The 65,851-nt window shown below is 41.6% G+C and overlaps 2 protein-coding genes across 2 annotated transcripts; both read left to right on the top strand.

Moving 5' to 3' along the window:
• The first annotated feature begins 7,830 nt into the window (after window positions 1–7,830).
• Window positions 7,831–33,223, top strand: UTP6 (UTP6, small subunit (SSU) processome component, homolog (yeast)). The gene is made up of 19 exons (XM_012648353.1): window positions 7,831–8,061; window positions 9,855–9,939; window positions 12,924–12,965; window positions 13,198–13,290; window positions 14,575–14,622; window positions 15,069–15,132; window positions 16,917–17,035; window positions 20,364–20,441; window positions 21,216–21,297; window positions 22,236–22,317; window positions 23,201–23,385; window positions 23,927–24,006; window positions 24,400–24,477; window positions 26,690–26,869; window positions 27,830–27,910; window positions 28,103–28,212; window positions 29,731–29,797; window positions 31,961–32,033; window positions 32,971–33,223. Exons 1-19 carry the CDS (start codon window positions 7,970–7,972, stop codon window positions 33,126–33,128), a joined length of 1,797 nt encoding a protein of 598 aa, XP_012503807.1. The 5' UTR covers window positions 7,831–7,969; the 3' UTR covers window positions 33,129–33,223.
• A 3,546-nt stretch (window positions 33,224–36,769) lies between these two features.
• COPRS (coordinator of PRMT5, differentiation stimulator) lies at window positions 36,770–43,173 on the top strand. Its single transcript, XM_012648355.1, has 4 exons — window positions 36,770–36,974; window positions 39,210–39,276; window positions 41,991–42,209; window positions 42,755–43,173. Exons 1-4 carry the CDS (start codon window positions 36,876–36,878, stop codon window positions 42,922–42,924), a joined length of 555 nt encoding a protein of 184 aa, XP_012503809.1. The 5' UTR covers window positions 36,770–36,875; the 3' UTR covers window positions 42,925–43,173.
• Window positions 43,174–65,851: the final 22,678 nt, after the last annotated feature.

Genomic DNA, 65,851 nt, shown 5'->3' with positions numbered 1-65,851 from the left:
CATAAAATAAAATAAAACATTGGTAGATACTGCCAAGCTGTACTCAGAATAAAGCTGGTGGTCCTAACCGTTATGCCCCACTGCCCCTCAAGCAAAGTAGAGAGTACATTTAGAAATAGCTGGCTTCCTTTGTGGTAGCACAGCTATGTTGGACCCATAAGGGTAGGTTACTAATGGAGAAGGAAGAAGAGAAAGATTGTGATCACGTCTTTGAAGGAAGCAGAAAGCTCTTTTCCCTAGGTACTTTGTGTTTACCCAAGCCAGCGGTATTAACTGAAACTTAGCAGAACTTTGGGTTTGTGGCTCTCTTGTGGTTCACAAATCCTCACTATTTAAAAGAATAGAGTATTTGAATTTCTAGCAGTGTTTACTTTTGTAATAATACAAATAAACAATTGTTAAAAGTGACGGACTAATCTGTTGCTGTAAATTCAGAGTATTGAATTTGTTTAAAAGCAAGGTACATTCACACTTTAAGTAGATCCTAGCTTACTATAGGAGGGTGACCTTAAAGGGGAACCAAGTGGAGCCAGAGAGAACATTCCTCCCTTGTGCTTCCTAATAAATATTCAAAGGTCCAAAGGTCAATCACCTTAGGCTTTGAAAAAGATTTCAAATGTATCATTTGGCAGAAAATATGAAAATGAAAGGCCCCGTGCAGTGGCTCAGGTCTGTAATCCTAGTACTTTGGGAGGCCAAGGTGGGAGGATTGCTTGAGCTGGGAGCTCAAGACCAGCCTGAGCAAGAACGAGACCTAGTCTTTACAAAAATAGAAAAATCCGCCGGATGTGGTAGCGCACTCGTAGTTCCAGCGACTCAGGAGGCTAAGGCAGGAGGATTTCTTGAGCCCAGAAGTTTGAGGTTGCCACGGGACTCTAGCCCCTGTGACAGCGAAACTTTGTCTCGGAAAAAAAAGAAAATATGAAATAAAAACAGCTCACGTGGGACCTCAACAGCAGTTTGTGGATCCTCACTCCAGGGTGCTCTTATTAATGAGATTCAGTGACTCTCCATTTTCTCTTTGGTACTGTGTTCCTTTCTCCTTGCTTTATTCTGTATATCTTTTCTATACTTCATAGTTTCTACTTAGTCATAGTTTCTGCTTCCTTACAACTTTTCCCTGTCAAACTCCTCAATCTCCTATCTCTAACTCATGGATACTCTTTGGTTTTAAGTCATATATCCCCATCAAGTAATTCTCTTTTTATTTCTTAATTCAAAGTCCAAAGAGGGAGAGTTAGATTAGTTCAGTTCACCTTTTCATGCCAAGATACATTACAGGATTTTGCCCAGCCAATGGGTTGGTTGCCCTTGAGTCGAGAGCTTACTTGTGGTCCAATCAGTAGTAGCAAATTGCCCAGAGTCAAGTGGTAAGAAAAAAGTAGCCGTGGGTAGATCTGTTTCCTTTAGGAAAAGTTTTGGGCATATTAGACAGTGGGACTCTTATAATAGATGGTATGCATAATGTACAGAAATTTCTTTTCAGAAAATGTTTATTGTGTACCTACCTAATGTTTTCTAATGCTAGGTTTGGGGAATTCAAAGGTAAATAAAATACTAGCTCTTTCTTTCATGGAAGTCACAAATCATGAAGGGTAACACAGATTCAAGAAATGTTACAATACAAACTAAGTAGTACTGTATAACTACACAAATATTCATTCATTTATCCAACAAATATGTAATGAGCACTTACTAAGTGTCTTGCTCTGGAGATTGAGCAGCAAACAATTTCAGGTCCATGGAGTTTGTGTTTTAGTGTATGTGTCAGGAGAGACAAATAATAAACCCTATTACAGTATGTTAGATGGTGATCAGTTATACGGAGAAACAAAAAGAATGTAGAATAAGAATTGTTGAGGGTAGGGGCTGCAATTTGACATAGGAAAGGCCTCTCGGAGAGAGTGACATTGGAGAAAGATCTGAAGGAGGTGAGGGAATGAGCCATGAATGATTCTATGGAAGAGAATTCCAGGCAGAGAATAGCCAATGCACAGGTTGTGCACTGCCATGCTGAAAGGGATTCCAAAGAGGCTAGTGCATCTTGAGTGGAGGGAGCTAAGGATATGAGTGGGGAATAAGGTCAGAGGGGAAAGAGTGGGGCAGGGCCCCAGATCACATCGGAACCTGTATATGCAAATAAAAAGATTTTTTTTTTTTTTTTTGAGACAGAATCTCACTCTTTTGCCCGGGCTAGAGTGAGTGCCGTGGCGTCAGCCTAGCTCACAGCAACCTCAAACTCCTGGGCTCAAGTGATCCTCGGCCTCAGCCTCCCAAGTAGCTGGGACTATAGGCATGCGCCACGATGCCCGGCTAATTTCTCTATATATTTTTAGTTGTCCAATTAATTTCTTTCTATTTTTAGTAGAGACGGGGTCTCGCTCTTGCTCAGGCTGGTTTCGAACTCCTGAGCTCAAATAATCCTCCCACCTCGGCCTCCCAGAGAGCTAAGATTACAGGTGTGAGCCACCGTGCCCGGCCTAAAAGGATTTTTAGTTTTTGCTCTGAGTGAGTCAAGAAACCACTGCAGGGATTTAAGCAGGGGGATGATGTGGTCTGACTTATATTTTAACAAAATAATTTTTGCTACTGTGGTAAGAATAGGCTTAAGAGAGCCAGAGTGAAAGCAGTGAGACAAGTTGGAGACTATTGCAATAATCCAGGTGGGAGATAAGGGTGGCTTGGACTAGGGTGACAGCAGTAGCCGTAGTGAGGAGTGGTCATATTTTGGCTATATTTTGTAGAGCAGAGAGGATCGCTGATGAATTAGACATAAAGTCAGGGACAACTCCAAGGTTTTTGGCCTGAGGAACTGGAAGAATGGAGTTGCCTTTAACTGAGATGGGGAAGGTTATGACAAGAATAGATTTGGAGGGAGAGCATCAGCTTGTTTTTGGGCATACTAATTTTGGAATGCCTGTAAGAGCTCCAAGGGGAGAAGATGAATAGGCAGTTGGCTATTTCAGTTCAGGGGACAGTTATGGATTGGTGCTATCAATTTGGAGGTTATGTAGGTTGGTGCTGTTCAATAAGGCAGCCACTATCTAAATGGGGCAATTTAAACTTAAATTAATTAAATGAAATTATGAATTCAGTTCCTCAGTTGCTCTAGCTACATTTCAGGTACTCAATAGCCATATATGGCTAGTGGCTACCATACTTGACAGTGCAAATACAGAACATTTCCACTATCACAGAAAGTTCTACTGAACAGCACTGCTATAGATAACAGTTGAAATTATGGGCTTGGATAAAATCACCTATAGAATTAATGAGAGGGGAAAAAAGAGATTCAAAGACTGAGCCCTTTATACTTGTGTACTTAAATACACAAATTGATGATGATGGTAGGATGGCGAGGTGTTAAGGGCAAGCTTCCTTTTTAATTTTAATTTTTTTTTTTAACGAACTAAGCTCACCAAGTGGATAAGGGGGCAAATGACATTCCAGGAAAGGGGAATAGTGTGTGTTAATAGAGGTATAAAAATGGTATGGTTGGGGAACTGTAAGAAAGCTGGCATTTCTGGATCAAGGCCATATTATTTTAGTATAGTTAAAAAAAAAAAAAACAAAACTACAACTCCAAACCTCTTTGCTTCAACAATTTGGGACTAAGCATGTGGTGCTGAGGCTAATCAGTCCAGGTCTAATTGGAAGGCAGAATGAGAAGGGGAAAAAGAATTTTCCTTGTCACTTGTAAACTGTGAATGGGAACAGATGTAAGAATTAAGTTTAGAGAAACGGATACTACCTTCCAACAAGTTTCTTCAATGATAAAAATCACATGTGACAGCCATTTCTAATATTTGGAAGTCTTGTTCAAAAAAGACCTAAAAATTACTTAAGTTGGAACTGAATTTCTATCGGGATTGAGGCAAACTAAAAAAAAAGTTGATGTAGCTAATCAGCTATGGCTTTGATGAAATGTATTCACACACAAACAATCGCCAGGCCCCATCCTGGAAGCCAACCATTGCAGAACATGTTTTTTCAAGATGTCAGTTTGTTTTAATAGTAGGTTGTTATACCTAAACTACTTACTACATTCTTAGTTTTCTTTTTGTATTTTCTTTTTTGAGTTTGCAAAAAGCAGTAACTTAAGGCACAGGAAAAAAAACCCCTACAAAACTGCTTTTCACCAATTAAAAGAAAGTCCTTCTATTTACATGTGTGTTAAACTAAAATAACCTTAAGAAAGGTAAAGATTTCACTAGGAAAAAAAAAACTTTTAAAAGCAGAATCTATTAAAATCTCACGTTATCATTCTATGCTCCTGCAGTTAAAGACCATGTCATTATTTCCATTATACTTACCTCCTATTTTTCAGGGCTTATTAGCCCGGCTGTAAAAACTTGCTCCAGTTGAAATTTGGCAAACTGACAAGGCTGCGTGCCAGAAGTAATTTACTATCGAGTGCGGTTTGCGAAGTAAAAGAAGCTATAAATAATAGGAAAAGAAATGAAAAGTTACTGGTTCCAAATATTTTAATGTGTGTAATGTGTGTCACCTCAAACTTTTCAGTTTTTGTTGTTGGCAATGCAAGATAACATGAAAGGTTTGAAAAGTACAGATGCTTTGCATTCGCATCAAACTAAGGGCTCTGATGTTCTTAGGCATCAAAGACTGGTCTGTGTCTATCACTTCTGCTCTGACTTTGAAGTCCAGGAGGGATCTCTGTGTGGGAGAAGCAGGCAGGGGACTTCGAAAAAGGCAGGGGGATGGGATTCCAGGTGCCTTGCCTCTCATTATCGCTGAAACTAGGTACTTACCTTTATCAAATAATAATGAAAAAAAGACAAGCATTTCTTTCTCTGCTGTCTTTAACCACTGAGCTGTCTGTGAACTTAATCTTCAGATGTGACAACGTGAATATTCCAAGGAAAAGTTCAAGTTTACTTTGAAGTTTATGTTTAAGTACTTTGAAGGCAAGAATAGAAATTTTAACTTAATTTGCAAACATCTGGCTAGTCTTTACCTGGCAGACTCCTTAAGAGATTGTCTTGGGACCCTAACTGAGACTTCTCTTAGCTGTTTTCCAGTCTGGCTGATGAGCACCACTATGGGGGCCAAGTGTTTCTCCAAGAGATGGGATGATCAGGGTACATCTTTTTTTTTTCTTTTCTTTTCTGTTTTTTTTTTTTTCTGAGACAGAGTCTCACTCTGTTGCCCTGGTTAGAGTGCAGTGGCGTCATCACAGCTCACTGCAACCTCAAACTCTTGGGCTCAAGCGATCCTCCTGCCTTGGCCTCTCGAGTACCTGGGACTATAGGTGTGTGCCACAACACCCAGCTACTTTTTCTATTTTTAGTAGAGACGGGGGTCTTGCTTTTGCTCAGGCTGGTCTCGAACTCCTGAGCTCAAGTGATCCTCATGCCTTGGCCTCCCAGAGTGCTAGGATTATAGGCACGCGCCCAGCACGGGGTACATCTTTCTGGGATCAATCTTACTTGACAATCTGGAAAAAAAATCATAGTCATTTATATTAAAACAAATACTAATATATTATGGGCTAGACTGCAAAATTCACATGAACTCTTTTGGAAAGGGAGAAGACTTTGATCATTTGTGTTTCAATATTTCTGACTCTACCACACACATAAAAATAATAACTGAAGCTCTTGAAGAGAATGATATCCTCAAAGAGAGAGACTGGTAATTAATTTTTTCTTTTTAATTAAAGATAACTTCCACAAAGTATACAAATCTTAAATGTGTACCTCAGTGGATGGATTTTTACAGATGATCCCATGTGATGATCACCCAATCAAGTAGAGAACATTTCCAATACCCGGAAGTCTCCTTTGTGCTACCCCCCAGTCAGTACCTCCTTACTAATCTGACATCTATGGTGAATTTTAAAGATAAAATACAAGACTAAAAGAAGTCAAGCTTTCCAAGGGGCACCGTAGAGTTCCAGACTCAAGAGTGCTTTTTCTCTGCTCCTAGGGTTTCTTAACTAGAAAGGTGGGCTCAGCTAAGGATTCTGAGATATAGAGAGCATTACGTAAACGTAGTCTTGGGCTTTCTCTAGTAGGTGCTTTTTACCTCTTCAAGAGCTCCTTCTTGGATTGATATTGCAAAATATTTATGTGATACTATTAGGTGAGTTAATACATAAAGGATTTAGAACAATGCACATAGTTGCTGGGCACATAGTAAGCCCTAGATAAGTGACAGCTGTTATTATGAGATGCAGAAGTGAAAAGAAGGCTTTGCCATTTTCATTATAATAATTCTTAGAGCAAGATAAACATAAAAGCTAAATTTCAAAATAAGACAGGACAGTATTTACAGTTAGGTTGCTTTAAAAATTGTAGTTAACTTGTCAAAGTCTCTATCAAATTTGCCTTAAAATGAAAGATTACAATCTGTTAGAGTTTGCTGACTTCTTTGTACCTAAAGAAATTTAGCAAGTACCTTTTCTTATTGTCATGCATTTATTTATCTATTTATTTATTTTTGAGACAGAGTCTCAACTTTGTTGTCCTGAGTAGAGTGCTGTGGCGTCAGCCTAGCTCACAGTGGCCTCAAACTCCTGGGCTCAAGCGATCCTCCTGCCTCAGACTCCCAGAATGCTAGGATTACAGGCGTGAGCCACTGCGCCCGGCCTGTCAGGCATTTATTTACTGAATGTTTATTATATGTTAGGCACTGTTCTAAGCTCCAGGGTATCTAGTGAACAAAAGGCGGGGGATTCCCTGTGCCTATGGAGCTTACTATGTAGTGTCATCCCTACTCTTACTGTTAACACAGGCCCCAGAGATTTTACTATTACAAAGAAATTCCATCTCTGTTTTACATTCATGATTTCCTTCCACTTTCCTCATGTCTTACAGTTGAGGGAATCAAGGAATGATAAAGTCCAAGCCAATTTTGTCTCAGTTGTGAGACCAGTGGGGTAAAATGGGAAAGAAAAAAAAGTGAAAGGAAAGGCAGAGAGTGGAACATAGTTAATTGCTAAGCCTATTCTCCTTTCATAAATCACACAGAGGATCAAGGTGCTAATGGGAATGTCGAAATAAACAGGTCTAGCAAGAACTCCTGCTTTGGCTTTTTATCATCTTCCAGAACTTAAAAAGAACTGAGCCATGTAGTTGTTATTGTAGGTTTAGTAATTACACCGGCAATATTGCTTCCAAGCTTGGGTTGCCTGACGGTCCTCTTAGAAATAAGTTGCTTCGGCAGTAGTTTAAGGAGGATCTATACATTATTGATTTATTTTAATAAAAAATTATAGTGTCTGACGTCCACCCAGGTACATGTGTTTTGAAGATCTTGTCTACAATGCCAGGGTAATTATTTAAATAATAAAACATTTCTCCCGACTTTAAAATTAATCAGCCAATCAGAGATTCTAATCGTCACGTGAAAATCCAGGTTCATCACGCTGGTTTACTAAATCTAGCAGAAAGTTAAGACTAAGCGTTTCGGGTACGCCCCTACGATTTTCGTGACTGACTTTCTTAACTGTTTATTTATACAATATCCTCCCCCCATTTGCTTTTTTTTTTTTGGTTCTTGGTGTTGGAACGTGAGGACGTGGGATGAGGCCACAATAAAAATAGACATCTTCCTGCAGAAAATGCATTTCATGCCGCTTTCAGGTAACCTCTCTAGACCCTGGGGCGCTTTTTCTGATCCGGGTCCAACTCGCCGCGCGCTCGTTTAGCCCCGCCCCTAGCCTAGCTCCGCCCCCTCACTCCTGTCCGCCGGAGTCCTCCTGCCCGAGATCGGGAGCTGTTCTCGCTGCAATCCCACAGTCAGCCACAGGGAGGCGACAGCGGTCGCAAAAGCCGGAGGGTCATCCCTAACAACGAAGGCGGCGGAAGCGGAAAAGGCGGGACCTAGGGAGCCTGCTACGTCAGTGCGTGCGAGCACTAGGGCTGGGTGTCTGCACGAGGAGGTGGGAGCCTTGCTGCGCGTGTTCGCTGTTGAGGCGCTGCTTGCGACGTTGTAGAGTGCGGACCTCATGGCGGAGATAATTCAGGAACGCCTAGAAGATCGAATCCCCGAATTGGAACAGCTGGAGCGCACTGGACTGTTCAGTCGCTTGGAAATTAAGTGAGAGGGGGTTGGGGGAGGGGAAGAGGAAGAGCTGAGGCGGGCTGAGGGGAGTCTGGGGGCGTGTGGCGGGGGGAGGGGTGGGGACACTGGTGTTGCGTTTTATTTCTCCTGACGTGGCGGAAGCCCATTGCCGGGTTTCGGTGATTCCCAGAATTAATTCTCACGTATTACAAGGTGATCCTTCCGTCTGTTTATCACCAAACATACCGCTCTTTATGGAGTCAGGTCTTGGCGGCTATAAAAGGAGATAAGAGCAGGATCCCTGCCCGTGAGAAGCTAACCGGGCATTGCGTTTGGTGTGAGAGGCAGACATTTTAAACATTGTGATTATAGCGTACTGTTGTAAAGATGCGAGTGCTGTGGGAGCCCCAGGGGAGTGGATAAGTCTTCCTGAACCAGGTTCGACGTTGGGAACCATTTAATTCGGTTTCATATGCTACCCCAGAGCCTAGCCACAGCGACCGGCACAGAGTAGGCATTCAGTAATTTGTTAAAAATTAATTACGTTTTCGGGCACGGTGCGTGCTCCTGTAGTTCCAGCTACTTTGGAGGCTGGGGCGGGAGGATCACTTGAGCCCAGGACTTCCAGTCTGGTCTGGGCAACATACCAAGACCCCGTCTCAAAAAAAAAAAAAAAAGAAATTATGTGTGTTTGATAGTTTTTTTAGTTTTCTGTGACTATTTCTTCTTTTAGCAGTGACTGTGAATGCAGTAATGTGACTATGGAAGTCTCAACATTTGTTAATGAAACACAGAACATAGCAGTGTGGACTCTTAGTGCTCAGTAAATGTTATTCTTACCATTACTGAAGACAATTATCTTGCACATCTTGCATTAAATTCTCCTAATACACACATGTTGTGTGCTCACTGCTTAGCTAAGGACGCTGAATATTCTCCCGTAAGTCCTTTGTAGCAATAACCTTTTTAGTTAGAATTTAGTTTTTTTTCTTTTTCTTTTCTGAGACAGTCTCGATCTGTCACCTGGACTAGAGTACAGTGGTGTCATCATAGCTCACTGCCGCCTCAAACTCCTGGGCTCAAGTGATCCTCCTGCCCCAGCCTCTCGCATAGTTGGGACTACAGGTGTGCACCACCATGCCCTGCTAATTTTTCTATTTTGTTTGTAGAGACGGGTTTCCCTCTTGCTCAGGATGGTCTTGAACTCCTGACCTCAAGCAGTCCTCCCGCCTTGGCTTCCTTAAGTGTTAGGATTACAGGTGTGGGCCACCAAGCCCAGCCCTAGATTTTTTTTTTTTTTTTAATTTACATGTTGAAAACTCAGAAATAAGAGGAATTAAGGAAAAAGATTTTTTTTTTTGTAAAGGCTGGTCAAGTGAAGCAGTGGGATTGGAGAAGGAGCAAAGGAATCTGTAACTGGTTGTGATCAATTAGTTGTAAACACCACTGCACTCGGACCAACCTAGGAAAGAGATTTGATTATTAAAACCTAAGTGACCTGAATTTGGAGGAAAAGAAATCTTTTACTTATACCATACATAAAATAATGTAAAATACTTTACATAATTGGCTTTGGCGGTGGGATCATCAGTGGTCCTGGCAATTGATTAAGATGATTTTCCTGAAAATTTAACAGTGTATCCTGATGCCTTAAGAACACAGAAGTAATCATGTTAAGAGAATACTCGCTTATGAAAGTTAATTGTGTTTGGGAATTATGTTTTGGCAAGTATGTGTTTTAAATATATTCAAAATAAACTTAAAAAAACCCAAAGTTATTCAACTTTTGATCTTTTCAAGTGTTATGGTTAAAATGGCTTTCTCCTCAGGGCTATCGTTAAGAAGGCTTCCCATCTAGAATACAGAATGCGGCGAAGAGCCCTTTTAAAGGATGACTTTATCAATTATGTTCAAGTAAGTGAATAGTTTCATTGCTTTTTAATCCCCTCACAAATTTTGAATCAGTTATAGAATGATGAGCTTAACATCAGTTTTCTTCAAAATTCCAGAATTGTTGATTAGACAGATGTTTTTGAACTGGAGTAGAGGTGATCATTGAGAGTAGCATTGCTCCACTGAGACTTTAGGCCTTGCCAAATTGAACTTTTCTTTCTCTACCTCCCCCTCTCTTCCCCCCTCCCCACATCTCTTCCCTCTCCCCTTGCCCACCCCTTTTCTCTTTTTTTTTTTTTTCTTTCTGTTGAGTTAGTAGATCAGAGGTTGCCAGAGACACAGTGTGTATCAGATTTCAGCAAGAAATTTGCCTCTTGGTGGGCAAGATAGAGGAGTGTGAATTTGACGATAACATATTGTTGGAAAGTTAACACTTGTATGTCTGTAAATCTGTCAGCTTGGAAAGAGGTATGCTGCAAGATTCTTTCATCTTCTAAATGGATAGAAGGTTTGATTGAGGAAGATATTATACATACCAGACCAATTTTAGGGAGGGAATAACTAATACATTGGGTGGCAGAATCGGGATTCAGAAAGAACCAATTAACAAGATGAAATGTTTACCAAGACTAGAAGTTTTGAGCTGAATAAATGGTACACGAGACTTGGCTAAAAATCTTGTTTTTGAAAGAGATCCTAGGGCTTGTAATAGATTGCTAACTCAAAATGGGCCAAGGGCATATTATGTCAAAGTACAATCTAAGTATGTTAACAAAAGTAGAGTGTCAGGTAAATTAGTTGAGCAGAGGACATTGAAAATGGTAGGTATTCGGAAGATCTTGGTTTGAAAAAAGGGTTTTGCACTTACCAGTCCCCCTCTGGAGCATTGTATTAGGCGTAAGACTACTTTTTTTTTTTTTTGGAGACAGTCTTGCTCTATCACCCCATGTAGAGTGCAGTGGCATCATCATAACTCACTGCAGCCTTAAACTCCTGGGCTCAAGCCATCCTCTTGCTTCAGCCTCCCAAGTAGCTGGGACTACAGGTGCGGGCCACGAAGTCTGGCTAATTTTTCTATTTTTAGTAGAGATGGGGTCTTGTTCTTGCTCACCCTGTTTTCAAACTGTTGACAACGCTCAAGCAATCCTCCTGTCTCGGTGTCCGAAAGTGCTGGGATTACAGGCATGAGCCATTAAGCTCGGCCTTGAGACTACATTTTAAGGACACTGAGAGGTTAGCTGGAGGGCAGCGAGGATGGAAGCCTTGTTGTGGGAGGATTCATTGAAAGAATTAGAGATGTTTAACCTTAAGGAAACTTGAAAAGTGGCAAATGATTTCACTCTTAAATGTTTGAAGAGCTACCTGTTAATTTGTTTTGTTTTAGAGAGTGTAACCGAAGTAAGTAGATTAAAAACTACACACACACGCTCTCTTTGACTGTCTTACTTATATACCCCCTTACCTGCATACAGCCATGAACATGCTGTGAGACACAAGTGGTGTTTTAAATCAGTGAGGTTCTGCTTATCCACACTGAAAAAATAAAATTAGTTTCTTTCCTCATGTAACGCACAAAAACAAATTCCTGTTGAATTGAAAAGCTTATTGTGGGGAAAAACTTTAAATCTTTTGCAAAAACTATAAAAGAATGACTTCACATAGTGAAAGATTTCTTTAAATAAGGCTGAAAGCACAGACTATGATCAGATTGATTTGTGTTAAACATGCAAATTTTTGTGCAAAAAAGACACCGCAAATGTGAAGAGGCAAGCCACAAAATGGGAGAAAATATTTGCAGCATGTATAGTTACAACTACATACGTACACATATATAAAGAACTACAAATCAAGAAGAAAATGACAAACAACTGGGAAGAAAAATCACTAAATCATACAAACATACAATTCACAAAGGGGGAAACATCATTCGTATTTAAACCTGTGAGAAGATGTCAGCCTCATCAGCAATCTGGTAAATATAGATTAAAACCAGGGCATAGTACTGCTTTATATCCATCATACTAGCAAGTATTTTAAAGGCTGACATTATCAGTACAGAATTGGTACAAACACTTTGGGAAGTAATTTGGTGGTATCCCATGAAGTTAGACAATGAATGTACCCTATGACCCAGGAATTTCATTCCTTCACACAGAAAATTAATGAGTGCCTACTATGTGTATGACACTGATCCAGTCCAGTGGGGTACAGGAATAAATTTAAGCAGACAAAAATTAGTGCCTTGAGGAGATCACATATTTATGGTAGGCATGGGGTACGCCCTGGAGAAAGTTCCTGCTTATATTTACAAGAGGATATGTATACGATTATTAATTACAACTTTTTGTGATAAAGAAAAATTGGAAACAAATGTACATCAGCAGGAGCTGGGGATAGGTAAATTGCACATGCATACAATGAAAAATAGCAGTTAAAATGAATGAACTTGAATTCCCTGTTTAATAGGGAATAATGTTGAGTGAAAATACGGAGTGATGAGTGTAGCATGATACCATTTATGTAAAATCTAAAAATATTGAAGACAGCATTGAAGTGCAAAATCATACATGGGAATGGTAATGAAGTCAGTATAATTGCTACTTCTGGAGAGGAAGATCAGAGATGGATACATAGGAGGCTTCACCTTTATTGGAAATGTTTTATTTCTAAAAAAGATTTGAAGCAAATACAGTAAAATATATGTAGGCTTTGATGTAGCTGTATGGTAGCTACATGGGGTGTTCTGTGTGCTTGAAATACTTCATAAAACAATTTTTAAATGAAGCACGCAATTACAGGCTTGTTAATGGCTGTGTATTTTATAGATAAAAGGTCAATTTTCAGTGAATTTTAGACATTTATTGTAAATTATGCTTATTGATAGCAGATTATCTTCTGTTTTATATTCTTGATTTCTACTTTATGATTTTAACTGAATATATTTTGTATATTTAAAAGGTTATAATTTTTTCTTGTTTGTATTTTTTTGTATTTTTTTTCCATAGTATGAAATTAATCTTTTGGAGCTGATCCAGAAAAGAAGAGCAGTAAGTAGAAGATTTTCTAGAAGTTGGGAAAAAATACGGAATTAAGCAGTGTGACTGTATAGCTGGAACTTGTGTTTGGGAGACAGTGTTGTTGATAAACTGAATGGTGTTGTGTCCATAATGGATATTTGCAGTTATTTGCTTTATCAGTACTGTTAAATGATTGAGTAGGAATGCCGCTTTTGGAGAAATGTGATTAAACTGAGGCTTCGTTTTCTACGTCCCCTTTTAGCGCATTGGATATTCATTTAAGAAGGATGAGATTGAGAATCCTATTGTACACCGGGTACAAAGTGTCTTCCGACGTGCTTCAGCAAAGTGGAAAGTAAGTGATCAGAGCATCCTTAACTTTAAGAGGTGAAGGTATATACTATGCATATTGTGAGTTGGATATTCTAATGCATTTTTTATATTCTTGGGTGTCTCAATACTTACTTTATCTTGTTTTATTTATTTATTTATTTATTGAGACAGAGTCTTGCTCTGTCACCCGGGATAGAGTGTAGTGACATCTTCATAGCTGACTGAAACCTCAAACTCCTGGGCTCAAGTTATCTGCCTGCCCCAGCCTTCTGGACAGCGGGGACAACAGGCATGTACCATCATGCCTGACTACGTTTTGTATTTTTTGTAGAGACGAGGTCTCACTCTTGCTCAGGCAGGTCTGGAACTCCTGGCCTCAAGTGATCCTCCTGCCTCGGATTCCCAGAGTGCTAGGATTACAGGCATGAGCCATCTCACCTGGCCCTCAATACTTATTTTAATGATGGTATCATTGCTGGAAACTTTTTTTGAACCACTTAACAAACGAGTAAGAACATTGATCTCATTACCATATAGTTACTCTGTGAGGATGGTGCTGAAAACAGTGTGTTTGATACAAAGTACACCGAAGACTTAGAGGTGGTAGATAAATGGTTAGGTAGGGGAAGTACCTCAGTAACTTGATTTTCTTCAAAGTTTGGCTTTGGGATTGGATGTATTATTATTACATAGGAAGTACTTTAGATTCTTGGGAATGACAAATTTTGTGTTGCTACCCCTGATTGAGACCACTTAAGATCTGCATTGAGCAAATTGAATAAACAATAAATTTTATCTTGGAACATGGTGGATGGGAGGCAGGGAGAGATTGAATTATCATGGTTAAGAGAAAGAACATAGTAGGCTGAGGGGTGTGGTAACATTGGAACTTCTGAAATCTACCTCCGGTTTTAAAAAATTAATTAGTGCAAAGGTGTATTTTTTTTTTTTTTTTTGGAGACAAGAGTCTCTCTCTGTTGCCTGAGCTATAGTGCCGTGGCATCAGCCTAGCTCACAGCAACCTCAAACTCCTGGGCTTAAGCAGTCCTCTGCCTCAGCCTCCCAAGTAGTTGGGACTACAGGCATGTGCCACCATGCCCGACTGATTTTTTTTATGTATTTTTAGTTGTCCAGCTAATTTCTTCCTGCTTTTTAGTAGAGACGGTGTTTCGCTCTTGCTCAGGCTGGTCTCGAACTCCTGACCTCAAGTGATCCTCCCACCTTGGCCTCCCAGAGTGCTCCGTGCAAAGGTGTATTATATATAAAGGGCAAATTCAGGCAGCTTACTACATTGCTTTTCTTGCAGGATGATGTTCAACTTTGGCTAACCTACGTAGTTTTCTGTAAGAAATGGGTAAGTACAGCCATGTCTTGCTCCTTTTCTATTTTCTGTCAGTTTGCCTTTTGAGCTTCATACTTGATCACTGAGCTCCATGTTTTTCCCAAAGGTGTAGGATTAATAAATGGGAAAAGAACCCACGAAGGCTGAACTTCAGTGTAACATTTGTACATCTGAGTGATTATCTAAATGGCTTCTGTGTCAGATGAAAAGAAAATAATTTTTATGCATATTTGTTCAGTAAAGTTGAAATTATTTTTAGATATTGAGAATGTTTATGTGTAGTGGTTTAGAGAGAGGAAAACTACGAGTGTGTCTGTATTTATCGATATGTCCCTAGCAATAGCAGATCTTGCCCCATTGGATTTTACAGTTGGTGAGGGTACAGTACATAATCCTTTAAGAGTAATAGCAGTGATTTGTCTGTGCAGGAAGTAGAAATATTTCTTTCTCTTTTACAGGGTACCAAAACTCAACTTAGCAAGATATTCTCTGCCATGTTGGCCATTCATTCCAACAAGCCAGGTATAGTGAAATCCTTGTCAGTTCTTTTTCTATATTTTATTAATATTTAGACTCAAGCTAATTGGAATTTTTCATGATGAACTTAAGAGAAATTATTTTGAGGACTTGTGCTTAGACAGTTGGCCTCAGTAGTTTTTGTTCCTGAATAGCTGTCTCTTGGTTCTTGCCTACCTACTGTGTACTTTAGTTACTGTGCTAGTTTATTGTATCCACAGGCAAGAAGGACTATATTTCTTTTCAACTGATGATAAAAGAAACTTTTGAGTCCTTTGAGGGACATCTTATTTGGCGGCAGTCAAATTTGAGGGATTTTAAAAACTTAAAGGGGAAGATATTAATATAAATTTTAAAAGAATACTGGCATAGAGCAGGTACTCATGTTTTGTAAGAGAAAGTCTTTTGTTGTGAATAATGTATGAATGGTATATTTTATAGTGGAGGTGCTTCAGTACCTATTCTCCGGATATTAGGCTTAACCAGATATTTTATGCTACACAAGACTCAAATAGGCTACATTTGGCACCAGTTTATTCAGAAGAATACAACTGTACAGCATTAGGTGTGTTTCTTCAGCAGAGTACTCTTAGCAGTTTGGAGGCCAGTCTCTGGTTCACAAGGTGACAGTTCAGGTGTGAGGGGACGAGATCACATGAGTGGGTAGGGGAGCCACTCTGGCTTAGAAGTTCTATGGATGAGCACAGCTGGGCATGGCTTCTAAAGATCTGGAAATGTCCATGCTCAATTTCAGGAATCACATGCTCAGGAAAACCCAAAGTAACAGCTTGCCACCATTCCTGGTCGTGGTCCAGATGTGGTTACCAACCATGCATCATTTTTACCAAATGCAATCTTGCTTAGTAAGATAGCTGACTTCTATTAAGTTTGTAGGGAAATAACTAGAATATTAACGTGGGGTTAATTTCCCATGTAGAAGGACAAAGGGTTTTTAGAAAAATTATGAATTATTCTAAATATAGAGAAAAGAGCAAAACATGATTTTTATTTCATTGATTCTAACATGCACATTTTTTTCTGGCTTTTTTGTTGTTGTTGTTAGAGACAGAGTCTTGCTCTGTTGCCCAGGCTGGAATACAGTGGCACAATCATAGTTACTGAAGCCTTAAACTCCTGGGCTCAGTGATGCTCCCTCTTCAGCCTCCCAAGTGTTTTTTCTGGGATTTTTACACCTTTAAAATATGTATTTGACTTATTATAATGTTATCCTTAGCTCTGATGAAATATAACAACAGGCACTTACGTACCCATCATCCAAATTGAACGTATGTTAGCATTTACCAATTTGTGTCTGGATATTCTTTCCAATTTTAAATAAAGCAACAAAATTTTGTAGTTAGAAACTCCCTCTGTCCATCCCCTTCCCCTTTTGGTAAGGTTTTTAACACAGATTCTTTAAGTAATCCCAGCACTTTGGAAGGCTGAGGTGGGAGGATCACTTGAGGCCAGGAGTTTGAGACTAGCTTGGGCAACATAGTGAGATCCCATCTCTAACAAAAATAAAAATAAAAAAAATGAGCCAGATGTAGTGAGACGTGCCTGTAATCTTAGCTGCTTGGGAGGCTGGCACAGGAGGATCACTTGAGCCCAGGAGTTTGATGCTGCAGTGAGCTATGATCATGCCTCTACACTCCAGCCTGGACAACACAATGAGACCCTGTCTCAAAAAAAAAAAAATCTTTTGAGTAGTAAAATTGGAGCATTGGTCTTTTCTTACCTGACTTGATTAATTTATTGAAATGAAGTCTTGATTTTTTTTTCATTTATAGCTTTTTGGATTATGGCTGCCAAATGGGAAATGGAGGATCGATTGTCTTCAGAAAGTGCAAGGCAGCTGTTTCTTCGGGGTTTGCGCTTTCATCCAGAGTGCCCGAAACTTTATCAAGAAGTGAGTGTGTGCCCGTAGGATGAGAGAGTGATGTCTAAGTTTAGTCCTCTGGAGACATATATTCTTTATTAAGTTGAAAAGACTTTAATTTACGGAGGCCAGGGATAAATGGAGGGGAAGGAGAGAAGAAGCATCTTTATATTTCTTGGCCAATAGTAGGTGTTGACATTATGCAGCTTCTGGGTTAGTGAGAGGTTGGAATCCCCACCTGGGGAGGGATAGGGAACTAGACTCCGGCGGAGGGGGCCAGTTACAGCTTCTTTTTTTTGAGACAGAGTCTCTTGCTCTGTTGCCCCGGGTAGAGTGCAGTGGTATCATCGTAGCTCACTGCAGCCTCAAACTCCTGGGCTCAAGTGATTCTCCTGCCTCAGATTCCTGAGTAGCTGGGACTATAGGCATGCACCACCATGCCTGGCTAATTTTCCTATTCTTAGTAGAGATGGGGTCTTGCTCTTGTTCAGGCTGGTCTTAAACCTCTGAGCTCAAGTCTCAGCCTCCCAAAGTGCTAGGATTACAATCAGGATCCACCACCCCTGGCCCAGTTTGTCTCTTTATGTCTTTGTTGTTCTTAGTTTTTTTCCCCTTGGGTCCCCTTCTCTCTTCTGCCTTCTTTTGACTTCTGTTCCTCTTTTCTCCAGGTTCTTTTTTCTTTTTGTCTCTTTCTTGAGATAGATAGATAGTACTTCCTGAATTTTTTGGCGCACTTAACTCTCTTGGAGGGTGCTCTAGCACATTGATGGCCAAGATTTTGTTTTAAAAACACCCTAAATGCTAGAAATGATGTATTGTTGGAAACTGCACCCTTTTGGGACGCATTTGTTGAGCTAAGGGAGAAACTGCTATTTAGTCCTCAAATGAAAATTAAGCGTATGTGATGAGGGGGAAAAGATATAGGTCTTCATAGGTTTTATAGCTGTCTCAATTGTATTTCTGGTCTTGTAAGTAATTTAATGATGTTTTCATATTGTAGCTTTGTATTGTTTCCCTTCTTTTTACATTCTGTTAGACATTCCTTTGTCACCTTTATTAATTTTTATCGAGAAGGTTTATAAGAATCATTCCTCCCCACTGTTAGAGGGTTATTGTGTGGTATTGTTATTTATATGTTTTTTGGAGCCCTTCATAAATTTCCATACTTGTATTTACCAAAGCAGAAATGGATTTATTGCCTGTTCTTAACAAAAGATACTAGAATTTATTTATCATAAATAATTCAGAGGAAATAGTTTTATGAAAAGAACTTTTATTTATTTATTTTTATTTCTGCATATTATGGGGGTACAAATGTTTAGGTTACATTGCCCTTGTAACCCCCGGCCCTCCCCATCAGAGCTTCAAGTGTGTCCATCCCCGATGGTGCGCATCGCACTCATTATGTTTGTATATACCCATCCCCTCCTCACCCCAAGAACTTTTATTTTTGAGTATAGAAAAAAATACTCATAATCTTATCACCCATACTTTTATGCATATTGTTTCTTTTTTTGTTTGTTTAGTTTTCACAATTGCTCAAGAGATAACTTTTATGCATGTTATAGAAATTTGAAACATAGGTTTTATTTCTTTTTTTTTTGAGGCAGAGTTTTGTTCTGTCATCCAGGATAGAGTGCAGTGGCGCCATTATAGCTCACTGCAACCTCAAACTTCTGGGCTCAAGTCACCCTCCTGCCTCAGCCTTCCCAGTAGCCAGGCACATGCCACCATGCCTGGCTAATTTTTTATTTTTTGTAGAGATGAGGTCTTGTTCTTGCTCAGGCTGGTCTCGACTCCTGGTCTCAAGCAGTCCTCCTGCTTTGGTCTCCCAGAGGGCTGGGATTATTGGTGTGAGCCTCCAAGCCCAGCCTATTGTTTGATTTTAAGTTTCACTTTTTTTCCTCTCTTGTCTGCATTCTGTTCTTAGGTCCACTTGCTCAGTTCTTTTATTTCAGTTATTGTGTTTTTTAGTTCTAAAATTTCTGTCACTGCTTCTTGTTGGGAACATTCAGTATCCTCCTAGCTATTTCAAACTATGTATTATTGTTAACTATAGTCCTACAGTGACATAGAACATTAAAACTTATTCCTGCTATCTAGCTGTAATTTTATATCCTTTAACAGATCCCTCCCTATCCCCCACTTCTGCCCACCCTTCCCAGTCTCTGGTGTACTCTGTTCTACTTTTTACTTCTATGAGATCAACTTTTTTTTTAGCTTTCACATAAGAATGAGAATATATGATGGTTAACTTTCTGTTCCTACTTATTTCACTTAATATAATGCCTTCCAGTTCTATCCATGTTGCCATGAATGACAGGGTTTCATTTTTTATGGCCAAATACTGTTATATTGTGTATGTTATACTGCACTCTCTTTATCCATTCATCTGGTGGACACCTTGGTTGATTCCATATCTTGGCTATTGTGAGCAGTGTTGCAATAAACATGGAGGTGCAAATATCTCCACTATGATGATTTTCTTTCCTTTGGATAAATGCCCAGTAGTGGGGTTGCTAGATCATATGGGAGTTCTATTTATAGTTTTTTGAGAAAACTCCATACTGTTTTCCATATTGGCTGTACTAGTTTACATTCCTACCAACAGTATATGAGATTTTCCTTTTTTCTGCATCCTCACAAGAATTTGGTTTTTCTCTTTTGTCTTTTTGTAAAGCATTTTTATGATGGCTGATTTAAAATCCTTGTCAGATTATTGTAACATCTGTATCATCTTGATGTTGGTGTCTCTTGATTGTCTTTTCTTAGTCAAGGTGAGATTTTCTTGGTTCTTGGTATGGTAAGTGATTTTCTGTTGAGTCTTAGACATTTTCGCTATAATTTTATGAGATTCTTCTGTTTAGTATACCTCCTTGGATACTGCTTTGCCTCTTTACTGCTAGATGGGGTTAGAAGTCCAGATTTCCCATTTGGCCTTTGTTGACACTTCTGAGATACATGGATAAGGTCATAAATAAAATCGCTTGCAATAACCTTCACTGTTAGATGACAAGCTTGTATACTTATCAGCTGTATTAAGGACATCATAGCATGTGTGTTGCTTCTCTTCACCAACTTCGGACTCGAATTTACAGTTTCATGAAGTGATGACTGAGGACACAAACACTTTCAAAGTTTTTAATTCATATGTCTAAATTGCTTGTCAAAAGAGCATAAAATAATACCATTTTTATCATACCTTGTTGGTGTCAGCTGGTTTCATAGCAAAATAAAATATAATACCCCCAGACTCTTCCAGATCCCATATTTATGGGTAAAAAAGGCATCTTCCATATTTCTAATTTTTAAAAAAAGCATCTCTAAAGATTTCCAGTTTATTATTTCCTTTCTGTAGTACTTTAGAATGGAGCTGATGCATGTTGAAAAACTGAGGAAGGAAAAGCAAGAATTCGAAAAAGCCAACATGGATGTGGTAAGGTCCTACGTATTGATTGTATTGTAACTTATTAATATATGGTGTTTTGAGCCTGCTTAGGAGGAAGAGAAAATCTTTTTGAAATAGATTTTTCTTTTCAATTTAATGTCACATCTTGCAGCTTTAAGATGGGAGTCTAGTGTTGATTTAATTAAATAAATAAGCTTAGTAATAGAAATGAAGTTTTGTGCTTTAAAAACAGGTATTTGGACTAATCAAAGTGGTCCTCAAAATTACTACTGTAGAATGGCCAAATGCTATTCTTTAACACTGTATGGTCTCAGTGATTTATTAATGGGTTGAAGGAACTTGAGAAAAGTTGTGAAATGTGTGGTTCCTAGCCTCCTTTCCCTTTTTATATGATTTTTAATGTGACAATAATTTTAAAGAAGATTTAGAATATTAGTGCTAAAAAAGGAACTTTACTATTGTCTGTTATTGTGGTTTTCTATCTCAGAACTTTTCTTATTCAAAGAAAATATATAGAAGGGCAAATAAGACATGTAAAACCTGACGTCTTGTGGTCTAAATGGAGAGTGAGGCCTTAAGCCATGTGATCTTGCCACTACTACAACAGCCTGAGAGAACACAGTTCAAGATCAGTGATCTTGTTCAAGCTGCACATTTTACATGTGAGGGAACTGGCCCAGAGAGAGAGGTGATTTGCCAGAGGTTGTGTGGCATAGGTAGTCTAGGACTGTTAGTTTTCATCTTGGTGCTCTTTATACTTACTGACACTACTGTTGAGTTATATTTAATATGACACGCTAGGAGAATCTTGATTATTCTGAAGAAATCCTTCAGGGCGAGTTGGCACGGATTGTCTACAAAAATTCTGTAAGCGTAATTAAAGGTAGGTATCTTTTGAACATTTATTTATTTTTGTTTAATTTTCAGTGTTCTTTGAGTACGAACATTTATTTTTGGTAGGGAAGTGAAACATTCTTTTCATAATGAGGAACACCTTTAGCTTATTTTGAAATTTTCCATTAGAATGTATGTAAAATTCTATAGGAATAGTGTCCTCTTTCTTTCAGAAGAGGGTTATTTCTCCTCAGCTATAATTGAACATTTCAGTAAGTTCTTATTGAGTACTTAACTCATGGGGAATTGAAAGAAATACATGATTTAGTCTGTTACCTTATGAATACTCCAGAATATTAATAATGGCTTTGCTTGTATAGGGGGACTGTGGGGTGACTTTGTTTTTTTCTATTTTTTCCCATTTCTCTCTCTCGTTTTTTTTTTTTTTTTTTGAAGCAGACTCTTACTCTGTTGCCCTGAGTAGAGTGCCGTGGCGTCAGCTTAGCTCACTGCAACCTCAGACTCCTGGGCTCAAGTGATCCTCCTGCCCTAGCCTTCTGAGTAGCTGGGACTACAGGTGCATGCCACCACGCCTGGCTAATTTTTCTATTTTTAGTAGAGATGGGGTCTTGCTCTTGTTTAGGCTCGTCTCAAACTCCTGAGCTTAAATGATCCTCCTGCCCTAGCCTTCTGGGTAGCTGGGATGACAGGCATGTGCCACCACGCCTGGCTAGTTTTTCTATTTTTTGTAGAGGCGAGGTCTCGCTCTTGTTCAAGCTGATCTCGAACTCCTGACCTCGAGTGATCCTCCCACCTTGGCCTCCCAGAGTGCTAGGATTACAGGCGTGAGCCACCGTGCCTGGCCCCCATTTCTCAATTGAAAAAAAAAATTAAGTACAGTACTAAGAAAATAGTACTTTTAGAGTAAAGAGATTCTTAAAAGTCTTATTGACAATGAACCTCTCCTCCCCTGCTTTTTAAATTTAGGTGTGGAATTTCACCTGTCACTGCTTTCAATTGCACAGCTATTTGAGTTTGCCAAAGATCTCCAAAAAGAAATTTATGATGAGTAAGTAAAATAGTAGAAAGGTGAATATATCTATTTCTGATCTTGTGGTAAGGGTTTGAGGTTGGATGTTTAGTAGGGGGGAAAGAAGATACCACACTAAATTCCTGAAGGAAAAGCTAAGTTTTAGGACCATTGTATCATACTAAATTAAAAGAGTATGTCTCCGAAGAAGTTATTTGCTTCCTTTGGGAAATAGTTTATCTTTATTCATTAACAAATATATCTAAGGCTTATATAAAAATCTAAATCTTGCTTGGCTGACCTTTTGTTCATAAAATGAGAGTTTTACTCATAGATATTTATAGTTGAGTGCTGCAGGTAATTTTATTCTGTAATGTCTGATTATATGGTTTAAGAATTATTTGTAGCCTACCTTGTGGGTATTTCCATTCTTAGGTAATACCCGTTACTTTGATAGAACATGGATCAATTTATTCTTTGGATACCTACAGGGTTTCAGTAGAGGAGTAGGTGTGCTTTTTCTCTGCCTCTATTATAGAAAATCAAGAGCCCAGATATAATAAGGTTCTCCAGGACTCATGGAGGCTTGTGTTGTCACAGGTAACTGCTGATTTGACTTTGAGAGGTAACTGAAAAGTTAGTTTGTGAATGATGTTTGAAACAAACTCAATAAATGTGTGACAGCTCTGATGCATTGACACAGTTTATACAGTGAGTGAAGATATTCTGGAGAGCCTGTTGGGAAATGGCTCTTATGGTACTGCAGTTGTTAAAGGGATGTCCTGTGTACATTTTTAGAGCATAGAGAACTGTCTGATAGTCTTTCTTTTCTTTTTTTACTCACCACTTATATGAGGATCTGTTTGATATTGTGAGTTAGTTTCTTTTTGTAGGGTAGATACCAGTAAGCTGTATTTTTCAGCCTTCAGGCTCTACACCCAGATGATCCTCTCACTTGGGATTATGTGGCAAGGCGAGAATTAGAAATAGAGTCACAGCCAGGAGAAGAGCCGCCTATGACTAAGCGAGCCAAATCAGTGGAGTTGGGCCGGAGGGAGGAGAGATGCTATGCCGTGTATGAAGAGGCAGTGGAGACTCTGCCAACAGGTGAACTTCACCAAATCATCGTGTGATATAGAAGTAATAGTATCCATGAGTGTGAAAATGAACTTCCTGTTCCAGTTATCAAAATCAACATCAGGAACCTCTTTGGAGTACAGTTTACAATGTACCTGGCTTTCCCACTTGTTCTTTCTCTGATTGTGAAAGGTGGCGCTTCTATGACCTTCCCCAATAGTCGTATTTATAGTCATTTATTTGGGGCAAATGATACTTAGGAAATAATTCAGAAGATTTAAAAACTATTATTCTTTAATTATCTTTTGGTAGAGATTGAATTTTTATTTTGTAATATTAGAAAATAAAGACTGAGGGGATATATAACCTGGATTTTTATATTTACACCATTACTCCTTTGTTTTTCCCCAGTATTTGAGGTGTTTGGCTATAATCAGAATAACACTGTTTTTCATCAGGCTAATTTATACTCCTCTTCAGAGGAGTTTTCCCTTTGAAGAAAAGTTACATGATGATTGTTGAACTAAGAGAATTGGTGATCTGGTCAACATAATCTTTCTGACTTTTCTAGGGGCCATGTGGAAGTGTTACATGAACTTTTGCTTAGAAAGATTTGCTAAGAAGACAAGTAATGGGTTCCTCAGAGGGAAGGTAAGCACTTAGGTTACACGGTCACAATGGCTGACTAGAAAGTGACTTTCTTCTGAAAGAAGAAAAGCAGCACAGCTCTTTTGGGGTCTGAGACAACTTCTAAGCACTTAATGCTTAACCACTCTCTTTCCTTCTGGGCGACCTGTCATTCTGAAGGTTTGAGACTGATTTGCCACGAGGTTACTGGTTACCAGATTAGGAGGAACTGTCTTCTTTCTGGGCTCTGTTTGGTGCAGCTGCCCAGTACATCTATTCATAAGTGAAACACTATGCAGGGGCAACTCAGTCCCTTCTTTAAATTCTCTGAAAATGCAAAACTACTTTTGTTCATGTCGAGGCCAAAGGACCCTGCTGGGATCTTTGTAATGAACTGAGGGATTTTTCTGTTTTCAGAGGCTGCAAAGAACCATGACTGTATTCAGGAGGGCACATGAACTCAAGTTTCTGCCAGAATTGCATTACAAGCAATGGGTAAGGACGTAGGGAATACATTCCCTGCCAGCTATATATACTTTATTCCGGTTGTTTTGTGCCAGAGTCATGTGTTTTAAATACATATATTAATAGTTTTATGGCCATTTGGAAGTTTGATATGTAAAGAGCGTTTACATTTGGCTGCCAGTATTTGGTGTGTGCTAAACATGAAATCCATACTATTAAAGAGAGCAATAGTGAAAAACACTTGGAACAAAGATTCACAATTTGGGTTTATTTTATTTGTCTACTCATTCCTCTTTTACTGAACATCCCTTTCCTGAACATGTGCCTAGCCCAGATTAACCATTGATACATTAAAGACAAATTAGGTGTGTTTGTGTGTTTCAGAAGCTGACATTGTAGTAAGAGGCATATTGAACCATCTGTACTCTGTGGTAAAGATTGTTACAGAGACCAGAATAATGTGCTGTGGGAATACACAGTTCTAGACCAGGTTTTGCCACTTAATGTCTAGGTGACTTGGACAGACCGATGAACTTTTCTGACGTTGTTTACTCGATTTTAAAATAGTGACCTTTTTTTTTTTTAAATCAACTTGCAAAGTTGTTGAGAGCATTATGTGAGATAGTGTATGTGTTAATGCATTTAAATACCTTTATTGGGGAAAAAAGAACAAAAATCTTTGTTGAGTACTTTGTATAACTCTTGCCTCTTTTGTCCATATCATTTTTATGTAATTGCAGTTAATGTCTTGTTATTTTGTATTATGTTCTCCTGTTTTTACATTAACATTTTCTCCATACTCTTTACATATATTTACATAATGCACTTGCTGTATAGTAGCCTACTGTATTATTACACCAAGGCTGAGATTCCCTTCTCCCATTATGGCATCTGTCTGGGAAAACCCCAGGCCTGGATGATTTCAGCTGCCCTTGCTTTTGAGTTATTGAATGCTGGCCAGTCAGTCACACCCTGTAAATTCATATGGGCCTTGAGTATTGCCTTGGCCGTCTTCCTCTCTTTCCAGTATTATCTTTCTTTTGCATGTTCACCACTCTGGCTACGTCAGATACCCTGTACTCCTCAAATCTCTGATGTTGCCCTTCCTAATAAGCACACCACCTCATTACTCATTTGGTGACCTTACCTTTAATGAGAGTCTATCAGCCTACTGCCACTAACTGCACTAACTTAAACACTTAGCTGATTATATATCCATCTCTTCTCCAGATTATTCTCCACAGAATGATCTTTTAAAATTTTCAGATTGTTCTGTGGCTTTCCATTGTCCTTGGGATAAAGCTGCTCAAACTCCTTAACTGTATTTCCAGCTTCATCTTCCAATTCTTCAGTTTGCATCCTACCCTCCAGCCATTCTGAACTTGGATTTCCTTTCATATCCAACCTGTCTCTCATCCTTAGCCTCTTGCACATGCTGGTTGGGAGAGCCTTCTCTTTTCCTGGGGACTTCACTTTTACCTGACTAATGCCTTTCCTTCTTAAGTCTTAGCTTAAGACTTCCTTAGCATGTAAGAAAGATTCAAATTAAAAAAAATTTTTTGGGGGCCGGGCGCGGTGGCTTGCGCCTGTAATCCTAACACTCTGGGAGGGCGAGACGGGTGGATCGCTCAAGGTCAGGAGTTCGAGACCAGCCTGAGCAAGAGCGAGACCCCGTCTTTACTAAAAAATAGAAAGAAATGATCTGGACAACTGAAAAAATATATATATAGAAAAAATTAGCTGGGCATGGTGGCGCATGCCTGTAGTCCCAGCTACTCGGGAGGCTGAGGCAGAAGGATTGCTTGAGCCCAAGAGTTTGAGGTTGCTGTGAGCTAGGCTGACGCCATGGCACTCAACTCTAGCCTGGGCAACAAAGCAAGAGTCTGTCTCAAAAAAAAAAAAAAAAATTTTTGGAATTGAGATCTCACTGTGTTGTCCAGACTGAGTGCAGTGGTTTTTTCACAGGCATAATCATAGTGCATTGTGGCCTCGAAATCCTGTCCTCAAGTGATCCTCCTGCCTCAGCCTCTTGTCTTCCCTGTTTTTAAATAGCCCTTGTGGATAGGAACACAGAAAGGAGGAGGAATTTCAAATTGTTCACTTTGTGCCTGTTTAGCAACCATGGTAAAAGCTTTAGTGGAAAGGCTGTGTTGAAATTATTGCCTCAAATGTCTAATTACGATTTACATAGATAATTTAGGTTTCAGTAATTAATTTTCCAATGATCCTTTGTCTTATCTAGATTGAGTTGTTGTCACACTATAACTACTTCAGGGACGCTCTGGAGGTGGCAGTAGCTGGGACTGAATTGTTTAGAGACTCTGCAACAATGTGGCAGAAGAAGCTGCAGATGCTGATTAACTCAGAGAGCCCTGACATAGCCATGCATTTTGAAGAAGCATTTGTGCACCTGAACCCCCAGGTCTGTGAATTGCATCTTTTGTATTTCCTTCTTTTGGGGAAATCTTCTAAGACTTCAGCCAAAGCTCATTTGGAATATCCTTGTCTGATGAAAGCCAACCCTAGAGTGGCATTTGTTATTAAATGGTGATGGTTCAAGGGTCAAGAGTAGAATTTAAATTAAAAACAATTATTTATTTTTTTACATCTCTTAGAATGTGTAGCATGCCATTGAAAAGCTAATTTTTAACCCTTTATTTGAAAATTGACTGAATTATATAAAACTTTCTATTCTGTTTAGCTATTTTACAAGTGAGAAATACTAACGGAGTGTTATTTTCACTTGCATCCAGAAGTGAACATAAGCACAACTTTTAAACTAAATATGTTTGTAAACCTTAGAGTTTAAAGGTCTAAATTGTAAAGCTTTACTGTGGATCTTTATTTTATAGGAAAAATGTAGAAGATAAAGTGGGGAAAAAAACTGATTTTGCTGCTTGTTTGTGTATGCCTCTGGGACATGAGGGAAGTGCTTGTGTTGCAGGTCCTAGACAGCAGAGACATGACCTGGGTAGCTGTGGGTCTGACTAGCTATGGGCTGTTAATTGCTTAATTAAATAAAAGATAATTGATAATGTTATAAGTATAGGCAGTATTTCCCAACAGAAGCGAACTAAAATTCACAGGAGAATGTTGCTCTGGGTGACTCGGTCAGAAGGCTGTCTGTGTTTTGATAAGTCATTCCTGCTGGGCAATGAGAATTCTGTCCTGATGAGGACAGAGTAGGAATGAATCTATAGTTTACATACGGATTATTTTAGGAGAAACATGCCTTTATAATGATCAGTTTTCAGAATATAGCACTAAGCTGACATTTTCTAATAATTTTTTTATTAATACATAGTGTTTTACAACTTTATGAGGTACCTGTGATATTTTGTTATATGCTGTTTTCTAACCTTTTTTTTTTTATTATAAGCAGGTTTGTCTGCCCTTGTGGATTTCTTGGGCAGAGTGGAGTGAGGGTACAGAAAGCCCGGAAGACACTGAGGCGGTCTTTAAGGTATAGGCTCCCTGTTGTAGGTGCTGTGTGGGCAGTGGGCAGGTGGGTTGAGTGGTTGGCTGTCTCTAGGGTTGTTTCATCAGCAGTGCTCCTGAAGCACTGTTGAGTGGCCTCGGTGGTTCTAGGAAAATTTGTTTTTGTATCTATAAATTTCTTCACATTGCTTGTTTTTTTTTTTCTTTTAAATTGTAGAAAGCTATCTTAGCTGTCAGAGGTGCTGACTCAGTAACCCTGAAGGATAGGTACCTGGATTGGGCTTATCGAAGTGGTGGCTACAAAAAGGCCAGAGCTGTATTTAAAAGGTACTCACAAATGTTCATAGTTGTTACTGGTCTCTCCACCCCATGCTCACCCCCTCATACCCAGGTTGTTTCTGTCTGATGAGGTAATCCAAGAGGCTTTCTCTTTTTTTTTTTTTTTTTTTTAAGGCAGGGTCTTGCTCTGTTGCTTAGGCTTGGGTGCAGTGGTGTGATCATACCTCACTGTAACCTTGAACTCTTGGGCTCAGGTGATCTTCCTGCCTCAGTCTCCCAAGTAGCTGGAACAACAGGTGCATGCCACCATGCCTGCCTAATTTTTTGAAATTTTTTGTAGAGAAAGGTCTCACGATATTGCCCAGGCTGGAAAGAGACTTTTTTCAAGAAGTAATTTTTCAAAGTCTGGCACCTGTAATCCCAGCTATTGGAGAGACTGAAGTGGGAGGATTGCTTGAGCCTAGGAGTTCAAGTCTAGCCTGGGCAACATAGCGAAACCCTTCTTTTTATTTATTTATTTTTTAAAAGGTAATTTTTTTCCTGTTTCTTTTTTTTGAACAATAAAAGCAGTTCATACTTATTGGGGTGGGGGGAAAGATAACTAAATATTTCATTGTAATCCCATCCTTAAGAGAAAAACCACTGTTAATATATCATTTTAAAATTTGTATAGTTGAGATTATACTGTAATCTCAATTTTGTATACCACTTTTATTGATAAATATTAGACTGGCCTCTTTTCCTTTCTGTAAAAATTCTTCATAAACATCATTTATTAAAAATAGTTGAATGATACACCACCCTGTGGATGTGCCATAATTTATTTGGTGACAGTAATGCTGCTTTGATGAAAATTTCTGCATAAATATTTTTTATCCATTATTGGAAATTATTTTTTTTTTTTTTGTGAGACAGAGTCTCACTGTGTTGCCTGGGCTAGAGTGCCATGGCGTCAGCCTAGCTCACAGCAACCTCAAACTCCTGGGCTCAAGTGATCCTCCTGCCTCAGCCTCCCGAGTAGCTGGGACTACAGGCATGCGCCACCATGCCCGGCTAATTTTTTCTGTATATGTATTTTTAGTTGTCCAGATAATTTCTTTCTATTTTTAGTAGAGACGGGGTCTCGCTCTTGCTCAGACTGGTCTCGAACTCCTGACCTTGAGCGATCCACCCGCCTCGGCCTCCCAGAGTGCTAGGATTACAGGCGTGAGCCACCGCGCCCAGCCTGGAAATTATTTCTTTATAATATATTCTTAGAAATGGAATTATTGGTCACCAAAAAGACTGAGATGCAGTCAAGAGAACTTAAGACCTTAGAAGTGAGAAAGAAGAGTGCAGTAAGAAAACTGGGTAGGGAAGAGTTTATTGATGGTAAACAGTAAGTCATTACTGGTTGAAAGTGTTCATTGAGTTATCTGAGTGGCCGTGAGGTCAGATCCTTCCATTGAGTTGTAGATAAGTCTTCATTAAACATGTCATGGAGGCACTGGCCTGGGTATTTGTATTAATGAGATGTAAGAGGCTTTCTGTCATTGTGGAAGATGACATCTCCCCTTTCTTTTTTAGTTTACAGGAAAGCCGTCCATTTTCTGTCGATTTTTTCAGGAAAATGATTCAGATTGAAAAGGAACAAGTAAGTGTTCTGTTTAAGCATTTCTTATCTGGGAAAATGGGTTAGTGGTTACTAATTTGTGGCAATGTTTTTATAAGCTCCTGACCTCAAGTGCTCAAGCAGTCTCCTGCCTTGGCCTCCCAAAGTGCTAGGATTACAGGCATAAGCCACCACACCTGACCTGGCACCCTGTTTTGTACTGATTTCTGACTTATGTGCCATATTGGGAGGGGGAGGGAGGTTGGCTCTGTGTTTTTTTTTTAACATTTTGTAAACATGTTGCTATATTTTTACATAATTTATACACATGCATTATGGGGAAAAAGATTAATAATTCAGTGTGATATGATATAAATAATATTTTTAATGGTTGTATTATTATTCCTAAACCTGTAGTTTTTGTAACTATTTGATTACACATAGGTTGTTTCCAGTTTTTGATCCTGAGAACAGAGCTACAGACATTTTGTTAATGTAGCTTTTTTTTGGGGAGGGATTTTTTTTGAGATACATTTCAAGGACTGGGAGTACTAATTTATTTTTGGTTCTTTATGTATTGCCAGATAGTGTGCCAAAAGAATTATACTTATTTGTTAAAAAAAAAAAGTTAATAATGGTAGGTCATAATAAAAAGGAATGGAAATTATAGCAAAGGGGTCAGTCAGATATACCAGTATATCTATTTCCTCATTGATTCTCCAAGTATTCAGTTTTGCTTTTTCTCTTTTATTTTGATATTCTGATTGTTGTTTATTATTTTTACTTGAATTTTTAAAAATTGCTAGTGAGGTTGAACTGTTTTTCATGGTTTCAGTCATGGTGTGAGTCAAGCATCTGTTGTAGTCTTACAGTAAGGAAATAGTATAGCATAATGTTTGATAGTCAGGTTTTGGATTAGTAACATGATAGTTACGTGCTTTGGGCAAGTCACTTCTAAGCCTTGCAGCCTCATCTATAAAGGAGGTCATACTGTTGTGTAGAGTGTGAGAGTTGTAAGGCTAAATGGGATACTGGATAGAAAGGACTTTGCATAGTGCCATGAACATTATGAGCCCTTAACAAAGTATGATTCTGTTTTTCATGCATATGTAAAAATGAGGTTAAATTGACTTTCTGTAATATACAATCTCAGTGAAGGGAAATATGAATGAGAAAATAGTCATTTTACTATACAAAAGGATTTTTAAACTGAAGATGTTAATCTACTTTGAAAAGGAAACAAAGAATACGTTAAAAAAAAAAAATAGAGGTAAAGAATTAGGCCAGGTGTGGTGGCTCACACTTGTAATCCTAGCTGTCTTGTCTGGGAGGTCGAGGCAGGAGGATCGCTTGAGGTCAGGACTTTGAGACCAGCCTGAGCAAGAGTGAGATCCTGTCTCTACTAAAAATAGAAAAATTAGCCGGGGTGGCATGTGCCTGTAGTCCCAGATACTCAGGAGGCTGACGCAGGAGGACTGCTTGAGCCCAGGAGTTTGAGGTTGCCGTGAGCTAGACTGATGCCATGGCACTCTAGCCCGGGCAACAGAGGCAGACTTTGTCTCAAAAAAAAAAAAAGAAAAAAAAGAATTAGCGGTTATTGATTGTAGAGTTAGTTACAAATATTGTGTAGGTGCATAATTAACATTTTAGTTTAATACTTGTAGTTGTGCTAAGTTATTACCCTTGTTTTACAGGTGAGGAAATGTTTAAGGTCAGAGAGTTTAAAAAACTTGCTGAAGGTTGTACAACTAGTATTTATTTAGACTTTGCCTTGATAAAAGAAGTTTTAAGGTAGATATAACTAGTATGTGCCAGAGCCCAGATACCGAAAAGGTAGAAATCCTTAGCCAAGAGAGCATAACCTTCTCCGTTCAAAAAAAAAATTTAAATCCTACGCATCCCTCAAGGCTATCAAATATTATGTTTTCTGTGAAGCTGCCCATGTTCCCCTACTTTTTCTAATTAGGCTTTTCTCCATCCTACCAGAGCAAAGTGTTTTTGTGTTTTTTACTTCACTTTGGTAAATAGTGCATTTGACCTTTTTCTGGACAGGTTGAGAGCCAGGCTGTAGTCATCTTAAACCCTAACCCACCTTCCCCTTCGGATACCTAACAGATTGTAGCTGCTTAACAATATGGTTGAAATGAGTTTATGACATTATAAAATAGGCTTTTGAGGGAAGATTGTCTGATTATTTTTTGTTAGGAATCCTGCAAGATGACAAATATAAGAGAATATTATGAGAGGGCTTTGAGAGAGTTTGGATCTGTAAATTCTGGTAAGTAGACTTCGCTTATAGACACATGAGTGTTTGCATGTGCAGTGACCAATTACTATAGTTCAAACGGTGTTTCTTAGCTTTTTTTTTTTTTTTTTTGCCTCATGGCCCTTTTTTAGAATAAAATTTGAATCCTGACTTTGCCGCCTCCTTTGTGTTGTACATAAATACTTGAACACATAATTTTGCCATAATTTTAAGTTCACAAGCCCAAGAGTCCATAGGTTGTCTTATTAAGAACTTTGGATTAGAGAAAGATTTGCTTGGCTTGGTTCTCTGAAAAAAATGTAAGGAAAAAGTTAATAATGTAGGTCATAACAAAAAGGAATGGGAGCTATAACAAAGGGGTAAAGGTGGGGTGCTAATTGGCATTCGTCATCATTGGCTAGCACTGCGTTACCCTCATTTGTAGGACTTGTACAACATACTTGTGGGTATGTCGTGAAGTCTGGGGCTTTATTTATGAACTCATATATATAGCTGATATTTATAGTTAATAAACTCACATATAAAAAAATATACTGGCTCCCACTGGTTTTCAACAGACAACTTTTCCTGGTGAAGTGAATGGATGTGTCATTTTTGCTAACCCAAGCAAATTTTATTAAGCATGGTAACAGTTTACAATGAACTTGTTGAAGTCAATTTTGCCTTGAAAGAAACTCATCAGAATCTTCCCTCTTGGAATAATCACTATGTGATTCTCCCCATGTGCATGGTAATGGTAAATCTTTTATTAAAAAAAAAAATCTTTCCTCTTTAAAAAGTTTAGTATTTGAGTTCATTAAATAACAGAGACTGTCTGTGCTTAGGGAAATACCAGTAAGTTAAGTTTCTTAGAAATTAAGTTGAATTGGTATTAAATAAATTTGCCTAATAAAGCCTTGTCACTTGTCTAATTGTACATTGACAGTAATTTTTTTGGTTCTTTTTAAAGATCTTTGGTTGGATTACATCAGAGAAGAAGTGAACCACATCCTTGGTAGACCTGAAAACTGCGGACAGATCTATTGGCGAGCCATGAGAATGTTGCAGGGAGAGTCAGCAGAGGTGTTTGTAGCTAAACATGCTATGCATCAAACTGGCCATTTGTGAAGAGGAAGAATACAACCAGCTTTGTGAAATAGTGTTGCAAGCCCTCTAGGCAGATTTATATTTTTTTTTTTTTTGTGACAGGGTCTTGCTCTGTTGCCCAGGGTAGAGGGCAGTGGCATGATCATAGGTCACTGCAACCTCGAAATCTTGGGCTCAAGTGATCCTCTCGCCCCAGCCTCCCAAAGTGCTGGGATTACAGGCATGAGCCACTGTGCCCAGCCCAGATTTGTATTATGAATCAAATCTGTAATTTGCTCAGAGATGGCAGATAAGATGGCTGTTTGGTTTTGAGACGTGCATTGATTTTGTGTTAACACATTAATCTTTAATTCCAGAAAGGAGAATTGATTTAATGGCTGCGTGTTGATGCCAGATGTACTATAGGTCCTAAATGTTTTCTAGAATATATGGAAATCATACAGCTGAGCTTCATTTATTATCCCAGGTCAAGCATGAGTATATCTAATCTAGACCTAAGAGCCAGTTCAAGTGGAGGACAAAGTACAGTTTTGTGTGTTTGTTCTCTCCATATTATAGAAGTATACATGGTATTCATTTGTTCTAGAAAATACGGAGGAAATAGAATAGTGTAGAGAGGAAAGTAAAAGCATCCTGTAATCCATCTAGAGTTAAACTCAGTAATTTGATTTCCTTTATCAGAATTGGATTTATACTATTATTATTATTTACTCATTGATTTATTCAAGAAATATTTGAGTGTCCATTATGTGCAAGAAAGAAGGGAGACCTTTGGGGAGGGAGGGAGGAGTTAAAAAAACAGAGCTGGATGCTCTGAGAGAGAGCTGGTTGGAGCAGCAGAAAAGGAGTTTCTGGGTATTGGGAGAAAAGTTGGCCTTTAAGAAGGTTAAGACCATTTAAAAGTGTCTTTTGTCTCTGGGACTGATGAGCAGAGAAGTGTTAGCATTGACATCTGACAGTGGAATTACTGGACCAACGGATATAACTTTTAGATAATATTTATATCTATTGTTCCTTCTTTAATTTCTTCTCTAATTTGTTCCCCCTTTCAAGTGATTTATGTAAGTGTCAGCCCTTGCCTGCATTGGGTATTGTATTTTTTATTTTACCATTTTAATAGGTGAAAAGTACTGTATCATTGTTTTAGCATGCATGTCTTTGATGTTAGTAAAGTTAATGTGTTTTTGTGTTTCTCTTGTCTTTTCACATTCTTAGACTATTTTAAAAACTTTTTCCTTACTAATTTATAAGATTTTTTATATATTAAGAATATTTTGTTTGGCCCCAGATTTTTTGTGGCAGTTTTTGACACCCAGAGGTATTTTTTTTGTGTGTGATGTCTGTTGTTTTTAAAATGCTTTGAAAGCCCTTCCTCTTGCTAAGTACAACTCAGTTTTTTTCCCCCAAGCAGTTAATGAATTTTTCCAACACTATTTGGCCATTTTCCTCCCTGCTGATTTTTGATGCTACCTTTATTATATATTACATTTCTATGAATATTAGAGTCTGTTTTAGGACATTTTTATTTTGAGCTTTTGTACTCTGCTTTTCATTTGTTTTAAGATAAGAAAAAATATTACTTTTTTCCCTTTCCCTTAAGTCCTGGGAAGTTTAAGTTTCTAAATCTTATGTGGCTTTTTTATTTTACAAAAGAGATACATGTTGCACATAGGGTGGGGAGCAAAGAGGATAGTGGTGGACTACTTAAAGCTGTGAAGGTGGGTCACTCTGGGGTCATCACATTCTTGTATGTGGTTCTTAACCTTGCAGGTATGAAAATGCCTCTCAGCTAGTTCACCTAGAGTTGCACTGTTAGAAATAGCTCCTAGCCACGTGTAGTAATTTAAATTTATTAAAATTAAATAATTCAAGTTCTCATTCACACTGGCCACATTTCAAGTGCTCTATAGCCACATGGTTGCCATATTGGACAGCACAGATAAAACTTTTATTTCCACCATTGCAGAAGGTTGTATTCTGCAGTGCTGACCTACAGCCAGTCAGGTTTGGGTAAACTGACTTAAAGGTTGGCAGAACAGAGCACATGTTAATTGGTCTCATTTACTTCTCTGTAGGAGTCTACATAGGGGAAAAAAAAATAAAATTGAGTATTTTGTCAACTTTATGTAAAAAAATTTTTAAATGTCTTATGTAGTTTACAAACAACACAGTCTTTGACGGATTGAAGGAAGAGGTTCTCTGATGTCCTGAAGGATTGTAATGAGGTCACTTGGTGAATTCCAGTTTTTCCAACACTTAACATGTAATGATTACACCTTGAGCAGGTTATTAGAGTTTAGGCAGTGCAGGGAAAGGTTATCCTGAACTGAGGCCCTTCCTATCACCAGGTGTCACTTCAGAGGCAAAAAGAGGAATAACTAGGTTGTAGAACACCAGACTTTGAGTATTGAAAGATAGGAGCCCGGGTCAGATTCTGTCACAGCGAATGTTTAAGGTTACCGTGACTAAATGTCATAGCCTATACTGTGTCCACCACACATTGTAGGAGTTTGTGTTTTAATCATCTGTCCTGGTTTCTAATGGATTAACTTTAAACAAACATTAACTGAAGGTGGAGAGTCATTGGGCTCCTGAGTTGTCCATTTGTGGATTAGTTACATAGGGAAACCTGTGAAGATGTAAAGAGAAATCTGGTTGGAGCCTCAATTGCATTAGAAGTTTTTTTTTTTTGAGACAGAGTCTCACTCTGTTTGTTGCCCTGGCTAGAGTCCTTTGGCGTCAGCCTAGCTCACAGCAACCTCAAACTCCTGGGCTCAAGCAATCCTACTGCCTCAGCCTCCCGAGTAGGTGGGATTACAAGCATGTGCCACCATGCCCAGCTAATATTTTCTATACATATTTTTAGTTGGCTAATTTCCCTCCATTTTTTTTTTAGTAGACACGGGGTCTCGCCCTTGCTCAGGCTTGTCTTGAACTCCTGAGCTCAAGCGATCCGTCCCCCCTGGGCCTCCCAGAGTGCTAGGATTACAGACGTGAGCCACCTCGCCGGGCTTCTGCATTAGAAGTTTTGACAGGCCGGGCGCGGTGGCTCACGCCTGTAATCCTAACACTCTAGGAGGCTGAGGCGGGAGGATTGCTTAAGCTCTGGAGTTACAGACCAGCCTGAGCAAGAGCGAGACCCCGTCTCTACTATAAATAGAAATTAGCCAAACAACTAAAAATAGAAAAAATTAACCGGGCACGGTGGCGCGTGCCTGTGGTCCCAGCTATCCGGGAGGCTGAAGCAGGAGGATCGATTGAGCCTGGGAGTTTGAGGTTGCTGTGAGCTAGGCTGACGCCACAGCACTCTAGCCCAGGCAAGAGAATGAGACTCTGTCTCAAGAAAAAAAAGAAGCTACGACAGCTGGGCTTTGTATACTGTCAGGTAGACTGGGGTCATTCGAGGTTTTGAAGCCGAAACACGCCCATTGTGGTTGAGAAGGGATAACTTGGCATTGCAGACCCAGCTAGGCGTCCAGCCTTAGAATCTGCACCGGTAGGAGCCGCCAAAGTCACTGACCGAGACTGTTTCAGATTTCTCCCGGGACATGGGGTAGGTAGGGCGATTTCAGCGAGGCGGCGCGCCCCGCCCCCTGCACCGCCCCGCTCCGCCCCTGGCTGCCTTGTGACCCCCCCCACGTCCCGCCCCCCTCGGCTCGCAGCCCCCGGCTGATTGGGCCCTTTGCGGCGTATCCTCGGGCTGGCAGCCAGGCCGGCGCGTCACGTGGCCGAGCAGCGTCCAGGGCGCCGAGCCGTGGGTAGCTGGGCATGGACCCTCAGGCCGCCGGGGCCCAGGCGCTGAGGGGCGCGGAGCCGCCTCGGGGCCCGCCGCTGCAGAGCGCGCGACAGACGCCCCCCAGCCCGGAGGTGAGCGCCGTGCGGGGCCTCGGCACAGCCACCACCTGCAGCCCAGGGCGGGAAGTTGCGGGGCTCGCGGGGCCAGGCTGGGCGGGGGCTGCAGGGCCGGGGGAGCGCCCGTGGCGGGTCTCGGGCCTCCCGGTGAACGCGGAGTGCCGTTTGGGCACGCGCTGGAGCTGGAAACGGCCGGACAACGGGGCGAGGATCCCCGAGGGCGTGGGTGGCTCAGCGAGTCTGAAGGGAAGGCCGTCGGCCCAGCGGGCGCCTCTGCGTATTTGGTAAATGGGTGGTGATGCACATGACCGAGAGCTGAGGCCCACTGCTGGGGGCCTGGACAAGGGCCAGGTGAGGACGGCGAGGAGAGGAACTTTACCTCAAGTACCTCTGTCCATTGGTGGGGATGCTCAGCTAACCCTGAGCACCAGATGATGTCACATGCGCGCTCTCCTTTTGTACTCACTGAAATCCAAAGGCCCCGTTTGACGCAGGTTTTCCAGAAACTTGTATTTCATGTGCGCGCTAGACAGCTCCTGGTTTTTCCAAGACCGTTATTACCTGGCCTTGTTTACAGTCAATCCCTGCTAGGCGGTGAGCTCCTTGAGGGTAGGGACCCTTTGTTTAGGACTGTTTATCCAGTGCCTAGTGTAGTGCCTGGCTCAAGAAAAAGGCATGTTAATTGGGTAGATGAATGCAATGCTTATTTAAGCATCAAAGATGGTACTTAACCAAAGTGAGATAGGAAAAATGTAGCGATAGACGTATAAAGAAAATTACTTTGGAGGGCAGGATAGGGCGACACTAATTTTGTCAGGGCACAGCAGGAAGGGATGTGCACTTCCTCTACAAGGTGGCAGGGTGTTGGTGTCTGCAAAGACGTGGAGATGATAAAGTGCAGGGCAAATGGCTTGGAGTTGGGTCTCAGAGTATGCTAGAGAACTGTGCTCAACAGGTTGATTGGGGCGGGAGGTGGGGTGTGGAGGGGAGTTGTGAATGCCAAGGCTAATAGGAGGGCTGTTGAAGGTTTTGAGCAGAGTAGTGATTAACCCTGTAAGGCTGAGCAAGATGGGTGGGGTGGTGGTTGGGAGGCCATGGCACTGGTTTAGGTGAGAGATCAGACTCCTCTGTAACTTGCAGTGACCAGTGATTTTCACTGACCACAGTGGGTGGAATTGAATCACTAAACGCAGACACGACTACATGATGAATGCTAGCTAATTGGGGCAGGTGCCAAGTGCAGTTGAGATGTAGGAGAAGATGGATTTAAATTCAAGAAATGTTACATTCCTGCTATACGTTAGGTGTTTTCATAAATGTTACCTCATCTTAAGTTTCCTGCAAGGTCAGAAAAATCATCCCCAGTTTCCAGAGAAGAAAGCCCAGGCACAGTGGTTGAAGTGATGTGTCCAGGGTCACATTCTGAATGTATGGCAGAGCCGGGCTTGAAATCAGGTCTCATGCAGACGGTGGACGTTTCGTGTTCCATTAGAAAGAGGTCTTGGAGGTGACAGGGTTTCAGGAACTTACAAGTGATGGAGCAGAGAAGCATCTGGTATGCTGTGAGGGAAGATCTCCAGTTAAATTAGAGGTATTCCCTTCAATGCTCAGCATTTCAGAGGACCCAAAGTTCTGTTCCCCCGTTTATCACTGAGGAGACAGAATTTGATAGAAAGAGTTGTTAATATATAAAGTTGTTAAGTAACCAAAAAAGGTAAGATGTGTACAAGGTAAAAGCAACTGCAGGAAACAGCTACCAGCCCTATGGCTGAGGGAGCAAAGGGATGAATTTGAAGGTGTTAAAATTTATAAGCTTAGAGGAGAAGCTTTGTGAGCTGAAATTTCAGCCTTTGAGGAGGGGATGCCACCACAGCTGCACAGGGGGTGCAAAGGTCTCTGAGCTTGGAGGAAAGTTCCTGGGACTCAGACCTCTGAAGAGAGGGCCCGGTGATGAGGCTGGCTCTGCAAGTGTTGGCAAAACTGTAAACTGGATTCAGTGGCTGCTATAGGAAGGCATTTCTGCTGCCAGTGGGGAAGAAGTGTCGCTGGGGTGATGCCTATAGGAATAGGAAGAGCAGGACCCTTCTCCCTCCAGCCTTGCGCAGTCTAACAGGACAAAGCAGAAATGTGGGTTGCAGAGTCCCAGCCCAAGGTGGGTATGGAAGGGTAGATCGAGCTGACGGGCAATAGCTTAATACTGGGCATACCCCAGATACCCAAGTCCCTGGTAATTGCTGCTTCTTCCTGCAGGCTGGCTTTGCTACAGCTGACCACTCCAGTCAGGAGAGAGAGATCGAGAAAGCCACGGATAGACTAGGTAAGTAGATGACAGAGACTGGGGTGGATATTGGGAGAGGATGAGCAAGTGATGAGGGACAGGCCCTACATCTCATTTATCTTCTCTTTCTAGCTAGTCCTCTTTCCTGCTAGCTGCCTTCTCTGCTCAGTGTTTCCGCACTGCCCTCCTGTGGAAGCCCTACTGGGACTTCCTTAAGGGAAGTCCTGGACTTTCTTTATATCTGAACCCATCCCTTCCACTGAGAGAGACAGCTTGGAACAGTGAGAAGAGTACAGTAGTTTCCCTGTATCCCCAGAGGATATGTTCCAAGACCCCCAGTGGATGCCTATAACCATGGATAGTACTGAAATCTATATTATATACTTTTGTTTTTTCCTATGTATACATATGTTAAAGTTTAATTTATAAGTTAAACACAGTAAGAGGTTAATAACAACTAATAACAGAACAATTATAACAATATACTGTACTAAAAGTTATGTGAATGTGGTCTGTCAAAATATCTTACTGTATTGTATAGCAAGTAACCAAAACCACAAGAAGTGAAACTGCATATAAGGGGGGACCACTGCATAGGCTTTGGAGCCAGGCATAAGTTTTTTCAGTTTCAGCTCTGGGTCAGAGTCCTGGGCTCAAGTTTTGTGGCCTTAGCTAAGTCACCCAGCTTTTCTTCATCTTTAAAATGTGGTTAATACCTACCTCGTAGGGTTTCTTCAGGTTTGGATGAGAGGATCTAGAACGGTACTGCCAATAGCCACTAGCCACCGATGCCATCTACATTTAATTATAATTAAATCAAATGAGAAATTCAGTTCCTTAGTTACACTAGCCACATGTGGCTAGCACTGCCCTGTTGGATAGCACAGATCGTAGACTATTTCGCTTACTGCAGAAAGTTCTATTGGACAGTGCTGGTTTAGATCATGTGTGTAACAGGTATAGTCACAGCAGCTAACACTGAGGACTCGCTTTTTGCCAGGCGCAGTTCTAAGTGTTTCTTTTTCCCTTTTCCTTATTTTTTTTTTAAATAAACTCTCACAACAACCATATCTCCATTTTCCAGATGAGAAAACTGAGGCACAGAATAGTTAAGTAAGACTTTTTTTTTTTTTTTTTTGAGACAGAGTCTCACTCTTTTGCCCGGGCTAGAGTGAGTGCTGTGGTGTCAGCCTAGCTCACAGCAACCTCAAACTCCTGGGCTCAAGCGATCCTTCTGCCTCAGCCTCCCGAGTACCTGGGACTACAGGCATGCGCCACCATGCCCAGCTAATTTCTTTATATATTTTTAGTTGTCCAATTAATTTCTTTCTATTTTTAGTAGAGACGGGATCTCGCTCTTGCTCATGGTGGTCTTGAACTCCTGAGCTCAAACAATCCGCCCACCTCGGTCTCCCAGAGTGCTAGGATTACAGGCGTGAGCCATGGCACAGGGCGCATTTTACCACTTTAATGCATACAACTTAGTGGCATTTAGCACGATGACAGTATTGTGTTAACCATCACCATTATTTAGTTCCAGAACATTTTCATCACCCCCAAAAGAAAATCCTGTACCCATTAAGTAAACACTCTCCATTCCCTTCTTCCCTGAGCCCCTGGCAACCACTCATTTGCTTTCTGTCTCTATGGATTTATCTATTCTGGATAGGCAAATGTGAGTTGCCTGTAAATGGAATCATATAACACGTGGCCTTTTGTGTCTGGTTTCTTTCACTTAACGTAGTATTTTCAAGGTTCATCCATGTCGTAGCATGTATCAGTGCTTCATTCCCTTTATGGCTGAATGATTCCATCGTATGGATAGTGCTACATTTTGTTTATCCATTCATCCATCGATGGACATTTGGGTTGTGTCTACCTTTTGGTGATTGAGTAGTGCTGCTGTAACATCCTTGTTTTGTTTGAACATCCGTTTTCAGTTCTTTTGTGTGGGATTGCTGGGTTATATGGTAATTCTATGTTTAAGTTATTGAGGAAGTAGTTAAGTAAATTTCAGCTTTCAGTCACACATTTATTAATTGGCAGAACTAGGATTTGAACCCAGATAGTCTGGCTTGCAGACCTCATGCCTTGAACTATGACTTATTGCTTACAGCTGTTGTTATTGATACAGTGTTAAGAGCATGGCTGTTTTTAGGCTGATTGCTCTCCTACCTCTGACCTGGTACCACCATAGCACTCTGCGCTTACAGATCCATTATCCTTCCCAGACTTTCTTCCATCATTGTGAGACCTTTTGCACATGTACCTTCCAGCTTCCCCTGAGGTGAGGAGGAGGAACATGGTGACTGCCTGTTGGGAATAGATGGGCTCTGCTCTCCTGCCTGCATTCCCCTCACTCCTCCTTGGCCCTTTAACATGTTCTTTGAGGCTAAAGGGAGGAATAGAAGAGCAAAAATTGAATTCAAGCTTATATTGTGAAAACATACTTGCCAGGGGCCTTTACCTTGGTGACATGTAAACCACCTGAAAATGTAAACTGTTCCTGGCTCTCTATGTAAATTACCGGACCTGGCAACTAATGGTCTTATTGAAAAGAAATGATCAATCCCTCTTCTAAAAACATAAACAGAACAACATTTTAAAAAAGTGTTCAGGTGGCTAAAGAGCTCCCTGCATATTTGCTTTATTGCCCTCTTAGTAAGTTTGCCAAAAATTTTCCCAGCACACAAGCAGGCCCTCTCTGGTTTGTCAGTTGTTTTACGACCATCTTCCTTTCGTTGATTTCTTAGCCAACGGAGCACAAAGCCTTCCTAATGACAGTCCTCCCCGTGGTGAGGGCACCCATTCGGAAGAGGAAGGCTTTGCTGTGGATGATGAGGGTTCTGATGGGGAACCGAATACCTGGGAGCTGTCAGAAGGGGTACAGTGTCCACCCAAGGAGCAGACCGGTGATCTTTTTAATGAGGACTGGGACTTGGAGTTGAAAGCAGATCAAGGGAATCCATATGGTAGGTGTGGAGTTTCTGGGGTCCTTAAGCCAGACTTTCTCAGACCCTCTTCCGAGACTACCTCTGAAGGCAGACAGTTTGGAAAAGGGGGTCCACATCTAGGAGTCTAACCCGGTATCTGTTACAAGTCTAAATTTCTGTGACAGCTTCACTTTTATATTGAAAAAAAAATGTATATGCAAATTTTGAATTTGACTCTATAATGCATCACTTTAACATTGAAATGATGTTATTCTCTTAAAAAAAAATCTTTACTTTGCATTGAGCAGCTGCAGATAGAAGTGCTGTTAAGCAGTTTGCTTCCTTTCCACTGCTAAGAACGCTTGTCTGAGAAGCACAGCTATGGATTGTTCGGAAAGAACATGTTTGTAATTTTTCAAGAAAGGAGGACTGTGTGTGTTCGTGTGTATACACGTGTGCATGCTCGTATTTGTGTGTCTTTTTAAACAAAATAAGTGCAAGTGTCCCCTAGAATTATTTTGTTGGCTGTTTTTACCTTCCTTCCTTCCTTCCTCCTCTCATCTGTTTTTTAAAACTGCCCACAGATGCTGACGACATCCAGGGGAGCATTTCTCAAGAGGTCAAACCATGGGTGTGCTGTGCCCCACAAGGAGACATGATCTATGACCCCAGTTGGCACCATCCACCTCCACTGATACCCCATTATTCCAAGATGGTCTTTGAAACGGGACAGTTCGATGATGCCGAAGACTGAGTGTGGAGCTTTCTGCCTTGTGGGTGGGGGGGCCCTCCGGACCGAGGTCTCTCTTCCTGTCTTTGAGGTGAGATGTCGTATCTGAGAAAATGTTCCCAGTGACCCCTGAGTCTGAGGTACACAGACTGGCGTTACATAAGGTCCCAGTGTTCTCCTCAGTTCTGTTGTTGTTTTTAAAGGGTTCCTCCTTGGAATGTGTGAATGTTTGTGTCTGTGTCAAGAGGAATTGTGTTCTTTATAAATAAAGGTAGAAAAAAACAGTCTACTTTTTTTCCATTTTAATTAGATGCTTCTGAGCAGGGCTTTACTCCTTCATTTAAAGTCCCTGGATTACATTTTAAGGATTCAAACACTTGGAGGCTTAAAACTACTCTGTGTAAGAAAAGAAAATTTAGTTTGTTTCCGTAGATATGACACTATTGACCAGGGATTGGAGTCCAGGAGACACTGGGGACTTTGTGGCTGGTATCTGTTCCCGCTGATGGGAAAGTGAACATTCACTTAGTTAACAAAGGCTTTCCACAGGCCGGTAAACTAACTGGCAAATTAATTAAACCAGTAATCGTATAACCCTTAATTGACATGAAACTCGATTCCATTTAATCTTTTAATCCGTGTAATTACTGATAAGTCACTTTTTTTTTTTATTCATCTCATTTTGGAGGTGAGGAATGCAAGACTCAAAATATTTTGACCTAAGATCACATAGCGAGTGACAGAACTGGGACCTAGATGCACACAGGACTCTGAGGTCTTCTGCCTTTGTTGGCCCTGCATGTGTGAGAACTTAGCAGTGGGGTCTGGGGCCACACCTTGGCAGGTCTGTGATCCAGCAGAGTAAGTCACCTGTGCCTCTTTGACAGGCTCAGGGATTATTTCTTACCTCCCTCCTTCCTTATTGAAACTGAATCAAGAGAAGGTTTCGGATCTGAAATCTGAGTACTCTCTATAGCAGTTAATTGAGCACTTAACCATTTAAACTGTTTTTCAAAGTCCCTGCAAGGTGTATGAACAAGGCAGAACCTTACGAGGAAGGCAGTGGCTTTGGCTGTGAGGGGCCTCGTGGCCAAGGCTGTCCTAGGGAGAAAAAATGTCCCTTTGACTGTCTTTGCTGAAAGGGTGGTCGTAGATATATCACCACACCCCTCTTTCTTTCCTCCTTCTCCCAAGGTCATAGCTGATGAGACCATGAGTATGTCTGGCGTGAAAAGGTAAACTTGAGAAACTGAGCCAAGAGATATTGGGGGCCTGAGGAGGGTGGCAGAATGGCTGGAATGGAAGGGCTATGTTGTTGAATGGTATGTCAGCCCATGTTTAAGCTGGAGTTATGAGGCAGCTGGAACTACGAGTAAAGGCAGAAATCACGAAGTGGGGAGATTACACGTATGGGGGGTGAGAGGGAGAGAAGAAAAGTAGTATGAAAAGCATATGTGCGTGAGTAGCTGAGCAAAGGAAATTCACAAGTTGCTCATGCTCTTAGTGATCCATGAAACAGTTGTGAATCTAGGATTCTTTTTTGCATTTTAGAAGTTAATCTTTACAGTTCCTCCTTCTGGTTATTTCTGGCAAAGTGGGTAGGAGGGAAATAGGGTTTACTGGAGTTAAGGAGGTAGAAAATAATATTTTCTTAAAAATAAAGACATCAGAATTTTTTTTTCTTCTTTCTTTCTTTTTTCTTTCTTACTCTGTCACCCAGGCTAGGGTGTAGTGGTATCATCACAGCTCACTACAACCTCAAGCGATCGTCTTGCATCAGCCTCCTGAGTAGCTGGGACTACAGGGAAATGCTACCATGCCCAGCTAATTTTTCTGTCTTTTGTAGAGATGGGGTCTCACTATGTTGCTCAGGCTGGTCTTGAACTCCTGGCCTCAAGGGATCCTCCCACCTTGGCCTCCCAAAGTGCTAGGATTACAGGTGTGAGCCACTATACCTGGCCTAGAATGGTTTTTATGGCTGAAAGTTGAGTATGTCAGGAGAACAAGTAAAGGGGAGGGGGACTGGCCAGTTGTTCTGATTTCATTATTATTCTAGTGCCCCCCATGGATGATTCAAGCATAGAGAAGGATGTAGCGAATATCAGTTATCTTAAGGGGCTAGGGTGGGAGTAAGAAGAAAATAGTAGTGAAATGGAAAAATACTAATGATATAAATAAAAATATAGACTCTGAAACTACTCTGATAATGTATATATAAAATATTTCATATATTAAGTGATAAGGATTAGAAGGCAATATGGACAAATGGAAACAATTTGATTAGATGACAGAAGTATAGGCAATTTTGCTTTAGATTTATTTTTTTTGAGACAGAGTCTTGCTCTGTCACCCTGGCTAGAGTACAGTGGCATCATAGCTCACTGCAACTTCAAACTCCTGGGCTCAAGTGATCCTCTTACGTCAGCCTCCCAAGTAGCTGGGACTACAGATGTACGCCACTACACCCAGCTAATTTTTCTATTTTTAGGAGAGATGGGGGTCTCGCTCTTGCTCAGGCCAGTTTCAAACTCCTGAGCTCAAGCAATCCTCCTGCCCTTGGCCTCCCACAGTGCTAGGATTACAGGCCTGAGCTACCACACCCAGCTAGATTTTTATTTTAATATAGATTTTGCAATTAGATATTTAAAGAAGATGTCGTTGAGTTGTGTCCTCTGTTTAGTCTTCCCTGTTGTCTCTGACAATGCAACACTTGTCTTACTCTGCTGCAATTGTTGGTTCATGGGTCTGTCTCCCTCTTTAGGCCGAGGGCTTTTTGAGGGCAGGACCATGACTTGTTTTTCAATATCCCTGTTTCATGGCATGGGGCCTAACATGAAAATGTTCAGTAAATATTGGCACAAATTCAATTACCTTCAGGAGTGGTACAGTATTTGCCTTGACCGTATTTGGGGTTGACTGGTAACATTTCAGCCTGGTGATGAAAAAAGAACAAGGTATTTGAAGAACCTTTAAAAAGTCTTTGTGTTAAATCTGATTTGGATTTAATTAGGATTTCTTATCTATTAACTTACTATTTTTAAAAATAGTGTGTAGGAATAGAATAGAGAGAAATGTCCAGAAATGGTGAGTTTGCAACCATGCCTTAACACATTGACTGCCATGTGAGTCATATTTAATTCAGGCTAGTTTTGAACTTGGGGCCTTGTGAAGCAAAACCTTGCAGTTGGTTCGTGAAAATCTTAACTTGTTGATGTTCTTATTGTTACAATTAATATTGACAATTCTAAAAATGTGGATTGTGTTACATATAACTCACACACAGAAAACAATAAAAAATAACAAATTAGAAAGGATCATTTTGTTTTAATAAAATACCGTGGCCCATGGCCCGAGGGAAAAAAATTTTTTTTTCTAGGATGGCAGTCAATCTGTTAATCTGAAAGCCTTCAATCACCAAGTAAGTTTTATTCTTTAAAAACTAGGGTATATTTATGACAAGACAAATGAGTTTGTAATGCAGATTATTTATTTATTTATTTATTTATTTTTTGAGACAGAGTCTCACTCTGTTGCTGGGTCTAGAGTGCCGTGGCATCAGCCTAGCTCACAGCAACCTCAAACTCCTGGGCTCAAGCCATCCTCCTGCCTCAGCCTCCTGAGTAACTGGGACTACAGGCATCCGCCACCTTGCCCGGCTAATTTTTTCTATATTTTTAGTTGTCCAGCCAATTTCTTTCTATTTTTAGTAGAGATGGGGTCTTGCTCTTGCTCAGGCTGGTCTCGAACTCCTAGCTCAAATGATCCGCCCACCTCGGCCTCCCAGAGTGCTAGGATTATAGGCATGACCTACTGCGCCTGGCCTCAGATTATTTATTTGATAAACAACAAATCATGGTTATTTAAAAAATCACGGAATAAAAAGGAAATGTCATATCAATTTTTAAACAGTGTCGTCCTACATGAAGAATTGTAATTTTAGGTACTCAACAAAATGAAAAAAAAAATTTTCGATTTATCTGAGTCACTGACTGCTGAGTCAATCTGAGAATGGGGGAAAACATGGATATTGCTTAGTTCGGCCCTGTGCTATCTGTAGGACTCCTCTCTGCCTGCTTCCAGTCCCAGGAAGCTCAATATCTCAGAAGGAGCCTGTTCATTGCTGGCTAATGCTTTTTGTTAGAAAAGTCCTCCTTGTATTGATTGAGTTGAAATCTTCCCATTTAGTCCTGGTCTGCTCTGTGGTCCTGACACTCTTTCAAATATTGAAAATTAGCAATCTTACCCTCTCTCTGGATTTTTTGTTTTCTAGGCTAAACAGTCAACAGGCAGTTGCATGTATGTGTCTGGAATCAGAGAGAGAGAGAAAGATGCTAGAGGTGCAGACTGGGGATTTTTGAGGTTTTGGTAGGATGTTAGCAGCATTGAGCGAGGTTGAGACAGTTCACCGAGGGCACATAGAGAAGAGGGCTGAGGGCAGAACCTTGAGGGGCATTGGTGGTAGGAGGCAGGGTGGAAGGATCTGGTCACAAGGGCAGGCTGTGGCAGCAGAGGAGGGGGAAGACCAGGTGAATGGGAGTGCCACTCAAGCCTAATCTAATGAGAGAGTTTTAAGCAAGAAGGAGTGACCATCTTTTATAAAGAGAGGCCCAAAAGGGTATTTGGGGATGCGGGAATTAGGAAGTGCTCACATGATACAATGATTTGGGGCAGAGACAGGGGCAGTGCAGGCTAAAACTCTTAGGAGGGTGCGTGTGGTCACTTGAGCTGCTGCCAAGCTTCTTTCAGAATGTGTGAGCCAGGCTGGGGGAGAGGCAGTGATGGGAGAGAAAAGGCGGGAATGGAGAGAGGGACAGAACTGGGCAGAGGCTCCTGAGAATGACATATACTAAGGGACTGTTAGGAGGAACAAAGGAGAAACTTTTACTCTGACATTTCTTTCGAACAGTATCGTTTATCAAGAAAGAAACCACAACTGACCACAGCCAAAATCTTGGATGAGGATAGGGAGAGTAAGTATATGTCCATCAAGTGTGTCCGGGTGATATTTGAGATATGCTCTTGATTGTTTTCTCTCACCCATCCCTCTCTGCATGCAAGTGAGCAGTTGGCTCTCTGCTCACTGCCTTAGTGGAGGCATGTGGCACGGTTGAAAACAGTCAAGAAATCATTCTGGATTTTGTTTTTCAAAATGGATTTACAGTGTTTATTTTTTTGGTAAGGAGGCAAGGGAGTTTTTGGTCAACCGACTGTGCATCTTGGAGAAATTTGGAGGAAAAGAATTTCTTCCAGGCAGAAAAGAAAAGGCCTCTTGGGTTATGAGAGATGGTAGAGGAGAGAGAGACCTGGGGATGCTAAGAGAGGATGGAGCACGAGCCCTGCTTCCTGGAGCGTCCTTGGGGAGTTAGGTCCTCGGAGCGTAATGGATGTCGGTGCCTGTAGGCAGCTGGGACTGTCTTGCAAAAGATGCCCAGGCCTTAAGCATTCGGAGAAGCTGATGGACCCAGAAGGGTGAGGGCCAGGGAGGACCTGATGCCCACCCCCATTTGCCTTGGCACCACATGAGGCCCTGGTACAATTCCAAGGAATCGAGGAGAACCCCAGAAGGCCCGGATGGAAGCTTGGGGTTGGAAATTCAGGTGGTTGGAGAGAGTGATAGTTTTGCTTTTTGAACCTGCAAGATGCAAGTATGCAAAGTTGCAGAAGCCTGGATGTTAACAAGTTACTGCTGGGGGCAGGGGGACAGTTCATCAGCTAGATAGAGATAATGTGTTTGAAATATCGTCGGTTGATTAATATCAGAGTGCTAATAATTTTTGTTTTTCTATCTTGATGAAAAACTTGCAGTTTTTGTTCTGTAATGGAATAAACAGAATTGTGCTGTTCACAATTCGTATAGGCAATTTTGCGTATTTTTGATGGCCGTCATTTGTTTCTATTTCATGGCTTTTTTCCTTTTGGGAAATTCTGCGGGAATTTCCCTAACCTAGTTTGGTGCTATGTTTACAGTGGGGACGGAGAACCCAGGAGGGTATGATGGACACTGCTTCCCCAAGTGTTAGCTTGCATGCCTGGGTTAAGAGGGGCTTTTCCCGAGAGCCTGTCTTACCTTTCTCAGAAGTTGACTGTAGAGGCTGCAGAGACCACTCTCTTCTGTGTAGACAAGCAAGTGGTTGGACTCAGCAAAGCCCAGCTGCCCTGAGGAAATCTGCGACTGCCTCCCTAGGAGACGGAAGCAAACTCGTTGGCTAAGTAAATATCTCAGTGCTGCACTGCCTTTGGTTTTCTGGAGTTTGCATTCTTGGGCCCAACTTTTCACAGGATGGTTGGAATATGGAGAAAGAGAAAAAATAACCCTGGCTGCAGCCCATCTGGATTCTACCTCCCAGTGTTCCCAGAGCAGATTCCCCACCCAAACAGCTGAGAGGGATGGATCTGGAGGACTCTGAGTGTGTGTGTGCACGTGCGCACGTGTGCACACGCATGTGTGTGCGAGCGTGGCAGGCCAAGGAAAAGAACCACTGGTTGGAGGGAAGAGAAGTTGGAGAGTGTAATAGGAAGGCAGGAGGCAGGGCTGGCTCCCACTTTGTTGACTTAGCAAATCTGGCTGCAAAGCCAAGGCCTTTGGAAAGGACAGCCTCCCTGCTTCGGGCAGTTTCTATCCAGGCAGTTCCGGGACTGAGCTAGATCCTGCCTTGTTTATGGGCAGGAAAATAGCTCGGTTGGGTTCCGGGGCACCAAGGTTTGGAGAATGCCACCAGGATTTGTACTTGGTGATGGCCTCTGGAGTAAAGCACAGCCATAGTTTTGAAAGATTTTTCCTCTCGCCTCAGGGTTCTCTGGTCCTTCTCCCCGTTGAGTCAGAGATAGAAATTTTCCCAGGAGGCAAGCTTCCACTTTCTGACCATTGCAAGGTGCAGTTAGTTTTCTTTTTCTTTTTTTCTGATGAGGTGATTTTGATTTGAAAAGCAATTTCCTCTGACAACTTCTCATTAGCAGTTGAACAAATGTGGCAGATATGAGTTAGAGCCATGTGTTTGGCAACTGCAGGCAGGCACCTGAATTTCTCCTGGCTGCTACCTGTGGCCTTATGCCATTCTTCCAGCAGGTGGCAGGAGAGACCCACTGACGCCTCTGTGTCCAGTGCGACTCACAGGGAGGTTCAGGGACCCTGGGGGAGATTCGAGGCTGGCTGAGGCTTAAGTTCCTGTTAGTCGGCTGCCTGCTGGTTGGCAAACTCACCTTGAATTCTCAGGATTTACTCCAGAGTTTATAGATGAGTTTTCTTAGAAAAGGTTACCGTGAAATCTAGGTTAAGAGTCATTATTGTTACCCCAGTTCCTACGTCGGAGTCTGGCACATAAGTAAATACATAATATATACTTGCTGACTTCAACCAAAGTGTATGTATATGGAGAGGAAAGTAAAATGCGTTGTGCTGTGTCCTCTGCCAGATTATATGCTAGGTGAGTTTTCTTACGAAGTAGGGTTTATAGTTCCCACTTCACAGAAAGACGGAAATCAAGGCTCAGAGAGGTGAAATAACTGGCCAGAGGTCACAAAGATAGGATGTGACCCAAGTCCTCTGACTGTAAGTTTTTGGGCTTGTATGCTTGCTCTACTGAGGTAGGAAAAAAGATTTAGATTTAGTGAAAGTCTAGGATAAATATAGTTTCAGAAAAGCAAGGGGATCTACTGTAGGTACGATCTTTATTCATTACTTTATTCCTGAACACCTGCTATATGCTGTGTACTCAGGATGAAGAGGTAGAGGCCTAGTTCCTGCTGCCCAGGAGCTCTGAGTTGAGGGGAGGTGATGGCACATGCATAGGCCGTGACAACACTATAGAACTGCGGTCCCCAACCCCGGGCCCAACAACCGATACCAGTCTGTGGCCTGTTAGGAACCGGGCTGCACAGCGGGAGGTGAGTGGTGGGCGAGGGAGTGAAGCTTCATCTGTATTTACAGCCGCTCCCCATTGCTCTCATCACTGCCTGAGCTCCGCCTCCTGTCGGATCGTCACTGTCTCCCGTCACCCCTAGATGGGACCGTCTAGTTGCAGGAAAACAAGCTCAGGGCTCCCACTGATTCTGCATTATGTTGAGTTGTATAATTATTTCATTATATATTACAATGTAATAATAATAGAAATAAAGTGCACAGTAAATGTAATGTACTTGAATCATCCTGAAACCACCCCTCCAACCTGTGGTCCATGGAAAAATTGTCTTCTGTGAAACCTGTCCCCGGTGCCAAAAAGATTGGGGACTGCTGCCATAGAAGAATTACGATAAGAGGAAACCCAGGATGGGGGGGGAACCCAACCAGGGTGGGAGGTCAAGGAGACCCCTCAAAGGAGACAGCCTCTAAGCTGAGTTTTGAGGACTTGGCCAAGCAAGTGGGGGTGGGGATATTGAGGCAGGGGGAGCTGTGTGTGCAGAGACCCCCAGGTGTGAGAAGGCTTGAAGTATTTTGGGAGAACTGGCAAGAGGCATGATGGGGGATGAAGTCAGGTAAGCAAAGTCCTGTCAAGGGGCTTGAAGGGTTTTTAGCAGGAATGTGACATGAGCAGATTTTCATTTTTGGAAGATTCTTCTAGTTCCTGGTGGAGAGTAGTAGGAAGAGGCTGAGACTTGAGTGCAGGGAGGCCAGGCTATGATAGTCCAGCCAGAGAGGATGATGACCTGATCTAGGGTAATGGTTACGGAGATGGAGGGAGGTGGACAGATTGGAACTATTTATAGAGGCAGAGCTGACGGGAGTGAGGACAGATTGCCTGTGAGGGGAGGGCTAGGGAGAAGAGAGAGTCTGGGATGACCTTGAGGTCCTGGTTTGGGCAACCAGGTGGATGGAATAATCTCTTAAGCGTGAATGATCTTTATAATTCACAAGTACCTTTACATCCACTATTTCAAGAGGACAGTGCTCCATGCTTCAGTTTTGCAACTGCGTTCTTGGAGTTTGGGAGACCCCCTGAACCTTGGACTTGTGAAGGTCATGCCTCAAGGCTACCTTCTGTCTTTCCTATGCTCTCCTGTCTCAGAGCAGATACTCGGGGGATGGTGCCTGGAGTGGGCACTCTAGTTGCCTCCCTCACATCTATTCCCATCCTCTTGGTGATAATACCTTTCCCATGTAGCCTGTGAGCTTTGGGGAATGATAACCCCACCCCTGGACATAGGAACAGGGCATAAAGTTCAGGCCGAAGTTAATTCACATAATTACATTTCTTGTCCTCTATGTTCATTTCCTAGGCCTGCCATACAAACTACCACAAATTTGGTTGCCTAAGACAACAGAAATTTATTCTCTCATAGGTCTGGAGGGCAGAAGTCTGAAATCAGGGAGTGGCAGGGCTCTGCTCCCTGCAGGGGCTCTAGGGAGGAGTCTGGTTCTTGCCTCTCCCAGCTTCTGCTGGCTGTCGGCATTCCCCTGCTTGCGGCTGCTCGTTCCAGTGGCTGCTTCTTGTTCACACGACTTTCCCCTCTGTGTCTGCCTTCTCTTCTGTCTCTTATAAGAATACTTGTCATTGGATTTAGAGTCCACTTGGGTAATACAGGATGATCTCACCTCAAGATCCTTAATTATGTCTGGAAAGATCCTTTTTCCAAATAAGGTCACATTCACAAGTTCTAGGGGTTAGGAGGTAGGCTTCATTTTGGGGAGCTACCCTCCAGCCTACTACAGCCTTTGTGGACGGCAAAATTGAGACCACGATGACATTGTTGAGCCCTTATCAACCAATCCAGAAGACTGCCTGCTTCAGGACTTTGAGTTACATGATTCAGTAAGCCCACCTTATTGCTTTCAGCCCATTTGACTCCACCACCCCTGCCCTGCCCCCGTCACTGGCTGCTGAATATGCCCTGACTGATACACAGTGCCCATCTGGAGTCCTGCACGCAGGCGGCTGGATGTGGTGGAGATTGGAATTCTTCTTGGTTGGGCTCTATTGTTGACACTCTGTGTGACCTTGGACAAGCCACAGCTTTGCTGACCATCGGTTTGAACATATAAATGGGCCCTTGTCCCTACAAAAGGCTCTTCAAAGTGGAAGCCACTGTGGTTTCTGTTGTTATGGCCTCTGCATTCCCAGAAAGACGTAATAGAACTGGAAAAGGGCCAGACAATGGAGTGATGAAGGGCTTTTACCATGAGGGCGAGCTCCACAGTCAGAGGTCTCCAGCCTGGAAAGATGGAGGCTGAGGAGGGAGCACAGCTAAAGCCCTTTGGATGATAAGGCACAGCGGCAAGGTGGACCAGACTTGTGCATCAGATGGCAGAATGTATCTGTATATCTATCTTAGCCAGGCCATTATGGATACACACACACACACACACACACACACAGAGGCACTTCTAAAAGTCTGAGAAGTTGTTTCAGTGCAAACAACAGAGAGCGCTATTTGACACGATGGAGAGGTGAACTGAGGCACTTGGGCAGCTTGGTGCAGTGCACCTGGAGTCAGGGAGACCTCGGTTCTACTTATGGCTCCAGTCGTGTGATTGTGAGCAAACCCCTTTTCTCCCTGAGTCTGAGATTGCTTGTCAGTAAATGGGCGTAATAAACCTGGTAATAAACCAGAACTGAACTGCCACAGACCACAGCCTGCTCTACCCGCCCATCAGCATGGACACCCACGTGACTGTCTCCTGCTTGGTCCTACAGATGGACCGACTGCGGATCTCCCACGCAGGCGTGAGATCTCATCTCCTCTCCCTTGCTCAAGGACCCCTTAAGCCATTCTCTCCTATCTTTCCTACATCATCCATTCCCACCCACTAGATTGTTCTCATATATACAAAAAATACTATTCCCCTCTCTTAAGACAGTTCTTCCCTAATTCCACTTCTCCCTCTAGCTTCTGCTCACTTTCTCAGCTCCAGTCTGCAGCAAAACTCCTTGAAAGAATTGTCTATACTCACTGTTTTTTATAGCTCAATGCATGTTTACAAAATGAACATACTCATGTAACAACCACCTGGATTAAAAAAAATATTACCAGCACCCCAGAAACCCTGCACCCATCCCCATCACTCACCTCTCTCTCCACTCCAACATAGCTACTCTCCTGGCTTATTATGCCATAGATTAGTTTTACCTTTTTTATTCTAAAATACACATAACATAAAAGTTGCCATTTTAACCATTTTAAAACATACAATTCAGTGGCATTTCGTACATTCACAGTGTTGTGCGACCACGACCACTACCTGGTTCCAGAACATTTTCATCACTTCAAAAGGAAAGCCCATAGCCATTAGCAATCATTTTCCTTTTCCCTTTCCCCTCAGCCCCTGGCAACCACTAATCTTCTTTTTATCTCTATGGACCTACCTATTCTTGATATTTCAGATAAATGGAATCATATGATGGCCTTTTGTGTGTGGCTTATTTTTCACTCAGCATGATATTCATGCAAGGTTCATTCATGTTGTAGCATGTATCAACAGTTCATTCTTTTTTTATGGCCGAATAATATTCCATTGTTTGGCTATACCACATTTTGTTTATCCATTCATGCATTCATGGACATTCGCGTTGTTTCTACCATTTGGCTATGATGAATAGTGCTGCTATGAACATTCATGTACATGTTTTTGTTTAAACAGCAGTTTCAACTGTTTTTGAATTTTAAATAGGTCACATGATTTATATTCTTTTTTCTGTCTGACTTTATATTCTATCAGTGTTATACTCTATGATGTGACAGTCATCCATATTATTGCATATGGCAGTACTTTGCTCATTTGCATTGCTGGATAATACATCATTATGTGAATATATCATCATTAATCTATTGTTGACGGGTTATTTCCAGTTTGGGGTTATTACAAAGAATGCAGCTATGAACGTTCTTGTTCATGTCTTCTGGTGAACACATGTACAGATTGCTATTAGCTACATACCCAGGAGGGGAACTGCTGGGCCACAGATTATGCCCATGTTTGGCTTTAGTAGACACTGCCAAAGGCTTGTACCAATTTTCACTCCCACAAGGAGTGTCTGAAAGTTCCAGTTGCTCTACATTTTTTCCAACACATGGTATTTCAGTCCTTTTTTGATCTTAGCTTTTCTGGTCGTAATTTTCTCTAAGTTTACTTGAGTCTAGCTCTCAACTCTTCCATTCCACCAAGACCACTCTTGCCAGTAGTCAGTGTTCTGTCCTTGTTTCAACTGACTCACCAGCAGCGTTTGATAGATTTGCACACCCTCCTGTTTGTCACACCTTCCTCAATGTGGCTTCCAGGGCCCCACACTCTCTTGGTTTTCCTTCTGCCACACTGGTGGCTCTTTCTCCCTTCCCCCTGACCCCAGTTTCTCTTCTTGTGACCTCTGGCTTTTAGGTGTGCATCTGGGCTCAGTCCTTGATTCTCTGCTCACTCCTCTGGTGATCTAATCCAGCCTCATGGCTTCAAATACCATCCATATGCTGACATCTCCCAAATTTATATCTGTAGCCTGGAATTCTCTCCTTAATTATATATCTCTAACTGCTGACTTGACGTGTTTCATAGTCATCTCAAACTCAGCAAGTCCAAAACCTAACTTCTTATGTTCTTCTCCAAACCTGATCCCTATCCCAGTTGATGGCAACTCTTTCCTTCCAATTGCTCAGGCCCAAAACCTTGGAGTCATCATGGTCTCCCCTTTTTGCATACCTCACATTCAATTTCAGGAACCTGTTTGGTTCTGCCTTCCAACACGTCCAAATATGATCTCATCCCTTCTCCTGCCACCATTCTTGCCAGAGCCACCATTATTTTTCATCTAGATTACTGGAATAGCTTCCTGTTTGGTCTTCCTGCTTCCATTCATATATTCTTAGCAGTGAAGCCAGGGTGATCCTTTTACTATATAAGTTAGATCATCTTATTCCTCTGCTCAAACTCCTCCAATGGCCCCACGTTTCAGAGGAAGAGTCCAGGTTTTTACAATGGCTCACCAGGCCTTGTACAACCTGATTTCCTGCTAACTTAGGTGATTTCGTCTCCTACTTCTCCTTTGCTCTCTCCACGTCACACGCTGAGGCCCCCTTGTGTTCTGGAATAGGCCAGGCAGGACCCTGTCTTAGGGCCTTCGAGTTGGCTGTTGTTGCCGCTGCCTGGAATGCTCTTCCCCCAGACACTCTATGGCTAACTCCCTTTCCCCTGTAAAGCCTTGCTTAACTGGCTTGAGAGTTTTTGCCTGGTATCTAAGAATTTAAACACAAGGGCTGGCTCGTGGTTTACATAAGGGTAAAAATGTTTTTCTTTCCATTCACTTTCAAAATTTGACATGGGCCATTTTCCTTGGTTTTTTGTGAGACATACATTTATTTCTAGCCTGCCTTTATATTGAAGGTGTGGCCCAGTTTTATGGGAGGGTTCTCCTATTCGATTCTCCACCTTGACTGGGCTGGGGTTTAGCTCTTTCATGCTCTCTGTGAGGCCTTAAAAGTTGAAGCTCAAGATCACTTGGTGTTGGCACGTTTCCTCGGGGAGAAAGCCAGCTTCCACATGCTCCCTGGGTTCCTGCTTTCCCTTCTTTTTTGGTCTGTGACTATTCTTAACCCTTTTGCCATCTCATTTGGTGCCTTTAAAGGATTGAAATTATTTTATCCAGTTTAGTTAATGTTTTGAGCAGGGAGTAGTCAGAGTGCCTAGTGTGCTGCATTGCCAGAAGCCGAAGTCCGTTAAATATCCGCTTTAGGAAGGCAGATTGATACAGGAGAAAAGACAGGCAGGGTCAGGAGCCCTTGGTCCCTTTCCCAGCTCAGCCTTCCAGCTATGATCTTAGACAAGTCCCTCTGGGCCTTGGTGTTTCTTACTTGCTAAAACAAGGGCTAGGGGATAGGGTGACCTCACAGATTCTGTGATTCTATGTTAGGGTTAGAATTTCTCTGTGTCTCTGTTTCAGTGGAGTTCATGCCTGTGTGAGGCAAAAACTCCCAGTTCAGGTGGCCTTTCTGTATTTTCTCAGTGACCTGCCAGGCCCTGGGTCCGGTTCAGAAGAAGAGATGACGAATATAGAATGTCAAATGTGGCCGGACACAGTGGCTCACACCTCTAATCCTAGCACTCCAGGAGGCTGAAGCGGGAGGATCACTTGAATTCAGGAGACCAACCTGAGCAAGAGCAAGACCCCGTCTCTACTAAAAATAGAAAAATTAGCCGGGCATGGTGGCGCATGCCTGTAGTCCCAGCTACTTGGGAAGCTGAGGCAGAAGGATCACTTAAGTGCAGGAGTGAGCTATGATGACGCTATGGCACTCTAGCTGGGGCGACAGAATGAGACCCTGTCTCAAAAAAAAACCAAATAAACCCAAAAAACAAACAAAAAAGAGTGTCAAAGGTAAGAAATATAAAATAAAGAGCAATGAATGAATTCCTCAAAGATCTGGGGGAGGGGGGAGCATGAAAGAGACTGATATCACACAGGAGACGAGGGCCACTGTTCATGGGTTGGTGGGTGGGGAGAGCAGCGTGAACGTGGTGAGTGTGGGGTAAGGACCGGCCACTGTGCGGGAGCCTGGGACTTGGGCTTCCAGAAAGGGGGCCCTGAAGACAGAGGCTCAGGGCCTAGACAGAGTTTTGGCCAACACTCCCCTCTCTCTCCCCTGCCCTCCTTCCTTCCCTCAGCCCTTTAGCCCCTTAGCTGCTTTTATCCTTCTTTTGGAATATGTATATTAAATAATAACATGTAAGTAAACTTTATGTATTAAAATTATCTTTAATACATAGAGTTTACTTATAATTTTTAGAAAAATTGAGAAGATAGCCGCACAACAATGTGAGTGTGCTAATGCCAGTGAACTGTACACTTAAAAATGGTTAAAATGGTAAATTTTATGTTATGTATGTTTTACCATAATTTTAAAAAAATCGAACAAAACAACCAAGAAAAAAGCCTGAGAAACTGCCACACAGAGTTCCATATACCCTACATCCAGTTTCCTCTCTTATTAACGTCTTCCATGAATGTGGTACATTTGTTATAATTAACAGAACAATACTGATGCATTATGAGTACCTAAAGTCCATAGGTGGTTTAGATTTCCTTACATTTTACCTGGTCTCTTTTGCTGTCCTGGATCCCATCCGAGGTACCACATTACATTTAGCAGTCATGTCTCTTTAGGCTCCTGTGGCAGTTTCTCAGACTTTTCATGGTTTGTTTTTTTTTTTTTTTTTGAGACAGAGTCTCACTCTCTTGCCTGGGGCAAGTGCCGTGGGGTCAGCCTAGCTCACAGCAACCTCAAACTTCTGGGCTCAAGCGATCCTACTGTCTCAGCCTTCTGAGTAGCTGGGACCACAGGCACGTGCCACCATGCCCGGCTAATTTTTTCTACATATATTTTTAGCTGTCCAATTAATTTCTTTACATGTTTTGGTAGAGACGGGGTCTCGCTCTTGCTCAGGCTGGTCTCGAACTCCTGAGCTCAGAACGATCCGCCCACCTCGGCCTCCCAGAGTGCTAGGATTACAGGCGTGAGCCACCACGCCTGGCCTTCATGGTTTGTTTTGTTTGATTTTTAAAAATTGTGGTAAAACATGCATAACATAAAACTTATCATTTTAACCTCTTTTTTTTTTTTTTTTGAGACAAATTCTTGCTCTGTTGCCCAGGCTGGAGTGCAGTGGCGTCATCATAGCTCACTGCAGCCTGAAACTCCTGGGCTCAAGTGATCCTCTTGCCTCAGCCTCATAAGTAGCTGGGAACACAGGCGCGCACCACTATGCCCGGTTAATTTTTTTATTTCTATTTTTGTTGTAGAGACAGGGTCTTCCTATGCTGCCCAGGCTGGTCTTGAACTCCTGGCCTCAAGTGATCTTCCCGCCTCGGCCTCCCAAAGTGCTAGTATTACAGGCATGAGCCACTGCACCTGGCCCATTTTAACCATTAAGTGTGCAGTTAGTGGTATTAAGTACATTCAGAATGTTGTATAGCCATCACCACTATCTATCTCAAAATGTTTTCATCATCCCAAGCTGAAACCGTATCCATTACACAGCAATTCCCATTTCCCCTACCCCAGCCTTGGGTAACCACTACTCTACTTTCTGTCTCTATGACTTTGATTATTCTAGGTACCTCATGTCAGTGGAATCATTTGATATTCTTTTCTTGTTTTTGTTGACCTTGACAGTTTTAAGGAGTGCTGGTCAGGTGTTTTGTAGGAGCTCCCACTATTGGAATTTGTTTTTCATCAGATAAGACTGGATATTTGAGGTGTATGTATTACTATGTGCCAAATAAGATGGTAGGTGCTGGGGATTGAGAGTAGGCTCTTAGCTTATGCTCATTTTGCATATGAGGACATTGAATCTCACAAAGTTTTAATTACTTGCCCAGGCTCATACAGCCAGTCAATTGGCAAAGACGGGATTTGAACTCATTCTTCTAGCTTCAGACCCGCACCTTCTCCTCTATCCTCCTTCCAGCCAGAGCCTGTGTCTCTGCCCTCTCCTTGGGCCATTGACAGTCAGTGGGGGCTGCTCAGAGCCAGGCAGGTGCCCAGTGCTGGGCTACCTAAATGTAACAAATGGCTGTTCCTGACTCAGATTTTTCTCAAGCTTTTTTTTTTTAATTTGAAACATTTTATGCATACATATCAGTGTATATAATGCATGGGATTAGTTTAAAGAACAGTGATAAATACCCATGTGCCTAGAACCTAACTTAATAATTCAATGTTTCCAATACTTTTAAGCCCCCCGGATCCTCCCCTTAAGTCCCACCTCTTCCCCTCACCCCTTGCAGAGAATCCGCACACAGGGGTGGGGAGAACCTGTGGCCTCCTGGATCTTGAGTGCGGCCTTTTGACTGAATCTAGATTTTACAGAACAAATCCTTTTAATAAGGGGATTTGTTCTGTGAAGTTTGTATTTGGTTGAGGGGCCACGCTTGGGGATCTGGAGGGTCCCATGTGGCCTTGAGGCTGCAGGTTCCCTGCCCCTGCGTGTGTTTATGGGACTCATTCATGCAGTTGTAGCTTATTCATTTTCACTGCTATATAGCATTTCATTGTATGAATATAGTATATATATTTTTAGTCCATTCTCACGTCCATGGTGTTTGGGCTGTTTTTGTTTTTATTAATAGTCTGCTATGAACATTCTGGGGCCCATGTGGTGGGAGAGCTTCTCTAGGTATATTGTGAAGGGGAGAATTACTGGGTCATGGAGTATGTGTGTACCAGATAAGGCCAAACTGTTCTCCAAAGGCTTGGGTCCGTCCACACTCCTATGAGCAGTGTATGAGGGTTCCCAATGCTCCGTATCCTCAGAGGTCTCTTTGGTGCTGGTCTGTTTTCCCCCTCAGCTATGTCCATATCTCAGAGGCCCTTGACTATACTCAGGCCTTACCAGGCCCCTGGCTTGGGTACCTCTTGTTTGGTCACCTGGACTTCCTGTTTCCCTGAGCGTTTGAGCCCCTGCTTGTATTGTTGGCTCAGGCTCTGGATCCAGGCACGGAGCTCCAGCCTTGGCTCCACATTCTGGCTCCCAGCAGGACCCTGTGGCTCCATAGGGGTCAAGGAGGTTAGACCTCACTTTCTCTTGCCAAGCCAGGTGGCATCGGAATTTTCCATCATAGGGGAGATGGTGTCCCTCCCCTCCCTGAGCCTTCCTCCTGCCCTGAGAACCAGGAATCCTTAAGAGAGCGTTAACGGCTTTTCTTGAGGCCTTTTGGCAGGTTAGCACCAGTACTGTGAGTGTTGGCAGGAGGACGTGACATCTGTGCTGGCCCTAGGCCAGGCCACATAGACGCCTACGTGCACAGTGCCAGCTCATCCAGCCCCGGGCCTCAGGTGCACATGTGTGCACAGACGCAGGCCCTACCCAGCTCAGGACAGCCCTGCAGCCCACCTCCTATCGCCTTCACCTTCCTGCCAGAGGCTCCTTTTCTGACGGTGGCTGCACCAGGGACGGTGCCCTGTGTCCCACGCTTAGAGTTGCTGGGCTTTCCTTGTTATGGTAACCACAGCAACGTAATGGCTACCAACACAGACAACCTGCGTTAGAATCCCAGTTCTACTTCCTACCAACTTGGGTATCTCGTGCTAGTGACATGGCTTCCCTTAGCCGCTGTTTCCTCATGTGTAAAACGAGGACACCATCTACAGGGTTATTAAATGAGAAAACATATGTAAAGTGTTAGCACTCTTCCTGGCACACCCTGGGCACCAAGAATTGTTTTAGGTAGTCACTGTGAGGTGGTGGAAAGAACTGGGTTTGGAGCTAGCAGGATCTGGGTTTCAGTCCCACGGCTGTTACCTCTTAGTTGTGTCATTTAGCCTTTCTGAGCCTCTGTGTTCCTCATTTGCAAAAGGGTAGTGAGAATTTCTGCTTCATTTGACTTATTGAACTAAAATATGTAAAGGGCCAAAAGTAGTTGCTCAGTAAATATTAGTGACTTACATGAACTGCAGAGGCTTTATTTTCTCTAAAGGCAAATGGAGACAAAGTGACAAAGAGAGGAACCATTTCCTGTGGAACCAGACTTATCATGTTGTTTATAAACCTTATTTTTTAACAGTATACATTATAAATATTTTGGAAAGGAGAAAAGGAGGAAAAAAAATAAAAAAGCAACAACTCGCTTGTGATCCCACCACCTGAATGCAAGTGCTGTGAGCATGTTGCTGTACTTCCTCGGGCTTTTTCACATGCATTTTATTAAGTGGTCATAATTACAGGATATATGCAGTTTTGCCTTCTGTTTCTTTTACTTAGCACTGTATCATAAACATTTCCCCATGTTGCTACATGTTATTGGTAATTGTATTTTTTTTATGGCTGCATACCATTCTTAATTAAGACTTTCATGAATAAAGTTCTCCAGTACTTCATGTTTTTTCCTGAGTCCAGAAGTCAAGTAGGGTCAGAGGGTGTAAGCAATTTTTATAGCTCCAGATTCATACAGCTAAATTGCTTTGCAAAAGAGTGGCATCCATTTACAACGCAGTAATGTCTGATAATGCTCATCCAACTGCATATTTATTGGTATTGGGTATTATAAATACAGTTTTCTTTTGGCTGATTTATGAGCTATGCCTTATCTCTATTGGTCGCAGTTGCCAAGCCAGAAAAGAGTAGAAAGGAGTCAGGAAACCACAACAAACTTCATTAATGCAGAATCCTGGAGTTGAAAAAGACCTTGAGCAGTGTATTAACTTCTTGTCTTCCCTTTTGCAATTGGACTATAAAGATGGATGGATATTATATTTTAATTATATTTTAAGTTAACATAATTTTTTAAAGTTTATTTTTGGCCGGCACAGTGGCTCATCCCTGTAATCTTAGCACTTTGGGAGGTCGAGGCAGGAGGATTGCTTGAGACCAGGAGTTCGAGATCAGCTTGAGCAAGAGCAAGACCCTGTCTCTACAAAAAATAGAAAAAGTAGCCAGGCATGATGGTGCGTGCCTGTAGTCCCAGCTACTCGGGAGGCTGAGGCAGGACGATTACTTGAACCCAGAAGGTGGAGGCTATAGTGAGCTATGATCTCACTATTGCACTCCAGCCTGGGCAACAGAGCGAGACTCTGTTTCCAAAAAAAAAAAAGTTTATTTTTTCTATTGCAAGAATGAAATATTATTAAAGACACATTGGAAACTATAGAAAAAGTTGAAAGATAGGCAATCACCTGCTTATCTTAAGGTTAACATTCTCACACATTTCTTTATTTCTTCCAATTTTTTTCTCTAAACATTTTTTCTCTTTTCACATAACTGTTACTATACTATGTAAACAATTTTACATTTATCTTTTTAGTTAACTTTATAACATAGATATTTATATATAATTATAAACATATATAGATATCCTTTTCATAGCTTATGTATTTTATTATTTTTATTGTCTTTTTTTTTTGAAAAGGAAATACATACCTATGATTTTAAAAAATTCCAATAGTGCAGGGAATACAATGAAAAGTCTCTTTCCCACCCTTGACCTCAGTCATCCTCCCCTGGGGGACCATTGTTATCATTTCCTTGTGTATCCAGAGATAATTCATGACATACAAACAGAAACGAGCTTTCCTACACAAATAGTAGAATATGATACATATTGTTTTGCACCTTGCTTTCTTGCCCTTTTCACTTAATATATTTTGGAACTTATCCCACAACAGCACGTATGGTTTTAACATGGACTTGCTTTTTGACAGCTAGTAGAATATATTGTATGGATGTACTATAATGTAGTATCCAGTCTCCTATTGACAATGATTCTTTTCTTTTGTTTCTATAGGCAATGTTGCAAGCAACAATCTCTTGCCCTTTATACACATGTATGAGTAATAGCTGTAGGATTAACGCCTACCATTGAAATTTTGCTAGGTCAGCAGATGTATTTTAAAATGTACATTTTATATTTTGGTAGATGCTATCAGATTGCCTTCTGTAGGAGTTGTACCAATTTAAACTCTACCCAATAACATATGATAGTGCCTTTTCCCCCATACCATTACCAACAGAGTGTTAACAATGTCTTTGATTTTTGACAAACTGAAAGGTAAAAATGGTATTCCAATTTTTTTTTCTTTCTTTTTGAGACAGAGTCTTGCTCTGTCACCCCGGGTAGAATCCAGAGACATCATCACAGCTCACTGCAACCTCAAACTCCTAGGCTTAAGCGATTCTTCTGCCTCAGCCTCCCAAGTAGCTGGGACTACAGGCGCGTGCTGTACGCCTGGCTAATTTTTTCTATTTTTTATAGTGATAGGGTCTCACTCTTGCTCAGGCTGCTCTTGAACTCCTGGCCTCAAGCAATACTCCTGCCTTGGCCTCCCAGAGTGCTAGAATTACAGATGTGACCTCACCCGGCCCCCATTTTGTTTTAATATAAGTTTTTCTTATAAGAAAGGCTGAGTAACTTGCAAAGCCACTTATATTTTGCTTTCTGTGAACTTAGATATCATTTTTAATTGCTGAGAACTATGCCATGGAGAGGATTTGCCATAATGTATCTAGCCACCCTTTTATGTTGTTTCTCAGTTTTCACTGTTATCAATAATACCATAGTGAACATCTTTTTGCATAAGTCTTCAGTGTTTTGGATTATTTTCTTAGAATAGATTCTTAGAAATGAAATTTGTGGGTCAAAGGGTATTGGTATTTTAAAGACACGATTGCCAAATTGCTCTTGGAAAGGCTTATACTAATTTATAACTCTACCAACAATGTACATATGTACTCAATTCACTGTCCATTGCCAGCATTGGCTTACCATAATTAAAAAATCTCCTAGGATGCAGCTTCTGTAGATGCATTTTGTGCTTTAATCCAGTGTTAACCTAACCTTTAAAGCCAGGAGACTTTTTCCCCTTTGTATTGCAAACCAAAGCCTTCCTGTCAACTTGAGCCCCAGCTTTATTCTGGAAGGACTTAAGAGTTCTGCATCAAAGATGTCAATGTCTATTTTTCCTTTCTTTGTAAAAACCCCACGGCCAAGTTTGTATGAATCATTACAGAAGAAAAACATCCATTGTTCCAACAAGTGCTCAAACACTTCTCTGCTGGATTATCTATTGGACTAGATCACCTGTGGCCACGGAGGTGTGGGGCAACACAGGTGGGCTCTGCCTAGGAAGGTGCTGTCTCATTCACTCTCACCGGGATGCAGCCAAGTCCATGAGCGTGACCCCGGGGAAGGATCTTGTGTGCTGGGCTGCATCAGAACAGGTGTTACCTGCAAGAGTAGACACCTGCTTTTATCTGCTTGACAACTCTTTCCTCTTCTGGTAATAGCGGCTTCTCTCACCCTTGCAAACTGCTTTATCATGACCTAACCCTGACCTGCTAGAGCCCCCTTTCCTCTTGGCCAGACTGACTGATAAGTGAGCAATTGACCCAAGAATGACCAATCACAGTCCTTACTGGGATTTGACATATGAATGCTGGGAGAAAGAAACTTTGTTTTCCCATGAAGCTTGGGAAACTGGGATGATTTAGGGTTAGGCTATTGATCATCTTTTTCCTTCCATGTGGAAGGAGCTGCCAGCAGGAGAAGCCTGGGAATCTGCAACTAAGGAGAGGCACCCAGAGATGAGGCAGGAGAGGGAAAGGGGCCGTCTTCATGCCAGCCAGTTGAGTGCTGATCTGAACTGGATTCCTTTCTGCACTTGCAATGGAAACACCCTAGTGCACTAGGAGAGGACAGAGAACTTACATCTAAGAGATGAGCACAGAGAGTTCTAGAAAGACGGAACCCAGGGACAGTACTAGAGGAAAGTATCAGTTGTCAGATTCAAACCTCTCAGATATCTGAGATGATAGGATGAGGCAAGGTAAGAATTGGTTGCAGGGGAGTATGAGAAGCAAGTCAGGAGTCCAAAGCTGGAGAAGAGAAGGGAGTCTACTGTATTCATGTGGGCACAAGGCGACCTTGAGCCATGTGGGCAGGGGGGATGGAGAGGAATGGTGAGGAAGGGTTGCAAGGAGAATTGCAATGGCAGACTTGATAGGACCTGGTGACTGATTGGCTAACTGTCTTAGTCTACTTGGGCTGCCATAACAAAATGCCACAGACTGGGTGGCTTAAACAACAGAGATTTATTTTCTCACAGTTCTAGGGCCTGGACAGTCCAAGATCAAGGTGCCAGCAGGGCTGGTTTCTGATGATGCCTTTCTCCTGAGCTTGCAGATGGTACCTTCTCACTGTGTCCTCACATGGCTTTTTTTCTGTGCATGTGCAGAAAGAGATGTCTGGTGTTTCTTCCTCTTCTTATAAGGACACCGGTCTATGGGATTCAGGCCCCACCCTTATGACCTTATTTAACCTTAATTACCTCCTAATGGTTCTTTCTCCAAATACAGTCACATTGGGGTTAGGGTTTTTTTTTTTTCTTTTTAGACAGGGTCTTGCTCTGTCACCTGGGCTAAACTGTAGTGGCATCATTATAGCTTACTGCAACCTCAGACTCCTGGGCTCAAATGGTCCTCCCACATCAGCTTCCCAAGTAGCTGGGACTACAGGCATGTGCCAGCATGCCTGGCTACTTTTTC

The sequence above is a fragment of the Propithecus coquereli genome, unplaced genomic scaffold (assembly GCF_000956105.1).
Source record: "Propithecus coquereli isolate 6110/MARCELLA unplaced genomic scaffold, Pcoq_1.0 Scaffold281, whole genome shotgun sequence".
In the NCBI taxonomy this organism is placed as follows: domain Eukaryota; kingdom Metazoa; phylum Chordata; class Mammalia; order Primates; family Indriidae; genus Propithecus; species Propithecus coquereli.
This window is presented reverse-complemented; position numbering and strand designations above follow the sequence as displayed.

What these genes read in the sequence shown, in the direction of transcription:
- UTP6 (XM_012648353.1), top strand. Translation starts at nt 7,970, where the DNA reads ATGGCGGAGATAATTCAGGAACGCCTAGAAGATCGAATCCCCGAATTG. An exon ending in CAAAAAGAAATTTATGATGA is followed by an intron (nt 22,318 to 23,200) that starts GTAAGTAAAATA and finishes TGTATTTTTCAG; the next exon opens with CCTTCAGGCTCTACACCCAG. An exon ending in TTCAGATTGAAAAGGAACAA is followed by an intron (nt 29,798 to 31,960) that starts GTAAGTGTTCTG and finishes ATTTTTTGTTAG; the next exon opens with GAATCCTGCAAGATGACAAA.
- COPRS (XM_012648355.1), top strand. Translation starts at nt 36,876, where the DNA reads ATGGACCCTCAGGCCGCCGGGGCCCAGGCGCTGAGGGGCGCGGAGCCG. An exon ending in GAAAGCCACGGATAGACTAG is followed by an intron (nt 39,277 to 41,990) that starts GTAAGTAGATGA and finishes TTGATTTCTTAG; the next exon opens with CCAACGGAGCACAAAGCCTT. An exon ending in AGATCAAGGGAATCCATATG is followed by an intron (nt 42,210 to 42,754) that starts GTAGGTGTGGAG and finishes AACTGCCCACAG; the next exon opens with ATGCTGACGACATCCAGGGG.